Genomic DNA, 72089 nt, shown 5'->3' with positions numbered 1-72089 from the left:
CTCCCTGCCTGCACTGGTTGCCTGAGGGAAGCAAGTGCCTTGAGGTTGGCAGGCACAAAGGAGCATATTTGATTGTTTGTCTGTGTTTCCAATTTGTAGACCGCTGTTTTATTTGAGTTCAATAAAATTTTCATTTTAAATTTTTGAAGAATTTGTCTGATATTCTTTCACCAAAGTTGCCAGCTGGTCAAATGATGTTAAAGTTGGTTTTATAAAAGTAATGCATATTGCTGTTTATATATTATGAAATGAAAATCTCTTATTGTTCAAAAATAATGATAGGTGTTATGACTGGTTATAATTAAACAAAAATTCCTTAGTGTAGGGAGAATGTTTTAGACAGGACTTCAACTGATGGATAGGAATTCAACTGACAAATAAGAAAGCAGGTGCCTGGAAATTTTCCAGTTATTGTTCATTAATTGTAGGCCTCAATGATATTCATAACCTTATGGGAAACACTCCCAAAATGCTAAAATATATTGTTTTGATATGTTCACATTGATCATCATCAAAAGGTTGAGTTTTTTAATTTTAAAGGAAATAAAACAATAAAATAGCATCAACCAATACAATGAGAATAATATCAGATTTCAAAAACAAAACAGAAGGAAATCCCCCATAGTTGCTATGTTGCACATTATTATTTGCTAAATAGATGCTTAGACTACTGGCTTTAGGTCTGCAAATTCAATAAAGCAATATAAGCATTAAGCTGTTTTTTGCTTCAGTAGCTAACCTCTCAGTCTGTGTTCCTCTGAATCAGCTGATCGCTTATTAGAGAGGGATCTTTGGCTCTTCTTGTCTCTCAGTCTGTGCTGGATGATTCACAGGAGATGACTGGTTTCTTGGTTCTCCTCCCAGCTCACATGACTGCCAAGGTTAAGTTTTAAAATATAAGACAATAAGGTTTTCTGATTTAAAGATGCTGTGGTGTAAAACTAAATTAAGGAAAAAAAGTTTTCATACATTATGCCAATTCATTATTGCTAACCTCATGGTGGATTAAGTGTATTCATGCCTTCTAGACATATGTCTTCTAAAATGCAAAACTGGAATTGTGTATGGTGATAAACATTTTCTTTCAGTTTCAGACATCTGCCTTTCTCTTCTGCTCCAAATATTTGGGACAGGACGTTCCTGCCAAGTGAACATGAGGTCACCAGTCAATAATATTTTCAACAAAAACTTATGTGACATGTATGCCATGTGTTTGTCACTACACTTAGCCTATTAAAGGACAACAAATTATATGAGAGCTTCTTGTGTACTAGATAGATATGATTGACTAACAGGGCTATTCTATGTCAAAATGGAAATTAGTTACAAAAATGTCATCATTATTGTATTGCTAAATATTATGTATGGTTTTCATTCTCAGTTTTTCTGTGTAAAACTGTAACTGTTGTCTGTTAACATTCGACAGGGATTCAACTACTGGAACATCCTTGATTGGTAAGAAGTAACAGTTCTCTGGCTATACTTTCTATTTCAAGGTGCTTGATATCCACTTAGAGTAGTTAAGCTCACTGCACGCACTACAATGTAATGTCATTAATCTTTTCTTCTGGATGTTCAACAACTAAAATTTAGAGGTCAAAAGCAGGAAGATCTATGGGATAAGAGAACAGCCAATATTTTGGCCCTGGCTTCTGGAGTGAATGAGGACCCAGGACATGAGGAAACATTTTCAATGAAATTCTACAGTTCTGCTGAGTTATACAACCTGACCAAAGAGATTGTTGGACCACAGAGGAAAGAGATCAATGGCATATAGGATGCCTAAGGAGAGTTACTAAGAGAAAAAGGTCTCCAAGTTTTCATGGAAAGTAACTTGGTAAAGCAATGTCCAGGACTCATCCAGAGAGCTGACACTGAGAAAAAGAACTGAGAGGTGTTGTACACAGCTCCAAGGTAAATCCTGTGATGACTTGACTGACCCTGATACATAGAAACAGATTAATTTTAATTAACACAGGTTTCACTTTACTTTTTTGTTTATTATTTTATTTTAGTTTAAGGAGAACAAAACCTAACAAAACAAAACAGAACAAAGCCAATCAAAACAAAGCAGTGAAAGTGATAGGATAATAGGAAATCAACAATAGCTACCATAATATATTTTGCTATCTGTACAATAGTTTTCCACACCATTAGACATAGCAAAATCAAACAAAACAAAGCAGAATAAAACCAATCAAAACATATCATTGAGTAAAACAAACCAAAGCAGAACAATACTACATGTTATCTTCAAAATAGTCACATGGGTTACCAGACACAAGAACAAAACAAAACAGAATGAATTGAATTTCAGAAACAAGACAGGAGGAAATCCCCCACCGTTGATACAATGCATACTGCCATCCTCCAAATAGATGCCCAGACCACCAGCCCCAGGCCTGCAGAGTCAACCAAACAATACAAGCATCGAGCTATTCCCTTCCCCTCAGTTGCTATCTTTTCACCCTGAGTTACAGATCTCACTTTATCTTGGTCTTGAAGATCCATACAAAAGTATTACTAAAAGATTTATAAAACAAAGTCATATGAGACCAGCCTGAATTGCATAGTGAAACATACATAATGTCTCAAAAATACCACAGACAAAAAAAAAAAAATCCATAGTAGTAAACTAGCTATGAAAAGAAATTCAAATTACTCCGACCTTCTGGTAATTATCACCTGCACTGTTAACTAACTATTATTATGGGTTAATGGACTGTATAGGAGTAAGCTGCTAAACACACGAACATAAAATCCTTGTAGTGGAAAGGATTTGAAGTGAAAAAGATTTCACAGAAAGAAACTTCTTCGTGGATGCCTGGAGAAGAGAGGGGAAAAAGACTTCCTCAATGAAGAAGTTCTACGAAGTACTCTGAACACAACTCCAAGTCGAACTCACCATCCATTGCTTGCAGCTGAGAAATAGAAAATGAAGAGATTTGGGCTGCAGCTGAGCTATGGACTGACCACACATTAGGGGCTAGAACAAGGTCAATGCTAAGAACACGGAGCTGCAGAGGCAAGACATGTAAACAAGTTGTTGGGCCTAAAGCAAGGCAGTCCAGCAGGTATCTAGTCTTGATATTCTTCTCTGTTAACTGTAGCCCAGATAGCCTGACAATATTTTGTTTTCAGTGTTCTCAGCAAAACACTGAGACCTTGCACTTTTAGCCCCAGTTTTTGCTCCCTCTTTCCTTTTATCATGTGTAAATACAGAGGTGGACCATACTGGGTTGTTGCTTCCTCTCCATCAGAGAGGTCAGGTCCCACCAAGTCCCAGTTTTCCTTGATCTCCCATCACCTCTTCTCAGGACCCTGCTGGCTTCATGGGTCACAGCAGTGTCCTTGCTGGTATTTCTTTCAGCCCCGAGGGTGGCAGGGACCGGGGATGTGTTGTCCCAAGAAGTCAGCAGGATGTGGTATCTTCTAGAGTGAGGAGGGACCCTAGGTCAGCAGTTAGCCTTGAGGAATGTAAGGGCAGGCAGTGGGCAAAGTGCTGATCGGCCATAAGAATCTCAGTTTTCTTTTCTATAAGGAGGGACTGAAGATGTCCTAACCTGGTATGAACTTAGTCTTTCTTCTCCACCCAACACTTCTTCAGAGTAATTTGCATCTACCCCACTTTGTGCCTTATGTCCCTCTTCCCTGGACCTTCTCTGCTGCTGTTTCCCAGAGTTCTCACATGCTATCTTGGAAATCTGGTTGCAGGGGGACTGTGTGCAGTGACGGGCTCATGGTCATAGACAGAAGGGATTCCAAATCTTTGTCTTTAGGGCATGATGAGGCTTAGATACAGGAAACCTAGGGCCATAGTTTCAGAACAGCTGGATTGGCTGTATTGGAGAAAGAATGGATTGAGAAATAGAGTTGAGGATTTCAACCCCATGTACTAATTTTGTGTCACCAGGTCACAACCTCACCCACCCGAGGATGTATTGATTCATCCTTTCCTAAGTCCAGGAAGAATGAGTCAGTTTCCAGCAACTACTTCAGAATCATGTGGCAAGATATCTGCCTCCCCTCACCCTTGTCAGGATTGTGCAAAGGAGATAAAAGGAAAGAGGACAGGGAACAGAAGGGACATTTTCAGAGTTCCAAGAGTGACAGGGGATCCCAGTGTGTTCTCTCTGTGCCTCTTCCCATCATCTTATTGTTCCTGTCTGTGGATCAGTTGCCCAGTTTCATACAAGTTGTCACCTCTGACCTTGCAAATCCAGAGTGATGGTCCTTGTGGCAACATCAAATCCTTCTACCCTCAAAGAACAAAGAATATATGAGGCATGGTGACCCATGCCTGCAGTCTCAGCACTCAGAAAGTTAGGAAAGGAGGATCCTTGCATTTTAAAGAACAAGGGATGCACAGGGAGGTCAATACTAGCCTAGCTGTGAAAAGATACCCTGTCTGAAAAACCCAAAATATAAAAATAAACAGATAGAAATGACAGAAGGAAGAAAAAAGGAAAAGAAAGCTCCACTCCTACAGTCCCTGTGTGACCCAATGGACCCTAGATCCTGGACTCTGTGTGGTTTCCTCTGAGGTAGTGACTGTCCTAGATTCCTGACCCAAAGTTGGACTGGTACCTTAGCTTTATGTGGACTAAGACTGCCCTCCTTTCCTCTACCCCATGCTGGCTAAGCTGGCATCACTCAGCAGGAGGCACTGGGCTGCTACCTAGAACACAGGGTTGTGGTTGGTGATATTCAAATGAAAGACTTTGCTATTGTTATTTATTTGTCTTTTTTGTTTTTCTAGCAACCTGTTTTGTTTTATTTTGTTTTTCTCTCTAATACAGAAAGGATAGGTATATATGTAGAGGCTTATACATGCTTAGAACTTCTCCTAAACAGTTTATGAGAATCGATTATATTATGTGTGATGAAATAAACAGCTACTTTGAAGAAAAACAGACATTATGGTGTCCATTGATGATTCTGTATTGTCATGCTGTGAAATCCAGTAATGCTTCTATTCTTTGTTCAGAGTAGTTTTAGTCTGTTTTGTATTGTTTAATTTCAACATACATGAAGGTCTGGACAGCTATTTTGAAGAGAACAAGAGACATTTTGGCAGCCATTGTTAACTTTTCTATTTTCTGGTTTTGAAGACCTATAATACCTTCATCACTCTGTTCTGATCAGTTTTATACTATTTTGTTTTGTATAAATTCATTGTGTGTGAAGTTTTAGACAACTATTTAGAAGAAAACAAGAGAGAGTATGGCAGCCATTGTAGATTTCCTGTTGTCTTGCTTTGAAATCTGTGTCACTTACATTTTCTACTGATCTGCTTTGTTCTGTTTTGTTCTGTTTAGTTTTACCCTTTTTAAAAATAAATATAAAAAATTCAAAAAAATAAAAAAAATTAGAATAGCAAGGGAAGACAAAAAGACAAAAAAATCAAAAAGCTGCTAGGTGGTGGAAAGGAGACTAATGTAAGATTAAATGGTAGCAATGAAAAATCAGAAGGGCAAAAATCTATTCAAAAAAGTAATAGCATAAAAATTTCCAAACATTTAAAAGCACTTGACATACTGATAAATTAGGTATGTAGAACTCCAAATAGCCATTATCAGATATAGACATGTAAAATTGATCTAAACATGAGTATTACTGTTCTTTTCCAATAACTAATACAATTAGTAGTATAGTCAGTTTAATTATCATATATATATGTGATACATATATGTATCATATGTATGTGTATCTTTTTCCTTTTCTCTTCCTTCTGTCCTCCTTTTCTAAGTAAACTTGAAGGTAACAATATGCACTATTACAACTATTATCAAATTCCTATCATCTTGCTTTGTAAATCTATATGGTATTTGGTTTCTTGTTGTTTGTATTACTTTTTGTTTTTCTTTCCTGTATCTTTTCAATCTTAAAAAAACAAGAACAGAAAAAGAATAGCCATTATCAGAAAATAACTACACCAAGGCATGTAATAGTCAAGATACCAGAAATTCAACACAAGAACAGAATACTAATTTTTAAAGAAAGTTTAGGAGTGTTGAAGTGAACCAGAAAGAGAAGAGACAATGTTTACTCACATAAAAGCATAAAATCAAGCGAGATAGTTGACAAATGAGAGGAAGAGGACGAGTAGAAGAAAACAAAAATTTAGAGATCTAAGTGATAAAAGAAAGAAAAAAACAGAAAAACAAAAATAACCACACCCACAGAAAAACCAAAAACATACAAAATGGGACAAAACAGAACAGAGGTAAAAACCTAGCCAGATTTTATTTTGTTCTGGTCTGTCTACTCATACTAGATTTGAGGGCACAGACAGCTATCCCCAAAATAGCAGGCTATTCCATGGTAACTATCCTTAATTTTCTATTAACTTAAACCGGAGCCCTATATTACTTACATTGTTTTACTATGACTGATCTTATTTCAAGCTGGTTTGTTAGACTGCTGTTTTGCCTTGACTGATTTTATTCAAATTTGGTATGCTTGATAGTATCAACTCTAAGAGTAGAGGCAACTACTCTGAAGATGACAAGATGTAATAAGATACCCATTCCGGTTTGATTATTAACTGCTTTTGAAGTCCTACAATGTCTCCAAAGTTATGTTTTTATTAAAATAGCTATGTAATGCTATGTTCAATTATATATGTCTGATGATGTGGACAATTCTATTGAAAATAACAAGAGAAAGTATAGTAACTACTGTAGATCACCTAATATTGTGGTTTTATAAGTCTTTTTCATTTCATGTTTTTCTAGGAATTTATTTTATTGTCTTGTTTTGATCTGTTTTTCCCTATAATACAGAAAGGATAGATATACATGTAGAGATTCACACATGGGGAGAATTTCTAAACAGTTTATGGGAACAGATTAAACAATGCACTATGTAATGAACAGATACTCTGAAGAAGAGACACTAAGATACCAAGTGCTAATTCTGCAGCATTATGATATAAAATATAGAAATACTATTATTCACTGTTCAGAATGATATTATTCTAGTCTCTTATGCTAATTTCAGCGTACGTAAAGATAAGGACAGCTACTTCGAAGAGAATGAGAGACATCACAGAAGTCATTATTGACTTTCCCAATGTCAGGTCTTGAAGACCTAAAAAGCCTTCATCATCCTGTTATGATTAGATTAGTTCTATACTGTTCAGTATGTATTCAATATGTGTGAAGATGGGGACAACTATTTGGAAGAAAACTAGAGACAATAAGATACAGTGAAGATCTCCAGTGGATTTACTTTGAAATTCCATGTTTCTTAAAATTGTTTCCTTATGATCTATTTTGTTCTGTTTAATCTTACCCTCTTTAAAATTAAAAAAAAGACTCATGCATGCATAGAACCTTAAACAGTTTACAAGAACTGATCTTATAATTCATGATGAAATGAACAAATACTTTGAAGAAAAAGAGACACTACAGTACGTAGTGCTGATTCTGTAGTGTCATGATGTGAAATCCAGCAATACTATTTTTCTTTGTTCAGAGTGATTTTAGCTTGCTATGGTTTGTTTAATCTCAACATAAATGAAGATATGGATAATCGCATATATGTTTAAGTGTATAGGACTGATAACCATATTACTAAGATTTTGTTGGGTAGTTGAACAGAATCATTTGCAGTCTCGCTGTTTGAATCTCCACTTTGTATGTTTCACTCTTGTATCTTTAAACAACTATTTGTAAGAGGACAATATGTAATCATCAACTAATGATTTCTTACTGTATAGTTTTTCTTTGAAAGTATGTATTTTTTTTACTTGTTTTCTGTTTTGTTTAGTCTTTCTTTAAATAAAATTTTTAAAAACTAGCCAGATACAAAGAAGAAAACCAACCAGACAGAGAAAAATCAAAGTAATAAAAGTCCTCTGGCACCTGCAGTTCTGAGATAGGTCCCAGTCAGATCCCAAGAAATATGTATTCTAGCCAAGTTTGCAAGTGGACTTGTGCTGGGCATGGGTCTAATCTTGGCCTCTAGATTTGAGAGATGGAATTAATATTTCATAGCTGGGATTCTCCCCAATCCCTTTAGGAAAAAAAAGTAAATTATAAATGTCAGAGCAGAAGTTAATGAATTTGAGATAGAATAATAAGTTGAAGAATTTGTTCTTCAAAAGGTTAAATAAAATAAACAATCACTTAGCCAACTTTATCAAAATAAGGGAAAAAAACCACCCAAATCCATGCAATTAGAGCATAAAGATTTCAAAATGACAATGGACCCTGAAGAAAGCAAGAAGAACATCAATATTTACATTAAAAACCTGTACTGTAGTAAGATGGAAAATTCAGAAGAAATGGATAAATTCCTGCATATGTATGAAGTACCAAAGCTGAATAAAAACACACAAAAATTCTAAATAATCTAATCATAGTCAATAAAATTGAAGAAATAATTAAAAACTACCAAACTAACAAAATTAAAAAACTACCAAAGTAACAAAATTCTTTGCTGAATTCTGTAAGAACTTCAGAGAAGATCTAGTGCCTCTGGTCCTTAAGCTCTTTAAGAAACTAGACCAATTCTTCATTAAATCTAGGGAGGACACCCCATGATCGGCCCCTGTGCCCAAGTACTTGCCAGGTCTCCTTTTGTTGTGGGCACGATGACTTTTGCCTTTCTGTTCAGTCCCCATTCTACCTCACTGACATTGTACCTTGAAGATAACCTAAGGTTGTGGCCAGCACTGGGCGTATCCCAGATTCATGACCACTGTAGCAGGTCCAGGCACAAGACTTATCTGGAGTTCAGTCTAAAATTTGAGCAAATCTGACACCCAGTAGGTGAGAGTTTCTCTGCCTGACTTCTGAAACCCCTGTTCCTGCCCATCTCTCAGCCCCAGTCTCTGATGGTACCAACTACTTCCACTTCACCAGTCTTACCTTGGACCATACTTTGTCTTTGTGGTTTCCCCATCTTCCTCCATGTTCCTTTGCTGATTCTAGACAAGCTCTCATTTAAGGATCAAGCAGGTAGGCACACTCTCCTTCCTCTAAGGCTAGGGGAAGGGCCAGAGCACTCCATAGGGCAGGAAGCTGCTGTGGTTTGGATGTGTATGTCCCTGCCAAATCCTCATGCTGGAAACCAGGGCCCCAGGTCTTAGGAAGCAGTTGACTCAGCCATTGTGAATGGACATAAAAGTTTGGTGGAAGGGCCTTGGTGGGAAACAAATTAGGCCAAATCTTAGTTATTTTTCTCATGGCTTGGACACAACATCCAATGGCAACAACTTTAAGCAGAAAAGGTTTATTTTGGTCCTCAAATTTTGTGGCCAACAATAAATATTCTTGAAATAACCAGAAAAGTTTTCATCAAACAAGTTCATCTTTTGCGGATATCTCCTACCCAAGGTAAAATCCTATGTTATGAATTATTTTTATCCATTTTTTCTTCGAGTTCAAAATATTCATTGTGACAGGCTCTATATTTCAATGTCACTCTCTGGTCCACATCACAGGTCTCAAACAAATGAATGGCTTAACAGAAAACATGACCTCAGTGGAATTAATCTTATCTCTAAGTTATCAACAGTCTCACTTTACTTTCTAGGTTGATTGTGAATTGAAAGGCTGGACAGTTCTCCCCATGCGCTCCTGGATTTGTTCTGGACTTCACTCACCAAAGGAGAGGTCAAGTGTTCCCTTCATTTTACATTTTGAGACAGTGTCTCAGTAGTGGTCTAGGCTGGGTCAAACTTGCAGTCTGCCTGCCACAGCCTCCTTTAGTACTGGGATTACAGACATGAATCAGCGTGTGGCTGAGGATAACTTCAAGATTATAGAGAAAAGTGGTGATGGAGCTCCTAAGGCTGGTAGAGGACAATGAGAGGAGGTGGGCAGGGTGGCAGGACCCTGTGGCCTCTGCTTTGTTTTGCTTTACTTCCTGCCTTTTCATCATCCAGCCCACATGGGAAGGGTACAGTGAGGGCCTGTCTGGTGTGGAGAGCAGGGGCAGCACACTACTCAAAACTATGGACCCCCTATGGAGCCATTTCCTTTAGGAGGAGGACCCTGCAGTTCAGATAGGGACATAAAAAGCAGGTTAGTAGAACCCATGAGTGTGCCTCTAAACCAATGCAAAGCCAGAACCCCAGTCCAGCTCTCCCTAAGCATCCATGATGTCATCACCTTTATGAATGTCCATATGTAAAGGTCCCTGCACAGGCCCTGAGCTCCACTGCTGCCTTTCCAAGATGCTGGCCAGGCCCTCACTAAGGAAATAGCCTTCCTCTTAGGCAAGTCAAGGATCAACCATCCCAGGGACACCTCTGACACCTTCAGGATTCCACAGTCCAAACAATGTAGGAAGAGATAGAGGTTTGGTCTTAAAGTTCAAAAGTAAAGGTAAAGTCCTGGCACCTCATGCAACTGCTGTACATAGCACCAGAGTACTGCTCTCTAACCTGGGCAGGTTATGAATCTTTGCTTGCTGGACTCTCTGGGGAACACAATTAACCAAAGGTTCCCTGCCTTTCTGTGTGCTTCTGTAAATGGGAGTAAGGATGTGGGGAAAGAGAGGGACTCGAATTGTCACACCCTGCTTTTGAACTTGGCCTGGGGCTCCTGTGAAGGTCAGCAGCTGAGCTCAGTAGACTCAGTAGACACCCTGTCTTTCCCTCTCCAGAATGTCCATTGTTCACTCTACCATTCCCTGACCTCTACATGCTCCAAAACGAGGCACAATACTTAGAGGAGGAACACTCTACTTTCTTTTCTTTTGTTTCTTATTTCTTTGTTTGTTGTTTAAGAGAGGGTGTCCCTCTGTAGTTTAAGCTGGTTTGGAACTCACTGTATAGCCCCTAAGGGCCTCAACATTCTAGCAATTCTCCTGTCTCAGCCACCTGTGTGTTTGGTATTGCAAGCATGGGCCACCAAACCTGGCGTATTTTTTTCTCTTCATGGGTACAATACGTCGATATTACCCCTTCACACACACACACACAGTGGGCTCAAAGAGTCAGACATGACAGCTTGCTTGAATTCTGGCTTCTGAACCACAAACAGGGCCAATCAGATAAAGGGAAGAAATGCAGTGAGCTCACAGAGAGCACTCTTTGGCACACTGTGGAGGTCTATGTATGTCTCTTGTATATCTTGTGACCTTGATGTTTTTCTACCTTGCACAATCCTAACCCTGGGGACGGAGGGACATATCTTGTCATGTGATTCTGAAGAAGTCACTAACAATTTGCTCACCATTGTTGAGTTTGCCGATAAAAGATCAGCCCAATGTAGGGTGGAGCCAGGCTGTGGACCATAAATAGTTTCCACCGTTTGGGCTCCTCAGCCTTCTGTCTCTAGGACCTGCCTGCCCAACAGCTATTGTGAAGCAATGGCTCTGAGTCTCTTGTGTCTTGGCCTCATCGTAAAGGGAGTCCTGCAGACCCAAGCCCAGAATTCCACTCTGGAAATGACCAAGAGCTCAGTTCTGAGCAACGTCTCTCTGGTGTCAGACTTTCAGGATGAAAAGGTATGGCTCTGAGAAAGTAGCTGTAGGGGTGAGGGTGAGGACTCACAGTGACTGTGGGGTAGAAGGTGCAAGTGGTAAAGGAACTCAGGGGCACTGTTCAGTGGGAGGCCTCAGGGAGGCCAGGTTCTGGGACGTTGGTGGGGACATCCTTAGTCCCTTCTCACTAACAAAACTGAGGATCTCTAACACCCACTGGCCTCTTGCAAGTGCTACTCCATCCCTAATGATTCAAGTCTAACTTCCTCACCCAGGGTCCCTCCTAGCCCTGAGGACCCAAGCTCCTGTGATTTCTTCAGAGCAGCCAATTCATGGGCCCAGTTTCCCAGAGGGATAACCAGGGACAACATGGGAGGGCGTTCTGGGGCTATTTCTTGGCTGTGCCTGTCACTCCCCGCCTAAAGTTCCAGGATAAGTGGTTCACCATTGGTGGAGCAGAGAACAAACTTCAGAAGGAAGACAAACCAGCCATGCACAGAATCACCTATAAGCTTAACGAGGACCGCAGCTTCACCGTCACCTCCACCTGGCTTGGGTAAGCAACATAATGCTGGGGTCTGAGAGGAAGATCTATGTCATACATAACCAAAGAGTTTACCAAAGTGAGGTAAACTTATTCATCTCACTGCTTTGCACTAAATCAATCTTTTCCCCTCTGATCCTCTGTTTCTCCTACCCTTTCTTCTTCCCATTTTCTCATTCTATCACTCTTTCCTCTTCCTCCCATTCTTCTTCTTTACATTCCATTGAAACTCATGGATGGCTCCAGAATAAACACGGGAAAACAAGAAGAGAGTAGGAAGAGAGGGGAGGAGGGACACTGGACCCAGCAAGGGATCCTACCAAGGTCTCTATCTAGGGCTTATAGAGAAGTGGCTTAAAGGAGTCAATATGCTCATAATCCTACTAAGTTCAGCTCCATATAATGGAGCAGGGGGATCACAAGTCTGAATACATATTGGGAAATGTTAGAAGACCCTGTCTCAAAAGGAACAATAAAAACAGGGCAATTGCTATAACTCAGTGATATGGCCTTTTGTTTAATCCTCTATGTTATTATCACCACAACCTTCATTAACATACAAAAAATAATGTACTGGGCCTCATCAGGGCCTGAAAGACTTTGAGTCTGAGGGCCTTACCAAGAAGCAGCAAAGCATCCAGCCATCAGCATGGTTACTGAATGGAGTTGATGGGCAGCCTGGAGGGGCCATTGCACACCCAGTCTCTGAGTCAAGATCCTGGCCTGGAGCTGCTAAAGGGCCAGGATCTGTGTACAGCTGATCTGGGGAGGTGATAAAACTCCTCCGAGCAAATCTGGAGCAGGTAATTACATGCAGGAGATGACAGAGGTGGGCAGACACAGACTCACAAGGGTAGAGCATGGGCTTGACCTGCCGTGAATTCTGTTCCCTGTGCAATGTTTGGATGGCAGTTGAAGCATTTGAGCATTGAGAGGCTTGTGAAGACAGGTTTATAGGCAGTGTCTCTGTAGTACTTGAGTGAGGCAGACCCAGTGATAGGTCAATTTTAGCTCAAGAGCCAAGGCACCGATTGGGATGGAGGAGCCTGGAATCTCAGAGGAAATTGCCAGAAGGAAAGAGTAAGTTTCAGTTCTGTGGTCTGTGTGTGGTACAGCTGCCTCAGAGAGGCAGCAAAGGGCACAGAGGAGTGAAGACAGAGCACGTTAAAAGTGGGGTTGTGTGGACCATGTCGCCAACCAGGGAGAGTCTGAGAACAGAAGGCCCAGGCTATGGATGAGGTGATATGGAGTCCTTGCCCTGGTGGAGGACAGGCTGTCACGGGTAGGGCTGGACAGGGACCTCAGAATCCTACTGTAACCATGAGCCAACTTCCTGCAGCCCAGGAGGACCCAGCCTGTGTCCTCTCCCTGTTCACCACCCACCTTCTCTCACTCTCACAGAGAACAGAACTGTGAGCACTGGAGTAACACTGTAGTCCCAAGTGGGCAGCCTAGCCAGTTCATCATGGCCAATCTCACAAGTGAGTCCTGTGTGAGGGCAGCTGGGGGTTGGGATTTGTGGGGCAGAGTACACATAGCCCTCCCTTTCCCTCCACACAGGTGCAGTCCTGTGGGGAGAAGCCCCTGCTAACTGGCTAGGGAGGAAGGGGACATCTCTTCCTCCTGTTCTGGAAAGGATGACCCCTTGCCTTACATATGGCAGGTCTCAGTGGAATACAGAACTTCACCATGACAGTGGTAGCCACCGACTACAACCGGTTTGCCATCGTGTTCTACAACATGATTGTTCAAGACAAGCTGCAAATGGTGGCCACCCTTTTAGGTGGGTTATCATTCCATTCCCATGGGCACCTGGGTCTTAGTCTGAAATGCAAGAGGGAGCCCAAATTCCCCCCAACCCAAAGTCTCCTCTAGTTTGAGCCCCACTCATGGAGGCGGTCTTTTCACAGGTCTTCCATGGGAAAACAGTCTCAGGCCTCTTTCACTCAGTGTTTACACAGTGAGGCAGGGGTGGTGGTGGCTAACCTGTCATTACAGCCCTGGGTAGCCTGAGGCATGAGGATTGCAAATTTAAGTCCAGCTTGAACTACATAGCAAGATCAAATGTGAGAAAAATTAAAATTAATTGTAAAATTCTCTCTGTTGCCCAACCACTGTAACGTTGGCCACAGGGAGGACCACAGAGCTGATTCCTGAACTGAAGGAGCATTTTGTCAATGTTACCACGACTCTGGGCTTCACTGATGAAAACATCTTCTTCCCTGATCCGATGGGTAATCATGAGCTGGGGAGAAGGGACAGAGATGTGGGGTCTTCCCAGGTCTAATGCTGCCTCACCAGGAAATGAATACACAAGACACTCAGTTTCCTGGTCCAGTCACTGGAGTTACAGTGGCTCCTAACTTGGGGTGTTTAGATCCCTAAGGCTTCTGAGCCCAAATGTTCCCTTGATAGTTTAGACAAGTCATATGTAGATGAAAATTTTAGCTGATGTCCAAGTTTCCAAGTCTTACTTTCTTGTGCAACCTTTTCTTATACCTTGGGTTTTACTGTGCTCAGCCAACTCCAACTTCCTTGGACTTGATCATTACAGACATAGAGATGATTTTGTTATGAAACTGGTTGTTCTGGGCTGGTGTTTTTACCCAGGCCATGCAGGGTAATTGCATGAGTATCTGCCAGGGCCACCACAAGGTAAACAGGCTAAAAACTTTTGAAGGAGAGAAGCTTGAACAGCCCTTAGATTGCCTATCGTTGGCCCTGAATTCAGGGAACCTTTAGATTCTTTTCAGCTAGTCCAGGCTGGGCTTGAGGCACCCCAAGGCAAAGTGGGCGTCCTAGGGTGGAAATATCACACACACGCACACACACACACACACACACACACACACACACACACACACACACACACACACCCTGCCTGCTCTGATGTTGTTTCTCCTCCACAGAAATGTGCATGGATGACTGAAAGGCAAGTGAGTATGGCTGGGCAGGGGCTGATGGGAGGCCAAGACAGGGTAGGCTGGGAATCTCAGGACTGCCTTTGCTCTTCCCCTTCTGTCCCCAGCCATCTTTTCTGTGCTGTCTCTTTTCAGGTGCCTCCTTTCACTGCATCCCATGTTATTCCTGTCACTACTGCTCAGGGTGCTATTTGTCTGCAGTATCAACCACAGTGCCAGTGAGAGAGCTGGAAGACTCTTCTGACACTGTAATGCTACCCTCCCATTTCCCCAAATGACACCCCACTTTTACACTTAATAAACAGGTGTAACCAGGAATTCAAAAGTTCTTGTATGCTGGGCTACAGGTTTGGCAAATGACAGAGAGTGTGCTCAAACAGCATCACTCCCAGACTGTACCCTGATGTTGGGGTGGAGAGACAAGTCACAAGACAAAGAATTGCAGGGTCCCTGCCACACCTCAAGTGTGATGTGGGCAGAATGATGCTCTACTCACTCATGCTTTGACTGGGCACTCCTAGTCCCAGCCTTCAGCCCAAATCCAGAGCAACGTATGGGGGACGTCCTGCCTAAGACAAGCACTTATGGGGTCATATTTTATGTCCACACTTGGCCACCTGAAATAGGTCCTACAGCAGCAGCCCATCAGGGTTAGGTTGGAGGATGGTCCTATGGGGTGTAAAGGACAGCAACCTACAGAGTCCTGTGGATGTTCAACGCTGGTGACCAAGACAGGAAGTGTACATTGGGTGGGGCAGAAGCAGAGATCTATTCCAGGTAGAGGATGAGTAATGTTGGGTCTCTGCTGATTTCAGGAGCTGGTACCCAAAATTTGACCCCATTTGCCATACCCATGCTAGCCTCATTCAGGGTGTTGCTCTCAACAGGATGCAATCCAAACTCTCCAAGTGTGCATTCTGAAGCCAGAGCCAGGCCAGGAGAGGTGGGGGAAATATACCCCTGGAACTGAACTTCCTGGGAGAAGACTCACATGGCTGGGCCTGTATCTGAGCTGAATGGTCCCTGTTTCCCTACTGGCAGCATCTGTTGTCCCTCCATGTGAGCATAACACAGGAATACTTCCTGACACTTTTCCTATTTTAAGGGCAGCAGCCAGACTGAGTGTGATTCAGAAGGTCTCTGGCTTCCACCCAGCAAACGTATACATTGACATTTTCACCTTGGCTGGGGAACAGGGAGATTCCAAGCAATGAAACCCCCACTTCATGTCTCTTGAGTGCAGGACAGACCCGAGGTTCAGAACCACCAGAGTTGTCAGGAGTCTGAGCCGTACCCCAGGAAGAAACCACATTGGTGTCACTTTGGATTCCTACTTGGGATGGAGATGTTTAGGGCTGAGAGGGATTGGTGGCCAGCTAACCAGCAGGACAGAACTTTCACTCTGCATGCTCAGCCTTCATGATTCCCTTGGGCAGCTGATCCAGCTTCTGATCTGGGCCCAAGCATGGCAACTTCCCATCATTCCTTGGTCCTCCAGAGTCTTTCAGAATTAAAGGTTTTGGGCACAAACGGGCTTTATGTTTCTTTCCTGGGTGGCAGGAGTCTGAGTTTCTTATGGCTACTGTAATAAATGGCCACAAAACATCAACTAAAAAGTCATTTCTGCATTCCATTCTGGTTCTGGAGAGTGAAGTTTCAATCAGTGTGCATGGGCAGAGACCACAATCTGCAGGGCTGTAAGCCTGTGATCTCTAGGGGAGAATCCACTGCCTTGTCTCTTCCAGCCTCTAGAGTTGACTTCCATGCATTCCTTCACTAGAAGCTGCTTCCTCCAAAGATGCAGTGAAGCATCAACAAACCCTTGTCCTGCCTACATCCTCAATTTCAGGTAAGGAAAGTCAGATGACCTGGATAAAGTACCTTTCTCTGAAATGCTTTTGTATGAATTTTGTTCATTCCCCTAGGATTCCCCATTGCCACTCTACCTGGATAAGGGAAAAGAATCCAGGCTTGCTCAAGGGCAAGTTGTGGTGGACCCTGTAGCAGGCTTGGTGACTCACCCCCCCTCACCTTCCTGTCACCACCTGGGACTTAGACCAGGGCCTGCTCACATGCTGAGGATGGTCTACATTCTTGGACAATCGGTGGAGATGGGGACACTGCTTCAGCCATAGGACTTCCTGGTTGCTGCAGCTACAGGGATCCCAGTAAGTGATCCTACGCCCCTTAAAATTGGGCTGGAATCTCACTTAGACACCTGGACTGGTTCACACATCTGGGAGCCATCCATCAGTGAGCTTGTTGGCAAGGTGATATTTTGCTGATCCCCCATTCCTGGCCAGTACATGGGTCAAGGAGTGAAGTGAAACCTTGTGCTGAAGGCTCCTTTGATGGCCACACCAAACATGCTTCCTTGCTTAAAGACCTCCATATCCACTGGAGCACTCATAAGACAGGGGTATTTAGTCCTCCCCTTATGGAGACCATGACACAGAGTCCTGGAGCCATTTGAGAAGATACATAACAAGGGAGGGCCTCACAGCCCTTCCTGTCCCTTCCCAGTTAGGGGAATCTGCCTGAGAGAAACCATCCCTACTGCTGAGACTAAGGCTCCAATCTGGGCTGGCTCCCAGGTGTGCACAGGTGTAACGACAAAGAGTGCTAAAAAATCATAGAAGACCAGAGAGGGAAACTTAGGACAAGCTCATTGTGGATGATCTCCGCTTCACTCACAGGAAATTGGTGAGTTAGGTAAGAAAGCCCGGTTCCAAGGGCTCTGAACAGGAGTCTCCCCAAACCATAGGAGACCTAGGAAACCACAATAAAGTTCCAGGGTGCCCTGTCCCTCTTCTAGCCTTTCTATGGCTTGGTTGTTCTGCTTGGGCCCAAGCCTCCACTGCCCGAGCTTCTACTGGGGAAGCCTGGGATGACCCCGCTCAGCTGCCCAAAAAGGAGCAGGGCTCGGGAAAGGCAGGATTTGAGCAGATTTTGCTTATAGTGACAGTGGAGTTCAGACTGAGAGGTCGTGTTTTACCCCAAGGTATCTAGTGTGGAGAGGCAGAACTGGGGCATCACAAATGTCCTTCTCCCTTGGGCTGTGCCTGGGTTGGCAACCTGCCTTCTGTCTTTGCCTTTCTGCCTTGGGCCTGTTTACGGCTGTTGCTTCCACCTTCCATCCCTCATTGGTTTTGGAACAACTGTCTCCTTGTTCCATTCTTGTGCTGCCCCTAGGATGGCTAAGCCTACAAGGTCAGTCCCAACTGGTATCTGGGCATAAATATGGAGGTAGTGTCTGAAGGTAAGGGCAATGGCTTCAAGGAAGCCAGTGAAATAAGAGGGCTTCTGAGACAAACTTTGCTTCTCTAAAGATGCCTGCCTAGGAAAGTGAGTGAGCGTAGGGGTGGGGACTGGAAATGATCTGATGAGCCTTCTACAACCCAGCCATAAATGGTCCTAAGCAGTTATGGAACTATCTTGGGGTGCAAAGCCAGCACTAGAGGACAGAATCCTGGACCACAACATTGGAGAAGAGTGGGAAAACAGCACTACTTTATAGGTGGGTAAACTGAGGCAGCTTCAGGAGCATGTTGTTTAGTATGTTCTCTCATGACTTTCTTCTGCCCCTAAGGAGAGAAACCTCTGCAAGTAACCAAGCAGAGCTCAGCAGCAGGCACTGGGTTGCTACCTGTTTCCTTGAAGCCTGGTTCTCCTAGTGCCACTGTAGCAAGTTACCACCAGCCCCTAGTTTAAAACAGCACACAGATATTCTCTTCTGGTTTCTGAAGCCAAAGTTTGAATCAGCGGGGATCACATTACCCAGAACTGTGCTCCCGAGGCTCCCTAGGGAGAACTCCATTCTATCATTTGCTGCTTTTGGAGCTGCCTTTGGCCCATTACTTGGCCTAAAGTCTCTTCCTCCTCCATCAAAGATGCAGTGTAGCCTAACCAAACACCTCTTTCTTACTTTCAGGTAAGGACAGCCAACTGACTTGGATGAAACACTTTTCTCTGAAATCACTGCACACAAAGTTTGTGGTCTCCACTGCTATTCCACGTAAGTATGGAAGAAAGCAGAGCGGTACAAGCACAAGACAGATGTGGCCTCTGATGGAGGCTGTGCGTTCTGCCTTACCATCACCTTCCTGTTACAAGCTGAGACATATGACAGACCTGGCCCCCATGCTACATGGCCTACTCCTTCTGACATCCCATAGGGGACCAGGGCACTGCTGTAGCCATAGGGCCTCCTGGCCACTATGAAAAGGAGTCCCAGGATGTGAAGCATTATTCCCTGGGACCTGAGCCTGACTGTCAGCTGGAATCCTGGCCAGACTCACACCTCTAGGTGCCATCCAGGAGTGAGTTTGGTGGTGAGGTGACAGTGTGCAGTCCTCCTGTTCCTAGGGAGTACTGGGATGGGGAATGATGGCAGGTGGGCTTCATGGGGACCTGGGCACACTGCTGGAGGCTGGTGTTGAAGGTGAGGACAATGGTTTCAAAGAAGCAAGCACCCCAAGCAGGATGCTGAGAGAAATTTTGCTTTCCTGATGATGTCCTCCTAGGTAGGAGAGTCAGAAAAGAGGTTTGAGTTTGGAAGCAACTGATGAGCCCTCTATACCTGGGAAGTCCTGAGTTCTCTCAGAACTATCTAGGAGGTGCAGAGTAAGTGCCTGAAAATGGGCCCAGGAGGTCATAGCATTGGAGAACAGACAGAAGACAGCTGTGATTTATAGCTGGGGAAATCTGACTTGGTTTAGGGAAACACTAGGATGTGTTTCAACCACTTCTGTCAGCTAGGGAGATAAAGGCCCTAAAAATGACAAAGGAGAGCACCCCTGGCTTGGCTTTGCAGGAAGTGCTGGCCTGGTGTACCGGACGGACCCCTTTTGTCTCTTTCAGCCCCTCCCAGCCACTAGGGTTTGCTGATCTGCCATATTTATTTATTATTTTTTATTTAAGAGAAAAACACAGAAAAAGAAAAACAAAAACAAAGAGACAAACAAACAACAAACCCAAAACAGTAACAGTATAGGTTTTTAAAAGAAGATGATAGGAATTTAACAATGGTTACAATATTGAATATTGTCTCTTTCAAATGGCTTGCTTATATTAACAGATACTGATGTAAAACTGATCTAATCATATGAGTACTAACTGTTCTTTTCCAAGAACTAATACAATTAGTGGTATAATCATGTTAGCTATCATACATACATACATACACACACACACACACACACACACACACACACACACACACACACACACAAATTTATGTTTTTTTCCTTTTTCCCTCCTTTTCCCATTCCAGTTACTTTTCCTCTTTGAGCAGTTTCTTACCCTGACACAATATTTATTGTACATTTTTGGGTCATATTTGCTTTCAGTTTCTTACACTAGGGAGACAGTGTGGCATTTACACATGTGAGCTTGATTTACTTCACTTATGAGTTTGGTCTTACATTTGCTTACAAAAAGCCCTGATGTAGTCTTTCTTCATAGCTGAATGGTACTCCATGGGATAAAAATGCCACATCTTTTTAAATCTATTCCTTGACTGATGAACACTTGGGTTGTTTCCAAGATTTGATTATTACAAATTGTGATGCTATAAACATGGGTGCATATATATCACTGTGGTGTGATGCTTTCAGTTCTTCTGGGAAAATGCCCAGAAGTGGAATAGCTAGGTCAAATGGGACCTCCAATCCTAGCTTTCTGGGGAATCTGCAGACTGATCTCCACAGTGGTTTCACCAGCCTACACTCCCACCAACAGTAGAGAATAGTTTATTTTCCCCTACATCTCCTTCAGAATTTGTGATTGGTTGATTTCTTAATCTTGGATATTCTTTTTGGATATGGAATCTCAGTGTTGTTTTAATTTGCACTTCTCTAATGACCAATGATGCTGAACATTTTTTATGTATTTATTTTCCAATTGTATTTCTTCATCTGAGAAGTACATTTTCATCTCAGATGCTCATTTTTGGATTGGGTCTTTGCATTTTGGGACCCTGATTTTTAAAAATTCTTTGTATGTTCTAGATAGAAGTCTTTTGTCTGAGGGACAGTTGGCTAAGATATTTTTCCAACTCATGGGTTTTCTCTTCACTCTGTTAGATATGTCTTTTGACACATGAAAACTTTTTAATAAGATCCCAGTTGTTGATTGTATAAAGTATATCCCGTGCAGTTTGATTTTTGTTCAGGAATTCTCTGTGTACTCCTGTTATCAAGATTTCTATCTACTTTGTCTTCTGGCAGATTTAGTGTTTATGTTTTCATATTTACATCTTTAACCCATTTTGATATTAGTTTTAATGCATGATGATAGATATGGGTCTAGTTTTAGTTTTCAGCGTATGGAAAGCCAATTAAGATGAGGTGGCTGAGTGCGTTTGTAGTTGTGGCTGTATCTTCTAATTGGTTCCATTGATCTTCAGGTCTTTTTCATTCCAGTAACATGCTGATTTTATCACAGTAGCTTTGTAGTATAATTTCAGGTCAGGGATTGTGATGCCTCCTGCTTTGCATTTGTTGCTCAGAATTGCCTTTACTATTCTAAGTCTTTTGTTATTCTGGATGAATTTTAGGAATGATTTTTCTAGATCTTTGAGGTTTGCTAATGGTGTTTTGACTGGAATTGCATTAAATGTGTATAACAGTTTTGGGAGACTGGCCATTTTCATACTGTTGATTCTTCTTATCTGTGAACAGGGAGTGCCTTTCCATTTTCTGAAGTCTTCTTTGATTTCCTTTTTCAGAGTAATGTAACTTTTGCTGTATAGATTTTTTACTTCCCTTGTTAGGTTGATTCCTAAGTATTTCACTTTATTTGGATGCTACAGTGAAGGGTGTGGTTTGCTGATTTCTCTCTCAGTGAGTTTGTTGTTTGTGTACAGGAATGTTATTGATTTTTGAGTGCTGAATGTGTACTCTGCTGCATTACTGAATTTTATTATTACATCTAGAGGTCTTTCAATGGAATTTTGGAGTCTTCTATGTAGAATACCATATTATCTGTGAATAATGATAATTTAACTTCTTCCTTTCCTGTCCTTATATCTTTTATTTCTCTCTTGGCTAACTGCTCTGGATAATGTTTCCAGAACTATATTGAATAGGAGTGGTAATAATGGACATCCCTGCCTTGTTCCTGAGTTTAGGGTGAAAGTTTCCAGTTTTTGTCCATTTAGTTAGATGTTGGCTGCCAGTTTATCATAGATGTCTTTTATCAGATTGAGGTAGACACCAACTATTCTGATTTTTCATAGTTTTTTTTAAAATCATGAATGAGTGTTCAATTCTGTCAAAAGCTTTTTCTGTACCTATTGAGATGATCATGTGATTCTTATCTCTGGCTCTGTTGATATGGAATATTATGTTTATTTATTTGTGTATGCTGAAACACCCCTGTATTCCTGGGTTGAATCCCACTTGATCATGGTGTATGATCTTCTTGATGATTTGTTGCATTCTATTTGCCAGTATGTTATTGAGGATGCTTGCATCTGTGTTTATTAGAGAAACTGACCTGTAATTCTCTTTTTTGGTTAGATCTTTCTCTGATTTTGGTATTAGGGTAATACTTGCTTCCAGGAATGAGTTAGGGAGACTTGCTCCCTTTCAATTTCCTTAAAGAGTTTGAGGAGTGTTGGCATTAAGGCTTCCCTAAATTTCTTGTAGAATTCAGCATTGATTCTAGGGTTTGGGCTTTTCTTTGTTGGTAAGGTTTTGTTAGAGTTTCAATTTCATCACCTGTAATTGGGTTATTTAGAAGTTTTACATCTTCTTGATCCAGCTTTGGTAATTCATACATTTCTCAGAATCTATCCATTTCTTCTGCGTTGTCAAACCTATGAGAGTAAAGGTTTTTGAAGTAAATATTGACCATCTTATGTATTTCCACAGGGTCTGTAGTGATTTCACCCTTTTCATTTCCTATTGCATGGATTTCAGTTTTTTCTTTTCTATTTTTGATAAGATTGGCTAGAGGTTTATTGATTTCATTTATTCTTTCAAAGAACTAGCTCTTTGATTCATGAATTCTTTGTATTATTTTCTTTGTTTCAACTGCATTGATTTTGCTCTGATCTTTATATTTTCCTCCCTTTTTTGAGCATTGGGCTTGACTTGCTCTTCTTTTTCTAGATATTTGAGGTGCAGCATTAGGTTGTTTGTGTTTGTTTCACTTTCCTGATATGAGTGTTTACTGCTCTAAATTTCCCTCTGGGGCCTGCTTTCATTGTGTCCCAAAAGTTCCAGTAAATTTTATTTGCATTTTCTTTCAATTGTAGATATTGTTTAATTTCTTCTTTAATATCTTCTGTGACATATTGGTTGTTTAGGAGAGTGTCATTTAATTTCCATATGTTTATGGAGTTCTTGTGTTTTTTTGGTCATTAATTTCCAATTTTATTATACTATGGTCAAATAATATGCATGGGATTATTTGAATTCCTTTGCATTTACTTAAGCATGTTCTTATGGGCGAGTATATGGTCTACTTTAGGGAAAGACCAATATGCAGCTGGGACCCACATCTTGCTGTTGTTGGGTGTAACACTCAATACACATCTACTAGGTACATTTGTTTTAAAGTTTGATTCAGTTCTGTTATTTCTTTGATGATTTTTTGTTTGATTGATCTGTCCCTTTGTGTCAATGACATGTTAAGGCCTCGTGTTATAATTGTGTTATTGCTTATTTGATTATTCATTTCAGTTAATATTTGTTTTGTATAGCTGGGTGCTCCCAAAATTGGTGCATCATATTTAAGATTGTTTTCTCTTCCTCTTGAAGTTTTACCCTAACTAGTATGTAATGACCTTCTTTATCTCTTTTTAACACTCTTGGTTTGAAGTTCACATTGTCTGTGAACAGAATACCTCTCCCTGCTTTTTTGTGGATTCCTGTTGCATGTAGTATTGTTTTCCATCCTTTGATTTTAATCTATGAATTTCCTTTTGAGTTAAGTGTGTTTATTGTACACAGAATATTGTTGGGTTTTGTTTCTGATTCCACTCTGCCAGTCTTTTTCTTTTTGTTGGTGAGTTGAGACTATTTACATGGATGGATATAACTGATAGGTACCAACTTATCACTGACATGTTATCTTTCTGTTGTTGGTTTTCTACTTTTTCTGTTTAATTGTTTGACCTAATTAGTGACTTCCTTCAGCTGTTGTTCTTGGAATTGTTGTTACCTTTGTCTCTTTTTAGAGTGTCTTTCAGTACTTTATGTAGTATTCATTTGGTGGTCATAAATTTTTTCAGTTGTTCTTTGTTGTAGAAGTATCTTATTTTTTTATCAATTTTCAAAGATAGTTTTCCAGGGTGCATCAGTCTGGATTGAAAGTTGTTTTCTTTGAGGACTTGAAATACTTCATTCCAAGCTTTTCTTCATTTGAAGATTCATTGTGAGAAGTCTGCTGTGATTCTGATAAGCTTTCCTTCATAGGTGATCTGTTTCTTTTCTCTGACATGTTTTAGTATTCTGTTCTTGTGCTGAATTTCTGAGATCCTAATTATTATATGTCTGGGGTGAAGGTATATTTTGGTTATGGCTAATTGGGGTCTTGTATGCCTCACTTACCTGTGTATCAAGTTCTTTTCCCATGTTTGGATTATTTTCTGCTTTTATTTCTGTAAGTAGTCTTCATATGTCATTTATGTTGACCCTTGCTTTTTTGTTGACACCTGTGAGTATTATATTGTTTCTCTTTGCATCATCTTTCAGCTGTTGAATTATTTCCAGGTTCCTTGATATTTTTAAGATATCTTTTCTTTCATGATTATAAGCTTCCATCCTGTTTTTAAGGTCTGAGAGTCTATCTTCAGCTTTATTCAAGTGGTTTTGCCAGCTTTCAATGGAATTTTTAATTTCCTAAATATCCCTTTGAATCTGTTTTATGCATTCTAATTGTCTTATGTTGTTCATTCAACGTTTCCATTATTTTCTTATAGTCTCCTATTTTTTAAATCTAGATCTTCTTTAGATACACTGAACATTTCTTTCATAATGTTTACCATTTCATTTTTTTATCTGAGAGATTATCTCTGATCTGATTTCCTCTATAGCTTCATGGAGGTGTTTCTTCACTTTTAGTTGCTATCATTTCAGAAAGTTCAATTGTGTGATTTCCAGTGTCTTCCATTTCAATGTCTCCTGAGTTTGTTCTCAGTGGGATGGAGGACTGATACTATATCTTGCTCTTACATTTTGTCATTTTCCTCTGTGACCTGTGTGGCTGGCCAGGCTTCCTCCCTATAGATTTCACTGGAATGCTGCACTGGGTAGAGTTTTGATCCTTCAATATTCCCATGGCTAGCCAGGGCAGATATCTGAAGTGTGTTGCTGGAGACTTGCACTATATTAACTGTCAGGCTAGCCACGTGTTTCCCTGATGGATTGTACTGGGTTTCACTGGGACAGTGGGCTGAGAAGAGCTCAGATCCTTTGTGCAGCTAGTGAGGCCACTGCCCTAGAGTGTGTCAAGGGGGACTTGTGCCTGGTTGGGTGGAGTTCAGAACCTCCAGGACCTAGGTTGCTAGCACGAATGTACCCCCAGAGTATGTCACCAGGGCTGGCTCCTGTTTAGGTGGAGTCCAGAACATCTGGGACCCAGGCAGCTAGCAGGGACACACCCCTGGAATATGTGCTGGCTGGGTAGAATTCAGAATTTCCAGGACTCCATAGGGCTAGCTGGGATACACTCCTGAACTATGAATCTGGAGCCTTGTATTCTGATAGGAAGAGATCAAATTCTCCAGGACCCTTTGGCTAGGCTGGTCCACCTCTGGAGCTCTGGACTGGGCAGGGTTTGGTACCTCTGTAACCTGTGAGGCTGGCTAGGGGTTCCCCTGATGGATTGCAATGACACACTGGGCTGGGCAGAGCTCAGATCCTCTGTGCAGCTAGTGAGGCCACTCTCTCAGAGTGTGTCACTGGGGCATTATGCCACAGGTGGGGTAGAGTTCAGGACCCAAGCAGCTAGCAAGGATCACCCCCAGAGTGTGTTACCGGGGCCTGGCTCCTGTCTAGGTGGAGTTCAAAACATCCAGTACCCACCCTGGAGTGTGTCTCAGGGGACTTGCCCCTGGCTGGGTGGAATTCAGAATCTCCAGGACCTGTGGGGCTAGTGGGAACACACTCCTGAACTATGGAGCTGGGACTTTGTGTTCTTATGGGAAGAGCTCAAATTCTCCAGGACCCTTTGGCTAGGCTGGTCACTCCCTGATGGGCAGCTCTGGGGCTCTGGACTGGGCAGGGTTTGGTATCTCTGTGACCTATGAGGCTGACCAGGGGTTCCCCTGATGGATTGCATTGACATACTGGGCTAGGCAGAGCTCAGAACCTCCATGCAGCTAGCAGGGATGCACCCCTGGTGTGTGGCACCACTGAGGCATTGCACATTTGGGAGAAGTTCAGAGCCTCTGGAGTGTGTGACTATCTTGGACACACCTCCAGGGTATAGTGCTGGGGCCTTGGTCCTGGCTGGGTAGAGTTCAGAACCTCTGAACTATGACTCTGGGTTGATCTGACACATTTATAGTCAGCCTGTTGTGCAGTGCTACTGAAGGCTAGAGAATCATACATCATCCATTCTCTTGTCACTTTTTTCAACCTCAGTTTTCCAAGCTATAATGTGTGAACAATGATTGGTTTCTTGGGCATTGGCAGGATGAATGATAAAAATTACAGGGAGAGGTTGGGAAGATAGAATCATCTCCAGTATGCTTCTGCAGGACAGAAAGAGGAAGATTAAACACAGAAGGGAAAGTCAAGTGCAGACAGAGGAAAAGAAAAGAAAGTTGGGGTAAACTTCCAAGGAAGCTGGAGAAGGCAAGATCCGTCCTCAAAGCCTGTGGAGGCAGCAATGTCCTTTTCATACATTCATTACAGCACAAAGCCAATTTCAGATTTTTGGCTTCTTGCTTTTGGAAGGTGTTGGTTTTGAGCCATCAGGATGCAGCAACTTATATAATAATCCAATGACCTGGGAGACTTTCAGGTGATCCAGATTGTAAAGGAAGTTGGCATTAGGAAACACACTCTTAGGAAGCTGTCCTTAAGAAGCCACAGGGTGGCTGAAAGAGGTCTGTGAATGTGGGGAGGAAGTGGCCCAAGACACGGGTCCACAAAGTGGAAGAAAATGACCTGAATTAAGAGATCACCTCAGAATGGGATGAGGTAGCACAGCCCAGGGGAACCCAGCTGTCAGGAGGAGCTGGCCTAGAACAGAAGGGTGACCAGGGAGGTAGATACACACTGAAGAACCATGAGCCACTCAATTCCTGGCAGACTCAGGCTGAGCTGGTAGGGAGAAATGCACTGGGGCTGCAGTTACCCTGGGTAGGCCGGTGCCCGTGTGAGGGACCCGTGATTCAGAGGGATGTACCCAGTCTGGATAACTGTGACTTCTGTTCAACCTACTCTCCACAGGGCTGTTGAGCATGCCACTCATGCAAAATGATTCTAAGATTCATGGGAAGGGGCAGGTGATATCGTTACAAGGCCTGGTCTGAAAACACTGTTCCAAGCAGCTCATATTTCTTTCCATATCCATGGCCCAGCCTCCTGGGAATGGAGATTCAGAGGGACAACATCCAGGCTGAGACCAAGGTCTTGATGGCTGCTCACTGCATTATTTCCTCTACTCCTTGTCAGCCTCCCTACCCTGCACCAATTGATGGACCAAGTTGATCCTGATTCTTATGTCTCTCATGGTGGGGTTGGACACTGCTCATGAACTCTGCTTCTGGAAACCAGACAGGGATCAGAGGGATTCCTGAAAAGCAAGAACTGAGCCACCAGGGACTCTCTCCCTATCTTTGGACAGATTAGAACTGGCAAGGTCTAGACCTGACTCTGGGAAATCAAGCCATCTAGATATCACTCCTGTATTAACCAGACTTTTCCTGGCCCCAGAAATCTTTAGTGTGGAACTGATTCAGTTGCAGCTTCTGTTAAGCCGACCCTGAGCAGAGCTCAGTGTTCCCAGTCCTGTTTCCTTCCATCAGAAACTCAGCCTAACAACTTCAGAATGGCTTATTGAAATTTCCCTTGAATGGTACCTTGAATTTTCACAGCTTGGGATATATTTCCAGCCACACAAAGAGGGGTCCATGAGGTCAGGCTGAGTTTATGCACTTTGATTGATTGAGTGAGAGAGAGAGAGAGAGAGAGAGAGAGAGAGAGAGAGGTCAAAAGAGCAGTTTAGAAGAAGACCTTACTAAGGGTAGTATTTAGGAGTGTATGTGTATGCTTCTGGAGATTTCTTTCTCCAGTGTGACAGAGAGACTAATCCTCTTCACTGTATCTTAGGTTTGGGGTTTTCCATGCTGATTGTATGAGAAATTTTGCTTAAGCCACTGGCTGGAGTCAGACCTCTATACATCTTGGAGAGTTCCTCCTGGTACCTCTTTCCACTTCTGATTAGAGGGAACAGGTGCCTTGTGTGTCCAGTGCTTTTATGTATAAGCACTTAGTTTTTAGTGATTGAGTTTATATCAACTGGAAAGAAAAATATACCCAAAGGCTGCAGAAGTTTGTATACTCGAGGGAAAAAGAGGAAAAGGAGGGAGATAAATTATGTTTCATGGGGGCAGGCAGTTGTGGCAGATTGGCAAGAAGAAAGAGGAAAAAAAAAGCACAAAGAGCCTTTTAACTGAATTTCCCCAAGTCACCCTCTCTGTGACTCTTTTTTTTTAACCACTTGCCACTGGATCACCAAGGCAAAATGCCATGAGACTGGTTCTGGAAGATTCCAAGAGCTGAAATAAGGAACTCAACCCACCTTTTTACAGAAATTTTTATGACTCCTATTATGGAAAAATAACTTTTAAACTGCACCAATAAGAGGTATGAGAACTGTTTATTAGAAATTTAGGTCGCACTCAAGAGCAGACTGTAGGGCTCAGAGAAAGTGAGGCAGATTATAGTTTGGAATTGAGAATGTTTACCCTTTATTAAGGGGGTAGAAAGCTCAAGAAAATGTAGCTCCCACGAGAGGGTACTAGGATATTCCATGTGTATAGGTAGTTTCACTTATTGCTTCCTTTTTTTCCTCCTCCTTTTTTGCATAAGTGATACAAACGTTCTCTGGTTTCTCTTATTCTTCTTTACTTTAGGGTCAAGGTGCTGTACCACCTTACAGCACCTTAATTGAGCCAATTTACAGTATTTAGTGATCAGTCTGGTGGGGAAGAATTCTAAAACTAACCAAAAGAATGTTGACGTAGAGCTGTCTTGGATACCCTTAGCTGAGGCCTGAAAGTTGAAGTCTTCCTAAAAGTGCAATGTCTAGTTGTAAATACCTTGACTTTTTTTCTTCTTTCTAATTCTTCTATCACAGCTCAGCTGAAGCTCTAGATGGCAGTATTTGGACACTGCTTGGCTTAAGCCTAACCCAGCCATGGCCATGACTGTGTTGGAACCCTCTCTGCATCCTTGGGCTTCAAATGTGTCATGATGCCTCGTCCTCTTCTCCAAATCTCTGATGCCCAGGTGTAAACTCAGGAAGAAGGCAACAAGTGGTCAGCTGAAGAGATGTCAGCATGAGTCAGTAACACTAACACTAACACAGTGATGATGACAGATTGCTAGAGGTGTGTCCAGTGGGTCTGAGTCAGCCTTGGCATTAATGAAGAAGGGATGGTCCCTGCACAGATCTTAGATCTGACCTCACCACCTCAGCTCATCTCCCAAAAGATCAGTTCTCCGTGTGCAAAGAAATCTACTCTACTCATCTGGGGGCCACATACAGATGGCACCCTTGACCCGCAGAGGCCTGAGGAGGTCTCTGAGTTTTTTTTTCTTTTTTTCTTTTTCAGTACAGCATATTAAATGCAAGGTTTTTGTGCTAAGTTCTAATTTCTTGTAATTTTTTAAGAAAGCATTTTATTAAGTTAAATGAGTATTAAGACACAAAAATGCTGTTGAATATTTTTTCATGTATTTTTTTGCCATTTGTACTTCTGAGAAGTGTCTGTTCATTTCAGATGCCCATTTTTGGATTTGGTTTTTAAGTTTGGGTAGTCTTTTACTTTTTTCAATTCTTTATATGTTCTAGATATTAGTCTTTTGTTTGAGGGACAGCTGACAAATTTTTTTCCCACTCTCTGGGTTGCCTTTTCACTTTATTGGTAATTTCTTTTGCTGTGCAAAAGCTTTTTAATAGGATGTAATCCCAGTTTTTGATTCTTTGTAGTATTTCATGACTGAAGTTTTGTTCATGAAATCTTTGCCAACATCTATATCTTCAAGAGTTCTGTTTTCTTTTCCAGAAGATTTTGTTTCTCTTTTAATATTTAGGTTTGTGATCTATTTTAATTTTAGTTGAATGCATGGTGATAGGCATCTGTCTAATTTTAGCTTTCAGCATGTAGAAAGTCAATTTTTCCAGCATAGTTTATTAAAGGTGCAAATTAAAAAACACTGAGTTTCCATCTCACTCCAGAAAGAATGATTATTGTTAAGAAATCAGCCAATAACCTGCTGGTCAGGTTGTGGGGAAAGGGGAAGACTTCTCCACTGTTTTGGGGAGTACAGACTGGTGTGACCACCGTGGAAATCAGTGTGGAGATGCCTCAAGAACTAGGTTTAGAGATCTTGTTTGACCCACTTATTCCCCTTGCTGGTATCTTTCCAAAAGAATTAAAAACATCACACACAGTGAAATATGTGTACCTATGTTTAGAGATGTACAGTTTGTATTAGCTAGATCTTGGAAACAACCCAAATGACCGCCCACCAAGGAATGGATCGAAAAGATATGATTTTCTTTATATCATGAAGTATTACTCAGCCATAAAGAAGGATAAACTTAAGACATTCCTAGGTAAATAGATGCACCTTGAGATCATACTCTTAAGGGAAATAAATCAGACACACATGTGTAAATACCCTATTTCTCTTGTGTGAGAAACCATAAATGTAAATAATTTCAAAAATGTATAATAGGTATTGAAAAATAGGAAGAAATTGTTCAAAAGAATTGGGAAGTGAGGAGGGGAAGGGGAATCAAAGGAATGGAAAAGAAACTGTAAAAGAAGGATAAATGGAAACAAAGAGGAGAAGAAGAGAGGATGAAAGGAGGGGAGGGGATTGGGGGAAAAAAGAAGAATTAAGATATATCATACACAGGTACAAATTCCCTATGAGGAGTATTATCATTTTGTATATCTAAATTTATCAATAAATATAGCAAAAAGGTACAAAATGCATTGTTCATGAGCAAAAATTCAAACATAACTTCTAAATTATAGAATCACTTAATCCTTTTTAATAAAAAAATGTAACTGTAAACCTCTACATGTCATTCAAATACATCAATGATTTCCTCATCACATTTTCCCATCAATGTTTTCTAAAGAAGTTTTAAAAAAATACAGTGCTGAGTTCCTTCCTTATAATGTAAATTCTTTTAATACTATGGTTTGCCAACAACATTACATATTTGAAATGTTCAAAACTATATTAATTTCTGTCTTATACTGAAAAATTTTGATGTTTTGCTTTGGGTTCTGCAAGATGTTGCTCACAAAACGAAGTATCAGAACTATCAGAAGTATCAGAAGTATCAGAACTAGGTACATAATTTATAACAATTCTCAACTTCATTAGTGCAGAATCAGTGAGACAGTGAGACAGACCCAGGGTTCTTGGAAAAAGAGACTGTGAAGATCATGAACATTTTAAATACTTTCAGCCTTGACAATTTAGAAGGGTAAATATTTGCATTGTAATGTAGAAGGGGAAATAGTTAATCCACAATTCATGAAAGATAAAAGGTTATTTTCTTCACAGGAAAATATGAGGACATCCTATCATGTCTGAGATCTAAAACATCAACCTTTTTTAAACATAGTTTTGAAATGAATCCTTTAAAGAAGATATTTCAAAAATGATGTAATATAAATCACGAAAATTTTCTCTTAAACTCTGTGCATTGTATGAAGCTAATGTGAACTGCATAATAAGAACTCATCAGCATTGTTCCTGGAAACATAAAGGCCAGGATGACAAGTTAGATACACCATGCAGAGGTGGCACTGGGAGGAGGGGCTGACAGGAGCCTGGGTTGGAAACTCTGCCTCTGTCCTTCATGTGACCTCCGATGATGGTATTAAGTCACCTGCTCCTGTTTAATATGGTGGCTAAAGGAACCCAGAAGAAAACCTGGGTAATCATAAATCAGCAGGTGATGCAAAGCAAGGCACAACACACAGTCATCTGAAGGAGTTGATTTAGGGGAAAATTTTCTATTTTAGAAAGAGAAAATAGTTGGCCTTATGGTCAGTAGCTATGCCACACAGGTAATATCATTTATCTTCTCACCAACAGAAAGAACTGTTTTCATAAGCACTGTTGAAGCCTAGCATAGTGGATGAAACATATAATTCCTAGAAGGATGAGTCAAGGGGTCTCTGACAGTTTCAGGACACTAATGAGTTCCAGGGCAGTCAGAAGTACAGAGCAAGATCCTGCCATCTCAAAACATAAACAAAAACAAAAACAAAAACAAAAACAAAAGCATAAGCAAACAACTGTTCTGGATGTGTCAGAGGAAATTTCCTTGATCACCTTCCCATTCCAACAAAACTGAATCTACAACACCTCTAGCTGTAAGGACTGGAGGCTACATTTCAAATTCAGCTGAATCTATATGAAGAACTGAGTCAAATTGCCCCCAACAACAGGAGCAGGGTATTAGATAAAGCTGTCAGCTGTCATTTCTAGATCTGGAACAACTGAGCTAAAAGGAAAAAAAAATTGCAAACCAGAATGAATACGTAGCTATGAAACAGTGGGTGGGTGCCCAAGACTGAAGGAGACAATGAAGCGAAGAATGGAACCCACAATTGCAAAAGGAGACATTCTTCTCCCGGGAAGTGTGTTCCAAAGCAGTGGCATTTTTCCTTAGTTACTTTTCTCCTTGTTGGGACAAAACACCTGACACCCACAAGTTAAAGGAGGACTGCTTCGCTTCAGCTCATAGTTTGCAGAGGTTTCAGTCCATAGATTGGTGGTTCCATGGCAGGGCGGCACAGATGAGGGGTGTGGAAAAGGAGAAACCGCCCAAGGCACGGCAGGCACAAAGCCACAAGCCTTGTTTGTTCTTTCTCTTTTCATTTCATCTGCACTGTAAGCCCACTTCTTGGCTTCCTGCCACCTACTAGGGGTTGGGGGGGGGGTCCCTCTTCAAGGAACCCATCACCTTCACCCAGGACTGTGCTAAACCATCAGTGGACTGTTTCACTGATCCCATCACCTATGATCTCACCGCCTCCCCAAAGCCCCAAAGCATGAGACTTCATGGGGGACATCTAGATACAAGCCACAGCAGATCTTGAGAACCATGATTTTCTCTCTGCAATAAGTAAACGAATAATTCAGGAAGCAGACTTTAGAAAGATTTTTAAAAAAAAATTTCTGACTTCACCCTGGAAACAAAGTATGACTTCAGTATTTCATTTATAGTATTCATGTTTTCTCAAGAAAAATTTTATGAAACTTCTCAATTCACAAAGTTAGGAATCCTTTAGAGAAAATTTGGCAAGAATCTACCTTTCACTGTTGTTCTAAATGTCTTCTACCCTGTCAGTATGGTCATAAAAGCAGCAAAACATCCATTTTTTCTCATACTACATGGAATTGCCTCTATGACAAGTTTGCTCCATCTGTATTTTAAAATATACAAAATCAGATTTTGTATCTTTTAAATCAAATCACATTTTATACAATAAAATAAGACCTAAAACAGCTGAAAGTTAAGAAACGAATTATAATTTAGAAATGATATAATGCGCAGTTAGAAGTGTGCTTTTACTGTGAAACAGAAAACACCAAGGTGATGTGAAGGCAGAGTTCTGGTTTCCACGAAGCGCACCAGGACTGGGTAGTGGTACTCTGGGAGTGCCACATGGCTGAGCAATCACAACCTGACCCCGGCCAGCACCACAGGTACCCAGTTTCTGAGAGAGGTGACAGTGGCAGAGCAGAACTTTGGAAGTGAACTTCGGTCTTCTGTCTTTGTGTACTTGCCTTCCCCTGAGCTCAGAGAAGATCTAACTATCTCCATGATTTGATATGCACAGTGAGAATACGAAGAAGAACATTCCACAGAGCAGAAACAGAAGGCAAGCGAAATACATAAATACGGCCCTGTTACAACATTAAATCACTTGACTGTACAAGTAAAAGAAAATTATCATTGCATCCAATATTTATAAATCCAAAGATGGAAACACTGATAGCCTATATGTCAGAAGAATCATGTCATCTATTCTCAGTGATGAGGGGGAAAGAATGGCCTATTTATGTAAATTGTTTCAAAAACCTAGTATTGTCATGTTTTCCAGAGAAAAGAGAGAGAGCCCAAATCCTCATGTTTGCCATCACCAAATAACATACATTCATGCACATATTTTTATCATCATATACTTCAGGTCATTTCCAAATTCCAGCAGTTTAACAGACATTTAACTACCATTTTAGAGTCAGCGTTAAGGGGACTGCAAAAACCTTCCCAACATCTGAGTTCTTCATTTTAGTATAAAAATTGTCAAGATGACACAATAAGAACTTCTGATACTATATAAAAATGTAGTTCTCTCAGGCTTGAGGAAGAATGTTTTCTGACCTTGATGTCATTCTTACACCATCCAATCACAATATCTATTCCAAAGAAAATCTTTCTTGGATATTTCTGACCTAGCCATAATTTCATCATCTGTATCCACTAATTTAGGAAATCTTTATGTGTTAGTTGAAGAGGGAATATTTTCTTGCACCACTTCAAATCTTTATCAGAATTATCAGAAGTAGGTTTAGTTGTTCTGTTGAAAACTGATTTTGAGGCTCTTAATTTTATTCGTTTGGTTAAATTTTGAGATGTGACCATGAATTTGTCAACTTCATCATGAGAATCATCTACTGGAATATAAATGATACTTCTCATTATTTGCGGATGATCTCCCCCCAAAACATTATTATGATAAGTTTGAAAGGGAAGCTTCAAAATGCATTGTAGACTTGGATTGAATTTTGCAATTCTGAATGTCTTATATGTACCATAGAAGTCACAGAATAACTCAGACAAATGAATTCTACCTAAAACATATACAGAATTGAAAAAAAAATCAAGCTCCCCAAATTTAAATATCCAATCAAAAAATGGGCATCTGAGATGAATACACACTTCTCAGATGAAGAAACACAAATGGCAAATAGCTATATAAAAATGTTCAACACCATTGGTCATTTGAGAAATGTAAGTTAAAACAAGACTGAGATTCCATCTTACCTCAGAAAGAATGGTTATCATCAAGAAATCAACCAATAGCCAATGCTGCAGGGGGTGTGGGGAAAAAGGAACACTTTTGAAGTCTTGGTGGAAGTGTAGACTGTTACAACCATGGTGGAAATCAGTGTGATGATTCCTCAAAAAACTAGAATTAGATGTACCATTTAATCCAGCTATTCCCTTTCTGGATGTTTTCCCAGAAGAATTAAAAACATCATACCACAGCAACACATCTGCACCCATGTTTATAGCAGCATGATTTGTAATAGCTAAATCTTGGAAACAAACCAAATGCCCACCAGCCAAGGAATGGATAAAAAAGATGGTATTTTTTATCCATTGATAAAATGGATAAAAACTCTCCATCCATCCATCCATCCATGAGGTATTTTTATAAAATGGAGCACTACTCAGCCATAAAGAAGGATAAACTCAAATCTCTTCATCCCCAACTACCCCACAATGCAGTCATATCTCCTCTGCTGTCCTGTTTGATTCCTTGTCTCTCGGTTCCCCACCTTCCTCTTGTTAATTCTGCCTAAGAACCTGGCTGTGCCACTGGTCACAATACCAGTGAGAGAGACGAAGACCCTTCTTCTTACAATGCACTGCTGCCTGTCCTGCTTCCCCGCGTCAGTCAGTCCCGGTGATGTAACCCTTTTGTTTCTTCTAAATAAGCACTTGCCAACAGGACTCGAAGTGCTTGCTCCATCTTCTGTTGTAGAAGCTATTTTAACATGGAGAAAATTTTAAAACTTTTATTTCTAATACTGAGCATATTTCTAACACTGTTCAAAGATAAGAATGGAGGACGCAGCCTGTCCCCCTCGTTAGAAATCTACAAACTTAACGAGCCTTGATACTCCAGGTGCCGATTGCAAGATAAGTGTAGCTCAGCCAAGAAGAAATGTGTCTCTTGCTTCCAAGTCCCAGAGAGCTACCACTTCAGGGACACCTCTGCCCAGTCTCAGACAACGATGGATTCTTCCTCTGTGCTGTGTGATAGTAGCCTCATAGAGTTGTTGTTTCTGTAGGAGTGAATTCCACCTAGCAACTAGTAATGAAGACATGTGTAACCAACTGTAGGATATGATGTTATCCTCTTTATAGACTGCCTCCTTGCAAACTTACAGAAACAAAACCCAAAGCTGATTCAGGGCTGATGATTTGGAACTGAGATTCCCTTAGTCTACCAGCATAATAAAGCCGGGTACCTTCCAAAGTTCCCCTGGTGCTGTATCTTCCATCAGATACAGTCCTAAACCTTGTAAATCCATACTGACCATTTAGGTCGCTGGTGGAGGGCTGCTGACCTCTGGTGATTTCTCTTTGACTGTAGATGAGAAAGGGTACCCTCTGGTTCTTTTCTCAGAGACTCCTCTGTTGTCCAGGGGTGGGAGTCCCTGTGAGGCAGCAATGACCTCATCAGACCCTAAGAGGATGGGGAACACAGCAAGGTCTCAGTGGGTAAGCTGGGATTGCCCTGGGGATGTCCCCCAGTCAGCCTGTCAGTTTCTGTCTGTCAGTTCCATTCTCTGCAGGGCCAAGCTAGGATTTGATTAACCCTTGGAGTCTGTGCTAGAAGCCCATGCTAGTGGCCTGTGCTAGCAGTCTGTGTTAGAAAAGACAGTCAGATTCTGTTCTAAATTCAGCCAGGTATCACCTGGGGTTTGGGGACTGAAATGTATTAACCTCTGAATGCCTGCTGAATGCCTGAATGAGTGTTTGTAATAGATGTTGGATGTTGTTCCCTCTGTGCTTCATATGAAAGCACCTCCCCCAGGGAGTTTTAAGTTACGAATTTAATTAAGCTCTCTTGGGTGCCTGTATGTGCTCTCTCTCTCCCTGAAAGCTCCCCTGCTTTCTTTGTCTGTTGTAACTTCATTCAAAGTCTCACAATATGTACTACAGGAAGCCAGTCAATATGGGTACTAGCCAGAGTAAAATGACTCCCCTAAATGGCATAAAAGATTTGGGAAAGACTTTACAAAAGATTGCAAGATAAAAATGAAACCTGATCACTCAGTCCAGTTACAAAAAGCTGCCCAGACCAGTTCCTCTAGACAGACAATGACTCAAAAGCCTAAATAAAATTCCTGAACAACCAACTGTGCCTGCCAAGATTGGAGATTAAACAAAACAAGGGGTCATCTTTACATTTTTATAAAAAATGCAAAAGTGAGACAGGATCTAAATTCTCCCTGGCCCTGGGAGCCCCAAGGCCAGCTCTTGTAAATGGCCGAAGTTCTGTCGGACCAAAAGGTTTTGATCAAATTACTAATTTTAATGACTTATATGCATAAATCTCCTGTTGTACACTACAAACTCTTATATACCAGTTACGGGGTCACCTGCTCTCTGCTCTCTGATTGTGAGACAAAAGCACTAACTCAAGGAAACTTAGTATTTTGTTGGCAGTTAACCAAGTTTACTCTCTGAAAAAAGGAACATTTTAAATTCAAGTGGCTGCAGCCAAGTTTTTTGTAAAAGGTTTATAGTAAATAAAAAAGGAGACATATAGAAAGACTCCACATATAAAAGACATACTTTTGATATGAAAGGATCTATAGTCTTGTCCTACTAACGAGATAAAAGAACAAGAGTAAAAAGCTTATGGATGTTGAGGAAAGTGTGTGGAAATGTCTCTTGTTAATTTGGTGGAGCACAGATTGTTCCTTCTAAAAAAATCCAGGAGGGAAATGGTCATCAATATAAGATTACCAGTTAAGCAATAATTTTTCAAAAACCTAGTGGGACATATATGCTGTGCTACTCTACTCAGTACTAAGATGGACATTTAAATATGAAATGTGGTTTTTGATCTCAGGCTTTCTTTATAAAACTGTATAAGTTCTATCTGTTAACATTCTGCAAGGATTCAACTACTACGACAACCATAACTGATAAGAAATAACAGTCCTTTGCTATACTTTATATTTCAAAGTGCTTGATATTTAGACAAAATTGTCATGATTAAACCCACTACATTACTAATGCCCCCAGTCAGTACACTCAGTTTGTTAGTTGCCCAGGTAATAGTTCTTGATCCAGATTTAGTTGCTTGTCTCTTAAAAGTGGCTGGTCACTGTGGTGATAGACTGTCAAACAGCTAAAATTTATCTCTCTTACTTGTAAAGCCAATTCATGATCTTTGAGCTGCTAGTGCACTGTGATTGTCCTCACCCTCTTGGGCTGCTCTGACTCTATATGCATATACAGACTGTGAGCCCCTGGAAGAGTCCAGTAGCCCACCTGTCTAACACACTGGGCTCCAGTGTCAAAACAATGGCCTCCTTCTTGGGGGGTACTTCCTGTAACCACCCTCTTAATCAGGGAGGCAAACAAAATGACTTTGGGACATTGAAGTAAATAGTCCTGTGGTGGCTATGAAAACAGCACCCAAAATGCCAGGGAAAATGCCAGGGAATGGCAGAAAAGTGACCCCAGCCTCTTTATGGCTATCTGTAGCCATCTTCTTGCCAGAAAGCCCTAAAAGACTGGGAAAGTCTGTTTGGAGCCTGAGGATGTCTTGCAAGCTTCAAAAGCAATGGATAGAAAAATTCCTCCCTCTCACAGTAAAATGGCTTGGCAGATGACTTGGCTGTTTTTCTCTCTCTTCTACTGCACAAATCAAGAGACAAATGGCATGGTCTGGCAAGCAGACCAGCTGCAACAGACAGAGGAAAACCTTGCCAGCTGCTGCAAGCTCAGGTCACAAAAACAAAACAGAACAGAACAGAACAAAAACAAAACAAAACAAAACAAAACAAAACAAAACAAAACAAAACAAAACCCTACAAAAACACTGCTCCTTCAAAAATGTTTCCAAAAGTGTAAGTCCTCATATCTGAAAAATAACACCAGGAAAATTCCCTGGTTTTACTTGCTAGGATAGCTATTCATCAAAAAGCAGAGGTAAAGGAAACTCCAGCACATGGAGGAGTGGAGGAGGACAGGGAGGGCCACCAGTACACAGAATACAGGACCTATACAGCTGGGGAGCTGTGGGAGTCGGCAAAACAATTAAAGCACAAGGTGGATGAAACTCTGTGTCTGTGTGGCTGCTACAGCTGTGGGGTGACGGGTTGAGAACACACAGTTAAGCCCATAGGTAATGTCCTTATTTAGGCAGCATAGCCAATACCATACTTCCATTGTCTGAACCAATCAATATAGGAAGAGCTATGTCTACAAAAGAAGAGGAAATATTTTCTTCCATCCACTTAAAATCTTCATCAAAATTATCAGAAGCAGGTTTGGCTACTCCACTGGAAACCGTTTTTAAAATTCTTCTTTTTTTTTATTTTAAGGAGAAAATAACCAGAAAAAACAAAAAAAACAAACACCACCATAAACAAAAATGCCAAAACAATAGCAATATAGATTCAAGGCAGACTGATAGGAATTTAGCAATTGTTGTTATACTGCGTATTGTTATCTTCAAAAGCATTGCTCATATTACCAGATATAGGCATGCAAAATTGATCAAGCAATTTTGTTCCCTTGATTAAATTTTCAGTTGTGACAAAGAATTTTTCCCTAGATCACAAAACCCTCCTCTAAGAGTCTGATGCATAACTGTCATTATTTCAGATAGTCCCTTTCAAAGCCTTATTATTTTAAATATAAGTGAATAAAGAAGGCTCCAGAATGCATCAACCCAGAGTTCTGTTCAGCCTGATTGGCATTTTACAATTCTAAATGCCTGACTTGTTCTCATCATAAACATTAGAGAAGCCACCACAGCTAGAGAGTATTTGTAAAGTGCCTGTATAATAAAAATTTCATTGTGTTCCTTCTTAACATTGGAGTTTTCATAGATTATGTGAGATATCAGTACGCACCAACAACAGTAACTAAAGTGCAAAAGTGAGGGAGGCTTCCTAGAAATAAGAACAAAATCACTTTCTCTAATGACTCTTATGATGGTTTCAGGAGCTTACAAGTAAAGCAATCCCCACCCAATTACCACATGTATGACTGTTCCTAAATGAGATTTTACAACGCCATCATAACCAAGGTTATGATGATTAGGAGATGTGACAATGTCCCTTCATGTAGATATCAACACTGCAAATATCAATAGACCTTTGGTTGACAGTCTAGTGCTGTTAGGCTTTTGATATTCACTAGATAACATTTTCCAGGCATCCCTAGGAAACTAACAGCAGTAACCCAGAACTCAATTATTAATTTATCTTTCCAACAGACCACATTAGAGTACATGACACAATAAAAAATACACATCACAATGAAAATGTAGAAAGAAGCGAAATCACATGAGAAAAATCTACTAGATATCCACGAGGCATCATCATACAAAAAGAAACACTTAGATTCCTAATGACATTTGCTTTTCTTTGTTTTTAAAGTATGTCTCTCAAGTTTTCATTTTTGTAATAATATATTTCACAATTAATTTTTGCTAAGTTTTAGTCTTCATTACTGTGTGTTTGCAGTACAGAATGATTATATTCCCTGAAGAGAGTGGGTACATGTACCTAACACATCTTAATTCATTTCTTGACCTCTTGCTTTCCTTTCCTTCTTATCACCTTCCATCTTTTGATTCTCTTCCATTTTGCAAAACATCTATTTTCTACTTTGTACTTACCAACTTTTATTTTCCTACTTATTCATATTTTGGGTTACCATATAAGATAAATCATTTGTTATTTAAGCATCTGAATCTTATTTATTTCATTTAATATTATGGTCTCGAGGTGCATTTGTTTTCCTAACAATGATTTAAGCTTATTTTTATCTGTGGCTGAGTGGTATTAGTAAGATATTGCAGCTCAGAGCAAGAGCCAATTAAAGTAGCAAACCAAACGCGCTTTGCATGTAGAGCAGGCCACGGAGAAAGAAAGGAGGCAATGGCAGGGAGGCAGTGGCTGCCATTTCTCATACTGCTCTTCCGATGTCAGATCTGAGTTATTACCCGAATAATCTGCTTGATCTTCTGCCAAAAAACTGAAGATAGGGTTCTCTGATGGGCAGCTGGTGAAGCTGTGCAGCACATGTCCTGGATCTCCACGACTGACAGGTCCTGCCACTTGTCCGGCTACTTTGCTGTGCCCTAAACTCCTGCCTCATTTCCTGCTGAGAGACAAAAGACCTCATACTTCCTTATGGGCTCGTGAGGGCATGGGGTCTCCTTCTTATATCCAGTTTGAGATGACAAGGGATATAGGTCCTACCTACTGGAGATTATGTCTTCTCTACCTAGCTTAGGATGTTGTGGGTCACTGGATAGGCTGAGTAAAATCTGTCCGAGGGCAACGAAAGAAGAAGTAATTACATGTGAAGAACTGCTGAGCTGTCTGTTCAGTGGGAGAAAGCTTGGTACATTGGTCAGGAGTGTCACGGTACTATTAGTTTGTAGCCGAAATGCAGAGCCCAAATATGAGAAGAAACAGGTCAGATTTCCACTCTTCCCATTGAGTCAAAGAGGAATATTAGCTGGTTACCAGTTTCCATTTACAGGGATGCTACTTATCTTCAGATCTAAAGTCTCAATTTTTGAAAAAAACCTTATGTCTTCCAGAGATTCACAAGAGTAGACTGTTTTTTAGGTGCTCTTTTTCCTTAGATGGTTTAGGTGGTGCTCGCTTAGTGATTGGTAATCCTCCTCAGGATATGTTCCTCTTCTCTACACAGATTTTTAGCAAAGTGGCTGGGCTGAGATTGCCAGGGCCAGTGGGCAAGCTTTTCAATGATCATCACTAGTCCTATTCCTGTGAAAATTAGAATAAAAATTTCTCATTTATAATTTTTATGATTTTCCACTGTATCCTTTGAGGAATAACCAATTTGTTTCCTAGACTGACTTTAATGGTTCCTAAGGAACTGGGAAATAAAACTAAGGTCCTGAGAGGCTCTAATTCTTGATGTTCTTTCTTTTTTTTTTTTTTCTTTTTTTTTTTTGGTCTTTTGACAGGGTCTTGCTATGCAGTTCAGGCTGGGCTTGAGCTCACTTTGTAGCCCAGGTTGGTCTCGAATTTGCAATGATCCTCCTGCCTCAGCTTCTTGAGTGCTGGGATTAAAGGTAGGAGCCATTATGCTGCCTTTTTCTCCCATGAAGACTAATGCTGTCTTTTTGGTGTCCCTTAAAATGAATAACAGTGATTGGCTTGGGAACCAATGGTAACCAAGTTTCACATTTATTAAAGGTAGGGCAAAAAAGGGAGAATGAGTTTAGATCAAATGAAAGTGGGGAAAAATTTAAAAATACACCCTACAGCACAGTGTGGACTATTGTGAAGAGCCACCACAACAGTGAGCACTTGGGGCAAATGGCCTCTTTCATATTTCTTTGCGAGGGGCATATCCAGGTAATACCATAAAAAATGTGCGTAAGTGTTCAGGATAGGTCCACACACAGGGCTTTAGGAACTGTTGTGCATGTGTGTCCTAAGATTTTATAGTCACACAGGTCTCACCTACTTTCCCAGCCAGTCTCAGCCAAGGTCTGCTTTTCTGCTTCGTGTTGACCACTGTTAAAAAGTGGAGAGGTCATGGGACATGGAGTTAAAAGGCTGGAACAATTTTAAATGCATAAATTAGTTACAAGATACAAGAAAAAAATCCATAATTCAGTTATGACTCTGTGTACTAACAGTGCAATCCAGAAAAAAATTAATAATTCTGTTTACGATAGCATCTGAAGCTATAAAACATTCAGGAATAAAGTTATCTAATGATATTGAAGTCTGATACAGTGAAAAGGATCAAACATTTCTGAACAAAATTAGAGAAGATATTTATAAATGGAAATACATACTATGCTCATGAACTAGCAGTTAAGATGTTCAGATAACAATAGTACCCAAAGCAATCTAAAGATTAAGATAATTTATAACAGAATATCAAGAATATGTTTTTCAGAAAGAGAAAGATCCTTCCCAAAACTTGTATGTAAACTTAATGGATGCCAAATAGAAAAAAAATTCTTGAAAACAAAGTTATAAGTCACACCTTCCATTTTAAAAATTTATTACCAAGGTACAGTAACCAAAATGATGTGATTCTGGTCTAAAGACAGAAACATCAACCCATGATATAAAGCATAGATATAAATGCTTGTCTTTCAAAGTAAAAATATTTTGAACAGGGTGCTTTGACCATTGAAAGTGGACGATATTTCCAACAAATAAAATTAGGAAGTCAGGATGTCTACATGGGAAAGGAAGTCCTCATGTTTACTTGAAACTGTGTACAAAAATTGCCTGAAAATGGAGTAGCCACTATGATGTAAGAGCTAACATTATGAAACTCATAGCAGGAATACTGGAAGGGAAGATTAATGGCATTAATTTTTGGAACAGTTTTGTAGATTGATAAATTGGATAATATCAAAATTAAAAACTTCTATGAATCAAGGGCCATTATCAATAAAGACACAATGCAACTCATGGAAGAAATATATTGCAAATCATATATAGGGAACCAAAATCTAAAATATGTAAATAATTCATACAACTGAATGACAACTCAAATCTCCAAAGAAATGTGTATAGCCAAGAAACATATAAAAAGATACTCAGCATTACTAATGATTAGAGGCAAATTCACAATGAGCCACTTCATATTCATTAAAATTGTTATTGTCAATGAAGTAAAAATACTAAATGCTATCAATAAAATAGGAAGTAATAAGTAAATAGGGATGTAGAAAAATTAAAAGCTCTTGTACACTGCTTGGAAAACTAAAAATAAGAAATAATGTTATGATTCTGTGTTTTAAAATTTAAACACAAAATTGCTGCATGATTCAGCTATTTCAGTTTGGGTTTATATCCAAAAACATTGAAAGTAGGGATTCAAATAAATATTAGCACACCAGTGTTTATAAAAATACTATTTACAATAGCCACAAGGTGGAAATATCCCAAATGCCCATCACTGAATGAACGGGTAAATAAAATACAACATCTACACACAATGGAATACCATTCAGCCTTAAGAGTTACAGCTTCCTGACAATGTGCTGCCTAGCAAATAGGTACCAAAGACACAAGGTGAAATAATCCAGCTGCGGAAGGACAAACACTACATGACTCCACTTGTGTGAGGCATCAAGAAATGTCAAATACTGTAATAGAAGCTAGTACTTTCCAGGTGTTGTTTGGAGGGGCAAAGTGTTGTTATTATTAAACGTGCATAGAACTTCAATTTGGAAAGATCAAACTGTTTTGGAGACAGATGATAATGATGGTTACACAACAATGTGAATGAATTTAATGTCATGAATAAAAGCACTAAATTGTTTAATATCAGGAATTGTATCTTATTTCCACACATGAGAAGTTGTCTTCACATCAGGAGCTCCGGAGTCAGATGGAAACCCAGCTCTCACTTCCATGCTAACTAATAAATACTCTTAACTTTCTGAGACACCCTAGTTCCACATCTAAAATATTACAATGATAATAATATTTATTTTATCGCATAACAGGAGGAGTAAATTAACAATGCATGATTGTCTGGCATGACAGACATCAGGTTTCAAGCATTCAGTCTTATTCTTATTCCAAAGCTCACACAATTCTCACGTCTGACACTGATGTATGATTGGTCAAGACTTTGGCCTTGATTTTCTGCCTATAAAGTGGAAGCTATTTAGTTTAGCTCACAGAGGGTCATCCTGATTAAATGAGATTATATGAAAGAACTTGCAAATTATGAGTATAAATAAAAGATTTAACAGCAGGTAACTAAATATATTGGCAACTAAAGCACAAAATGGAAGAGGAAAAAGAATAGTTCCAGTTTCCACAAAGAATATTTTTAAATATTGATTTCAAAGGTAAAGACATACATCAGAGGAGAAATGCAGACTGCTTACCCACAGAAAACTGAAAACTATTATTGCACGGTAGCACTGAAACTAATGAGAAATAACCCAAATACCTATCATTCTGAAATGATGACGTGTCACATCTTAAGCCCAAGGAAAAGGCTATGACACATAAGTTCCGGTATCATCACATATGCAGGCTTGATAGTTCTTGAAAAAGCCACCGTCCCCAGAGTTCAATGAAGCTCAATACTGAGTAATCAATGGAAGGTCTCTGGCTTTTGAAGTGAGCATATTGGGAGTTTCTGTTTTCCTGGAGGAAAGTTCCAGCAAGAGCCACGCCGCACATGCACTTCTTTTCTGGGGCAGCAGAGGGCAGTGCAGCCGCATTAGAGGCATCCCAGCTCAGCCCCTTGGCTGTCTGTAATTTCTGGCCTTGCAGTCAAAAGACATGTGCAGGGACACCGTTTTGAAGGTAACAATATGCGACGTTACAACCATTGTTTAATCGCTATCATCTTGTTTTGAACACATATGCTGTTATTGTTTTGGGTTTGTTTCTCTCGCTCTTTGTTTTTCTTTTCTGTGTCTTTTCTCTTAAAAAAAAAAAAGACTTGCAGTGGTCGGATCGTAGCCAATGAAATTTACCAGAGGCGTGGTTATTGCTAATTGAAATCTTTTCCTAATGCCCTGCCATGAAGAATGAACTTCCCATTTGAGCAATTTCTACCCCTTTCACGTCCATATTATATAAAGAATAGTTTGTGCTTACTTTGATCAATTTTTGATGCCTATTTCTTGTAATCTGAGCAACTACTTTGATGATAACTACATGCTGTATATTAACCATTGTTAATCTCCTATTATCTTGTTTTGACATTCTGTATTATATTTTTATTCTCTTTTCTTTTTAAAATAAAAAAAAATAGAAGAGAACAAGACCTCACCAGGGAGCAACCCTCCCTGTGAACCAGTGCCATGTGTGGGCCGCTGCCGGCAGGAGGACAGCCAGACCCCCTTCTGTCACACGTGCTGGCAAACATGGAGTATCCCCACCCCCCAACCTCCACAAGTGACTGGCTGATCCAGAGAAACACAGGCTGTGATGTTAGCTATGGAGTTGAAATGCTCTCCACATATTAACTAGCTTGTGGTGTTTGGTGTTCACTGACCTTGCAGGTATAGGGTCAGTGGTCTGATCATCTGTTCAGAGCACTGCAGTACACAGTGTGGCATCTAGGGAAGATCTCCTTCTGAAGGTGGTAGCAATTGTTGATTCCCTATTGTCTTGTCTTGAAGTCCTGGGTTGGGTTTTATTCTGTTTCGTTTTATTTGATTTTGTTATGTCTGATGGCACAGGCAGCTTTTCAAAGAGCAAAATATATAATGGTAGCCATTTTGAACTTATTAGTGTCTTGTTATGAAGTCCTTTATTGCATTCATTGTTTTGTTTTTATTGTTCCTATTCTATTCTGTCGTGTTTGATTTGTACTATGTCTCAACGTATCTGCAGCTATTTTGAAGACAACAAAAAGCATTATGGTAACTATTGTAGATTTTATAATATTTTGAAGTCCTGTGTCATCTACACTGGCTTGTTTTGATTGGTTGTATTGTTTTATTTTTCTTGGTTTTATCTTTTTTAAAATAAAAAAAATTAAAGTCGTGAACTTCAGATCAGCAAACTTAATTTCAAATTCCACTAACAGCCTATTTCTACTTTCTGGGAATTCCAGCATATACTTGAGAAGAGTAAAGGAAGCTGTGATAAAAGGATATTAGGATGTTTACGACACAGCAGGCTCATCTCCTTTCATGCCTCATATTCCAAGGAAGGTAGAGAGTAGAAAGTGTCTGCGTCAGAAATTGTGAGCAAGGTTCACTAAGGAATACTAGTTTATACTCATGTAGCACTGCATCTGGCTGAGCTGGCCCACTGGATATCAATAAAAGTCACACAAGTAAAGGGAAAATGATGGGAGCTCTCCTAGCACACTGAAAAAAGAATGTGTAACAACACGTACGTAAGAATTGACTCTACAAATAAATGGGCATAGTGTGAAAATGTATATGCATATTTCTTAATATACAGCAACTGATTTTTACTAATCCTATTTCATCCATGTTATTTAAGGAATATCAATTATGATATATCTACCCTTTTGTTTTCCATAAAAACATTTTTGAGTAAATTTAAATATATTTCAAAAATAATATCAAATCCTAATACAGTGGTACCTCATCAGTTAATGAATTTCATTTGATCCATGATTCTGGGGAAGATGGCCTTGTCCATGTTCATGTAAGGCTGATGGTCACAGTGGTGTGTCCTGTTCAATGTGGAACTCATGAACAGAAGACACATTTTGCTACTTGCTTCTTTTTTTAAAATTTTATTTAAGGAGAAAAAGGGAAAAAAAGCAGAAAAAGGGTACAAATTATACAGAATTTCAGAAAAAAATAAAGAGTAGGAAATCACTAGTTAATGGATTACATAGTGTCATCTTAGAAATATTTGTTCAAGTTACAAAATTAAAGCATATAAAGTGGACATTCAAACAGTGAGACTCCAAACAGTTCTGTTCAATGATCCAACAAAACTCAGTAATATCATAGTCTATCTTATACCCTTAAATATACATGCAGTTATACCACTTAGAGCAATTTCTTTTCTTCTCTTTTGTACAATGACTATTACACATTTTGGGTTTTATTGCTCCCACAGTTCTTATCACTTTTTTTGGAAGAGAGTAAAACCAAACATGACTTAACAGAACACAGTCGGTTAAATCAAAAGGGTGGACATAATAGATAATGTAAAAACATAATACAAGGTGATCAACAATGGTTACCATAATACCTCCCGCTATCGCAAATAGAATTGCCTATATCATCAGTTATAATAAAATTGAACAAAAGAGTAAAGAATGAAACCAACAAAACCAAAACATTGGAGATATTACAGGTCTTCAAAAGTAGATAATAGTCAACCAGTATGGGCGTCATAATAAATTCCACTATGTTCACAGCTGTTGCCTAAACTTTCAAACCTGGTACTATCAAGCAAAACAGAATAGAGGAACATCAGTCAAAACAAGATGGTGAGAGCAATACAGGGCTTCAAATCAAGTTAATAGAAAATCAAAATGGGTTACTATAATATATCCTGCTATTTTTAAATTTATTTTTTCCCTTAATTAAAAGGATAAAAATAAAAAGTAAATAATAAAATGGAGATTGAGATAAAAGAGGGCATAACAACAAAACAGTGCAGATCGAAACATAACTATTTAAGCAAAATAGTGTTTCACCACAAGATAATCCCAACATAAAAGTAGTTACCATATTGTCTCTTTCCTTGAAATCTTTGAGTATAACTTCATATACCGTAGCATCAAATATATCAAAACAATGTAAAACCATTCAAGAGAATGACAGTATTACAGGATATTTAGAATCGACTAACAGATAATGAACTATGGTTTCTGTATAATCTCCTTGTTTATAAAAGTTTTTGTTTATACTATCACATATAATAAAATCCAATAAGATACAACATGTTAAGACCTATGGAGACAGAAGAACAAAAGCTTGATGGGACTTCAAAACAAGATGATACCAAATCAGCACTACCGGCCTGCATCAGCCTCCCCGTGTGTCTGGAGGACTGTGGATGTCTCGGCAAGCAGGGGAGGATCGCAGGTTCCAGAGGCACCGTGGCCAGTGGTGAGTGCTCAGCGCACTGTGCCCAAAGCCCAGACTGTTTGGGACCCTCCAGGCTTCCGGGTGCAGTGAAGTGGAGAGGCAGGTTTGAGGTGGCTACATCCGCCTCTGCATCCCAGCTGCGGTTGGAGGGCTGTGGAGCTTCCAAAGGGCAGGTGGGCACACAGTGTCCCTGAGGCCCAGCTTATCTGGAACTGCAGAATTCTGAATGGGCAGAGGAGGGCCATTGGTTCTGCAGGCCCAGAGGCTTGGGGTAACGGGGTGCCAGAATCTCAGGAGCTGCAAACATAGAAGGGGATTTCCAACAGATCCTGAGGCAGCTTTCAAATAACACTTGAAACACAGAAATATAGGAAAATGACAAAACGAAAGACCAAATTACAACCTCAAACCTCCAGCCCATCTCAAGAAACCCTAGGAGCAATGAATATAGAAGAAAATATATGCCATTCACCTCAAATATCGGACACAATAGCTACTGAAATTAACAAGCAACTCCAGGAAGCTTTAAAGAAATTCAAACTCGAAATAATCTCCCAGGTAAAAGATGAAATGGTAAAAGAAATGAAAGAGATTCTGAATATATCTAAAGAAAACACAGATAAAAAAATGGAGGACTAAACAAAAAGATAGAATCCCTAGACGAGCAATATAAGAAACAAACAGAACACATAATGCAGATGCACAGAGATATACAGGAAATAAAAATCTCCACTGAAAGTTGTAAAAACCACCTTAATGAAAGTGAAGATAGAATTTCAGACCTTGAAGACAGGATTTCAGCTAGTGAACAGGAAAGGAAAGATCTTTTAAAAATAACAAGGAAACAGGAAACAACAATTCAACAACTGCAAGACAATGCAAAGAAAAATAACATAAGAATGATAGGGATTAATGAAAAAGAAGAAGACAACATAAAGGATGTCAAGAGGATATTTAGAGAAGTAATAGCTGAAAATTTCCCAAGCACGAGATCAGAAACTGACATCAGGATCAGTGAAGCACACAGAACTCCAAATAGTCATAACCAAAATAAAACTACACCCAGACATATAATAATCACCATCCCAGAAATCCAACACAAGAATAGATTATTAAAAGCTGTCAGAGAGAAAAAACAGATCACTTATAAAGGAAAATCTATCAGAATCACAGCAGACTTCTCAGCAAAACAATAAAGTCAAGAAGAGCATGGAGTGAAGTATTCCAGATCCTAAAGCAAAATGATTTCCAACCTAGACTGATGTATCCTGCAAAACTATCATTCAAAATTGATGGGGAAATATGATACTTCCCTGACAAAGAACAGCTGAAGAACTTCATGAACACCAAACCAACCCTGCAAAAAATATTGAAAGACAGTTTAGATACACAAAGGAATAAACCACTAAGCAAAGCAGATAATTAAACAGAACAGAAAGATAAAGATGCAACAGCAGAGAGATAACATGTCAACAGTAAACCAGCATTTAACAGTAATAACCGTTAATGTAAATGGTTTCAATGCAACAATCAAAAGAAACAGACTAGCAGGATGGATCAAGAAACAAAATCCAACCATATGCTGTTTACAGGAAACCCATCTAACCCAGAAGGATACTCACAGACTGAAAGTCAAAGGATGGAAAACAATACTTCATGCAGCAGGAATCCAAAAAAAAAAAAAAAAAAAAAAAAAAAAGAAAAAAGAAAAAAAAAAGGCAGGAGTAGCCATTCTGTTTGCAGACAACATGAATTTTAAACCAACAATGACCATAAAGGACAAAGAAGGTCACTACATACTCGTAAGGGGGAAACTCCAAGAGGAAGAGATAACTATCTTAAATATATACGCACCAAACTCCAGAGCACCCAGTTATATAAAACAACTATTAACAGAAATGAAAACTCAAATTATCAGTAACACAATTGTAACAGGGGACCTCAATACACCATTGACACCAAGGGACAGATCGACCAGACAGAAAATGAGCAAAGAAATAACAGAACTGAATCACACCTGCGAACAAATGGATTTGATAGACATATACAGAATGTTCCACCCAACAACATCAGAATACACATTCTTCTCAGCAGTACATGGATCATTCTCTAAAATAAACCATATATTAGCTCACAGAACATAGTTAAGCAAATGCAAAAGAGTTGAAATCATCCCTTGCATGTTATCAGATCATAGCGCTCTGAAATTAGAAATTAATGATAAAAGATACTGCAAAAATCTCGCAAACACATGGAAACTGAATAACACACTCTTGAGTAATCAGTGGGTCACAGAAAAAATTAAAGAAGAAATTAAACAATACCTAAAAGAAAATAAAAATGCAGATACAACTTACCGGAATCTGTGGGATGCAATGAAAGCCGTCCTCAGAGGAAATTTTATTGCACTGAGTTCCCAAATCAGGAAAACAGAACGAATACAAATAAATAACTTGATGCTACACCTCAAACAGCTAGGGAAAGAAGAGCAAGTCAAGCCCAAAGCCAAAAGAAGAGAGGAAATTATAAAAATCAGAGCAGAAATCAATGCAATAGAGACTAAGAAAACAATCCAAAGAATCAACGAATCAAAGAGTTGGTTCTTTGAAAGAATAAATAAAATTGATAAGCCCCTAGCCAACCTTATTTAGAAAAGGGAAGAAAAAGCTCAAATTCATGCAATAAGAAATGAAAAAGGTGAAATCACTACGGACCCAATAGAAATACAGAAGATCATCAACACCTATTTCAAAAACCTCTACTCTCAAAACTTTGATAACACAGAAGAAATAGACAGATTCTTAGAAACATATGCAGTGCCAAAGCTAGATCAGGAGGATGTAAAACTGTGGAATAACCCAATCTCTGTTAATGAAATTGAAAATGTAATTAAGTCCTTACCTACAAAGAAGAGCCCAGGGCCAGACGAATTCACTGCAGAATTGTACAAGAAATACAAAGAAGACCCAATGCCGACACTCCTCAAACTATTTAATGAAACTGAAAGGGAAGCAATCCTTCCTAAGTCATTCCTGGAAGCAAGTATTACTCTAGTACCAAAACCTGAGAAAGACCCAACTAAAAAAGAGAACTATAGACCGATCTACCTAATGAACACAGATGGAAAAAATCCTCAATAAAATATTGGCAAATAGGATGCAGCAAATCATCAAGAAGATTATACACCATGACCAAGTTGGATTCATCCCAGGCATACAGGGATGATTCAACATACGTAAATAAACAAATAAATCCACCATATCAATAGAGCCAAAGGTAAGAATCACATGATCATTTCTATAGATGCAGATAAAGCCTTCGATAAGGTCCAACATTTATTCATGATAAGAACTTTACAGAAAATTGGAATAGATGGTCTTTACCTCAATATAATAAAGGCTATTTATGACAAACCAACAGCCAGCATCATACTAAATGGCCAAAAATTGAAAGCCTTTACTTTAAAATCAGGCACAAGACAAGGATTCCTTTATCACCACTCCTATTTAATATAGTACTGGAAGTACTAGCCAGAGCAATTAGGCAAGAGAGAGAAATAAAAGGGGTAAAGATAGGAAAAGAAGTTAAATTATCATTGTTTGCAGATGACATGATACTCTACATAGAAGACCCCCTAATCTCCATTGAAAGACTGTTAGATACAATAAATGAATTCAGTAATGTGGCTGGATACAAAATCAATACTCAGAAATCAATAGCATTCTTATACATGAACAACAAAATCACAGAGAGGGAAATAAGAGAAACTACACTCCTCACATTAGCAAGCAAAAGAAAGAAATATTTAGGAATTACTCTTACAGAAGAAGTGAAAGATTTATACAGTGAAAATTATAATACACTGAAAAAAGAAATTGAAGATGATCTCAGAAAATGGAAAGACATCCCTTGCTCATGGATAGGAAGAACAAGCATTGTGAAAATGGCCATTCTCCCAAAACTGTTATACAGATTCAATGCAATCCCAATAAAAATACCATCAATATACCTTATAGATCTAGAGAAATCACTCCTAAATTTCATCTGGAACCAGAAGAGACCTAGAATCGCAAAGGCAATTCTAAGCAGCAAAGACAAAGCAGGAGGCATCACAATCCCTGACTTGAAGTTATACTACAAAGCAACAGTAGTAAAATCAACATGGTATTGGAATCAAAACAGAGCTGAAGATCAATGGAATAGATTAGAAGATACAACCACAACTACAAACACACTCAACCACCTTATCTTTGATAAAGGAGCCAAGCAGGTTCACTGGAAGAATGACAGTCTCTTTAATAAATGATGCTGGGAAAACTGGCTCTCCATTTGCCGAAAACTAAAGCTAGACCCATGTCTATCACCATGTACTAAATTAAAATCGAAATGGGTCAAAGATCTGAATATTAGAACAAAAACACTAAATCTATTGGAAGACAAATTGGGTAGAAACCTTGGAGACATAGGAGTAGGTAAAGAATTCATGAACAGGACTCAAACCACACAGGAAATACTTCCCAGAATCAATAACTGGGACCACTTCTTATTAAAAAGTTTCTGCATGTCAAAACAAATCTCCACCATGGTAAAAAGAAAACCCACAAACTGGGAAAAGATTTTAGTGAACTCTCTCTCAGACAAGGGACTCTTGTCTAAAACATATAAAGAATTAAAAAAAACTCAGACCCCCAAAATTCAAAGACCCAATCCAAAAATGGGCATCTGAGATGAATATGCACTTCTCAGATGAAGAAATGCAAATGGCAAATAAATACATGAAAAATGTTCATCATCATTAGTCATTAGAGAAATGCAAATTAAAACCACACTGAGATACCATCTCACTCCTGAAAGAATGGCCAGGATCAAGAAAACCAACAACAACAAATGCTGGAAAGGCTCTGGGGAAAAAGGAACTCTCCTAAACTGTTGGTGGGAGTGTAGACTGGTGCAGCCTTTGTGGAGGTCAGTCTGGAGATTTCTCAAAAAGCTGGGATTGGACGTCCCATTTATTCCAGCTATTCCATTTCTAGGCATATTCCCAGAAGAACTGAAAGCATCATACCACAGTTATATATGTGCATCTATGTTTATAGCAGCACAATTTGTAATCGCCAGACCTTGGAAACAACCCAAGTGTCCATCAACTGAGGAATGGATAAAAAAGTTGTGGTATTTCTATACAATGGAGTATTATTCAGCTATAAAGAAGGATCACATTGAGATATTTATCAACAAATGGGCGCAGCTTGAGACAATACTCATAAGTGAAATAAATCAATCTCGTATGTATGAATACCGAATAGTTTCCCTAATGTAAGTAATGATTCAAATATATAAAAATTTGTGGTAATCATGATTCCCCATTATGTGGCCTTGAAGCCTTATAAAGTTTTCACTTATTAATTGGAAAGGCTTTATTCTGGGCTTCTTGATATGGAAATACCTGAAGCTATAGTATATGAAGTTTTATTCAAATACTGCAAGTAAAAACAGACACTATGGTAGCTACTATTAGGTCGGGTTATTTGGTGGTGAAGCACTAGGTTGCTGAAACAGTCATGCTTTGACCCGTATTGTTATATTGTTATGTCCTGTTTTATCTCAATCTCTGCCTTATTCATTAAAAAAATTATTTAGTTATTTTTAATGTTTTTTAATTAAGGGTAAAAATTAAAAAAAATTAGCAGGGTATATAATAGTAACTTTTTTGATTTCCTATTAACTTGTTTTGAAGTCCTGTAATACTCCCACTATCTTGTTTTGACTGATTAGACTCTGTTCCATTCTGTATGATAGTATCAAGTTTGAGGGTATAGGCAACTATTTTGAAGGCAATAAGATTCACTAAGATGCCCATTCTGGTTTGACTATTGTCTCCTTTGGAAGTCCTGTAATGTTTACAATGCTTAAGTTTTATTGGTCTTGTTCTCTACCGTTTTGTTCAACTTTATAATATATAATGAGATAGACAATTCTTTTTAAGGAAACAAGAGACATTGTTGATAACCATTGTTGATAACCTTGTACTCTGTTTTACATCATGTGCTATGTCTATCCTTGGTTTGACTGACAGCTTTGTTTTGCCATGTTTGACTTTATTCCCCCCCCCAATGTAATAAGAACTAAGGAGTAATAAAACCCAAAATGTGTAAATTTTGTTGTAAAAAAGAGAGGGAAAAAAAGAGTTCTAAATGATAGAACAGCAAGAGTGTTTAGGGGTGTTAAATAGCTGACCATATTAATGTTTTTGGTTGGATCATTGAACACAACTCTTTGCAGTCTCACTGTTTGAGTGTCCACTTTGTATGCTTTGATACTGTGATTTGGGCAACTCTCTCTAAGATGATAATATGTAATCTATTAACCGGTGATTTCTTACTGTTTTTTGTTTTTTGTAGTTCTGTATTACTTGTACCCTTACACTGCTTTGTTTTGTTTTGTTTTTTCTCTTTTTCCTTTTAAATAACATTTAAAAAAAAGAAAAAAACCAAATCAGCACTACCTATTATGATGTCGTTTTCTCCAAAATTACTGTTCCTATCATCCAATCTTCTCTGCCTCATTTCTGTTGAGTTCTTTTTTTGTCATTAGTTGTCAGTTTGTCGTCTTCATTTTGTTTTCTGCTCCATTCATTGTGGCCACTCTGCCACTATTTCTGGATTCTTTGTATTTTCCTTTTTTAGAATATCCTACAGTATTCTCTGTAGAGTTGAACTGATGGTTGCAAATTCCTCTAGTTCCTCTTTATCCTGAAAGCACCTTGTTTTTCCATCAATTTCCAGGGATAGTTGTGCAGGATATCTCAGTCTTGGCTGGAGGTTATTATCTTTCAAAGCTTGAATTGTTTCCCCCCAACGCTCTTTGTGATTTGATGGTTTGTGCCAAGAAGTCTGCTGTAATTCTGATGGGTGTTCCCTTGTAAGTGATCTGTTTCTTGTCTCTGACAGCTTTTAATATTCGGTTCTTATATTGGATTTCTGGTATTTTGATTATTATATGCCTGGGTGTATCTCTGTTTGGGTTGTAGGTGGCTGGGGTCTTGTATGCTTCATACATCTGAGTATCTTTACCTTTTGCTAAATTAGGAAAATTCTCCTGGATTATTTCTGCAAGTAGCTTTTGTAATTCATTTGTTTGTGTCCCTACCTCTTCTTTTATGTTCTTACTTCTTAAATTATAGATCCTCTTATCATCTTCTAGTCTTTGTATTATTGCTGTTTGTTTCTTTTTATTTTTAAGAAGCTTTTCATTTCATGCTCCCACCTTACAAATCTGTCCTCCAGGTCAGATAATCTACCCTTAGTTTCTTTCAAGCTCTTATGCCAGGTTTCAATAGAGTTTTTAGTTTTTTGGTATTCTCTTTGAACCTGCTTCATGTATTCTATGTTTTCTCTATTTTCTCCATCAAACAATTCTCCCCTCTTTTTCTGTTCTTCCATTCCACCATTTGCTTTTTCTTGGGTGGTGCTTAGCATTTCTCTAACTATTCTGCTTATGTCTTGCTTCAGGTCATTAATAACTTCATTCCTGAACTCATCTATGAGGCTCTGGAAATAGCGCTTTATGTCTATTGGTGCTGTGTCTGCTGTTGCCTGTTTCTCAGTATTGGGGGCCAAGGAGCCTTTCTTGTTGCTCCCTCTTCCCATATTCTTTGTTCCTTATATATGCAAGTGTATATAGGAGGCCCAGCTTCTTCCCTGTCAGCCACAGTCTGATTGAATTGCGCCAGCTAAGTATTCCTGCCCACCAGAGCGCACCAGGGAGTTACAGACCGGGCAGCCTATGCGAGGCCTTCCCCTCCAGGCTTCACCACTAGGGTGCACCTCCAGGTGCTGGGACCTGGGTTGTGCTAGTCTACTGGGTCTCAGCCAGCAGTGTCATGTAGGCTAGGCACTGCTCACCAATCCCACTTGAGGGGGGATATGTGACTGAAGTCACTACAGCGCCCTGTTCCGACAAGTCTGCCCAGTCCCAGAATGTCCTCTGTTGTAGCCTCCTAGACCGTGGAAGTGTCCTTATTTCCCTCACTCACTGCAGGTCGATGCACAGCTCCCGCCCATCCAGCTCTCAACTCTGTTCACCAATTCCCATTCTCAGAGCTTACACGTGTCTCTCTCCCTGCCAAGCTGATTCAGATGCAGCAGCGGCAGCAGGAAACCCAAATCACGACTTCCAATGGCGTGGGCTCCAGCTTCCACGCTGAGGCTTTATCTGTTCCTGTTATAACACCAGGATTGCATTCCTAGTTGGTTTCTCTCAGCCCAGTTCATTCTTGGGTCAGCAGGGTATATCTCCTCTTGGTTAGGATTCCTCACTCCACACCATTCCTGGATTCTAAGCTGGGTCTCTCAGAGAGCCTCCGTAGCTACTGCTATCTGTCTGCCATGTTCTCCTGCTACTTGCTTCTGTATGAGCAGATGCATTCATTAACTGAGGTATTATACCAGAACTATGGTTCTGGTATAAAAATTTCATCATAATTCTCAAGCTAAGATTCTATATTTACTCTTATTTTTAAATTTTTTGTACACAACTTTATAACTTCTCTCTGCTAACATTCCAGAAAATTTTCTTCAAAGACAATCATTACTTCCAAAAAAGGAAACAGTTCTTTGATCATACTTTATGTTTCAAAATGCTTGTTATTCACATAAAATTGTGATAGTTACAAGTACCTCTTCTACTTCAATACTGTATTACTGACTTCTTGAGTGCTGAACAACTAAAGCTCAGAGACCAAGATAAAAGGTAACTGGACTACAAGGACACTCAGTGTTTAACCCTGGGCCTCTCCAGTTCACAAGGCCCCAAGACATAGTGAGGCCTTTCTAAAAGACCTGCAACTCCAGTCAGTTATGTAATCTCATTTTGGGAAGGTTTTTAAACCCCACAAAGATCAGAGCCAACCAATGTTCACTGTGCTCAGAAAAAGGGTCAGTAAAAATGTCCCCATTCTTCTAAAAGAGTCGAGTCACACAAAATAGTGACACATCTGGACAGATGACATAAGTGATTAAAAACTTGAAAGAGCTAAAAGGCTCTGCCATCATCCAATAAAAATAACCAAAATTACATATAAATAATAATTTTCAATTAAAAACTAGATTAGTATAAAAAGAGGGCTCCGAATACTATGCTAGCCCCTGCTTGCAGTCTGCAGCTACATCTATAACTTATAACCATAAAAGGGTTTGATTACCAGTCTAAAACCAAATCACAACAATTCAGTTTTCTTAAGCTTTGTACCATTTTTCATTAATGTAACTAATGTTTTTCTTAACTGTGCCTAATATTATACCAATTAACAATGAGACATGCTCAATCTGTAGACAATTGTCCATTTCTAGTATATCTGATCTATTGCAGTAGGCATTTCTTCTTGTGAAAAATGAATGGGTGAAACTCTAAAATTTTATAAAAGAGCTGCAATTTTAAAGCTCACCCTGGGTCTAATGTCTCTTAGTGTTCAATGAATGAAACTCTTCATCAAAAGGACCATAGAAAAAATTCCTCTAGCCACAATTAATTCCAAACTATAAAGATATAGTGATCTTAACCTATCCGACTCCTAAAACTTACATAATAAAAGATAACTGGTTATAGATAAATGTTTTTATATCTGGTATAAACATATTTGGCTGATATCTGTTATGAGATAACTCACTCAAATACCACCTTGTTAAAAACAAAACAAAAATACTTATGATAAATAAAATAATACAAAAATATGAAATGCATTCCTACCTACCTACTACTGTGTCAAAAGAATCTAGCTTATTTACTACTTAGTAAAAGACAGCTAAAATATGATGGACGGCTCCAAGTGATATCAAGTACCTCAGTGACATGTTTATGGCCTAATTTCCTGCAGGGTATATAGAGGATGTATATTGAGGAACCCATGGATCCAAGAGAACTGTGTTAAAACCACATATCAACTAGCTAACCTCCAAGTCTTGTGATATTGATAGGCCAGATCAGATTTTCACTGTATGGTCATCTGGCCACTATTCCTGTTCTGAAAATAGGGCTTACACTTTAAATTGATACACTTTAAATATCTTACTAACTGTACACAAAAGTTCTAAATGATGCTACAGAGAGTATTTCATTACTAAATTCAAAAATAAAAATGAGCTTGCTGGCTCGTGCCTTTGCTGTTTCATAGCTGCCATGAACTGCAGCCCAACCATGCAACCTTGCCTTGGAGCCAACTGAGTATAGACTGCAACCTCCAAAATATTCTTTAAACTCTTTCTTTAGGTTTAATCTCTAGAGGAGACTATTGCCCAGACACTAAGCTTGGACATGACTTTTAGGTGTGTTCTTCTGGAATGGCAAAGTTCCAATTTTTCATCTGACCCAGAGATGGGAGAAGGGTTCTTGGAGTTCTTGAGAAGATGGTGGATGGATAAGTAGCAAGGTAAAGAGCCTCTGTGGGAGACACAACTCAGATGCTAGAACTTACCACACTGGGGAAGACTGGACAAAAGGAGAGGGATTCTCATGACCCAGGAAGAAACTAAGGAAAAATTAAAAGAAAAATGTGGACAGAAGGCTGGAGCCAGATGTGCTCTCACCAGAACCGACCTGATTCACAGTCCCATTGCCCTCACTGGAGCTGGTCAGACTTGTGGTTGCAGTGATCTCACCAGAGCTGGTCTGACTGGAGGTTGTGGTGCTCTTGCTGGAGCCACAGTCATGCTGAAGTCAGGGGGTAGCGAGCCCAACAGAGAACAGAGCTGGCGTGGAGACCTGCACTAACCTGTGGTGAGTGGTTGGAATTTGATCCTCCTGTGGAAGTAGGGGGTGGGTGATGAATTGGATGACATATTGGAATTGGGAAGAGTGGACCTGAACAAGGAATGGCAGTGGCTTCAGTTGGCTGCTCCCTGCCCAGAGCAGATTGATAGGATCTGCTTGGGCTGGGCCATGGCCCTGGCCAGGACCCAATAGCCTGGGATGAAATTGTCTCCAAAATTGTCCTGAACCAGTTCTGTCCTTGCAGCACAGATTAATGTGGTGAAGGCCCCTGCTTGTTGACTGGCTCAGAGGGGAGGGGCCAACCTACACCACCCCTGCTTGCACCTCAGTGGCCAACAGCAAACTGGAGAGGGCAGGAATCCCTAGCGAGTGCACTTCAAGAGATCCATAACCAATACAAAAAGGGACTGAAACCTCTACCATACCATTTGTCTGGAAGAAACCAGAAACATGACAAGCAAAGAAAGAAGTAAAAGCCTCCAGCCCCAATCCAGGGAATATGGGTCCAGGAGAGGTAAATACAGGAGAGATAAAGAGCAGCAAACATGCAATATTGGACATGGCATCAGCTGACATAAAGAAATATCTTCATGACATTATAGATGAACTCAAAACTGAAATATTAATTCAAGTAAACCAAGATATAAGAAGATTAATAAAAGAAATGCTAAGTACTTCTCAAGAAAACACAGATGGAAGAATGGAGGAACACAGAAAAAGGAGAGAAACCTTCAATGAAGAATATAAAAAAAACCTAGAATAAATGAAACAGATTCAAAGAGATTACCAGGACATTAAAAACTCCATTGAAAGCTGGAAAAATTGCCTGAAAGAAACTAGAGATAGATTAACAAAACTTGAAGATAGGTTTGCAATGTGTGATTGCAAAAGGAAAGATATCTTAAACATAACAAGGAAACAAGCAGTAACAATACAAAGGCTAGAAGATGACAAGAAGATCTATAACTTAAGAATAAAAAATGTGAGTGAAGAAGCAGGGGTAAACACAAAGGAAATACAAAGGCTATTCACAGAAGTAATTAATGAAAACTTCCCAAGCATAGGAAAAAGAAATGATATTCAGATGTATGAGGCATACAGAACTCCAGCCAGCTACAACCAAAACAGATCTACACCCAGGCATATAAAAATCATGGTCCCAGAACTTAATTATAAGAACAGAATATTAAAAGCTGTCAGAGAAAAGAAACAGACCATCTGTAAAGGAAAATTCATCAAAATTACAACAGACTTCTTGACACAAACCATCAAATGAAGAAGAGCTTGGAGTGAAGTATTCCAAGCCCTGAAAGAAAATAACCTCCAACCCAAATTGATGTACTCTGCAAAACTATCTCTCAAAATTAATGGAGAAAAAAGATGCTTCCATGACAAAGAGGAACTGGAGAAGTTTGTGACAACCAATCCAACCTTACAAAAAATACTGAAGGACATCTAGAGAGAAAAAAACACCAGGATTTCATAAACAGTGGCAGAGAGGCCCCAATGAATGGGGCAGACAGTGGAATGAAGGAGAAAAGTAGATAACCAATGGCAGAAAAATAATATAGCAGAAATGAGGCAAAGAAGGTTGGCTATAACCTCTAATATAGATGGCCTTGATACACTAACAGAAAGAAACACAGGCAGAGTAGATCAGGGCATAGCATCCATCAAGATGCTCTGTATAGGAAATATAATTAACCTGAAAGAGAGTTTATGGCCCGAAAGTCATATATGATAAAATAATGCTCCAAGTGACAGGGTATCAGAGAGAAGAAGGGGCAGCTTGTCCAGCAGCTGCAGATAGGTTTGGAAAGACATGACACTTCTGTGCAGTGGAGAACTACTCAGCTATAATGAAGGAAAGCCTGGAGGCTTTTGTAGGTAAATGAATACAACTTAAGATCAATCTTAGGGATAAAAAGGTTCAGAAATAGTTCGGTAAATAGCAGGTTGCCTTCCTAATCTAAAAACTAAGAAGTTAGTGGGTCCCAAAATGTACAATGCTCCCTGTGAACATGAAAGGGCAGGAAGTGTCTAAAAAAGGAAGACAGAGGACATTGTTAATAGTGTATTAGTATTTAAAATCCACATTATTCTTACCACTCTGTTTAGTTTGATTATATTCCATTCTAGTCTGTCTACTTGTACTAGATTTGAGGGCACAGACAGCTATTCCAAAAATAGCAGGATACACTACGGTAATCATCCTTAATTTTCTATTAACTTAATCTGAAGCCCTGCATAACTTACACTGTCTTATTATTACTGATCTTATTTGAATCTGGTTGGTTGGATCGCTGTTTTGTTTTGACTGATTTTACTCAAATCTGGTATGATTGATAGTATCAAGTCTGAGAGTATAGGCAAATACACTGAAGATGACAAGATTCAGTAGGATACCCACTCTTGTTTGACTATTACCTGATTTCGAAGTTTTATGATGCCTGCAGTGTTTTGTTTTTACTAATATTGTTATGTACTACTATGTTCAATTATACTATGCCTGATGATACAGACAATTCTTTTGAAGGTAACAAGAGACAACATAGTAACCATTGCAGATCACTTTGTATTGTAGTTTAATATGTCTTTTTGGTTTCATGTTTTTCTAGGAATTTGTTTTGTTTTTTTTTTTCTTGTTTTTCCCTCTAATACAGAAAGGATAGATATGCAAATAGAAAGTCATGCATGCGTAGAACTTCTAAACAGTTTATGAGAATTGATTATATAATGCATGATGAAATGAAGAACTACTTTGAAGAAAAAGAGACACTAAGATACCCAGTGCTGATTCTGCAGCATCATGATGTGAAATCTAGAAATACTATTATTCTTTGTTCAGAGTGATTTTAGTCTGTTTTGTTTTGTTTAATTTCAACATACCTAAAGGTATGGATAGCTATTTTGAAGAGAATGAGAAACCTTATGGCAGCTATTGTTTACTTCTTTATTGTCTGGCCTTGAAGACCTAAAATGCCTTGATCATCCTGTTTTGATCAGTCTTATACTATGTTGTTTGGTATGAATTCACTGTATGTGAAGATATGGACAACTATTTGAAAGAAAACAAGAGACAATATGATAGACGGTAAAGATCTCTGGTTGTCTTGCTTTGAAATCTGTCTCTTACATTGTTTTCTTATGTTTTGTTTTGTTCTGTTTAATTTAACCATTTTTAAAATAAAATAAAAAAGGAATAAAAATGATTTTAAAACCTGGTGCAAAATCAAATGGCTTAGGGAGTCTCACAATAACACAAGGTAAAACCTGTGCCATTTTCAAAACAAAATATTATTAATACATACATTCCTGACAACTCTACAAATATGTCTTCTACCTTACAAGGTCTGTGATCACAAATTGGTACACTGTCAGGTTTTGTTACAAGCTTAAATGATTGGTTGACATGCTGGTTTTCTAAAATAATCTGATAAATTTTTTCTTATTTTTCTGGCTATAATACTATACATTAAAATTCTTTATTTCACATGATTCATCACTGTGGGGTATGGTCTCATAGACCCTAGTGCTCTTTTTCTGACTGTCAAAGCTGACGATTCTTTAAAAGACCTGATATTTCCATGTTTCCTTTAGATCAGGCAAAAAGACATTTGAAGATGCATGCTGCTGCCCAGTTATATAAAATCACAATAGAAGTTCTTTTACATTCCCCTAAGAATAAGAGATCAAGGGGCTGGGGATTTAGCTCAGTGGCAAAAGTGCTTTCCTGGTAGGTGCAAGGTCATGAGTTCAATACCTGGTACAAAGAAAAAAAAAAAAGAATAAGAGACCAAAGCCTTGAGAGTGTAGGACAGAAAAAATAAAAACCAAATTAAGATGAGACAAAAGATTCAAGACTTTAGAATTGTAACTGTAGCTTTGAGACACAAAACTTACTGAGGGATATTTGCCTTCCAAAAACTTCGCTCATTCAAGAAAATTGTTTTAAAAGATCTTAAAGACAATAAAGCTGTGAATTCAGGCTCAGAAACTACTCTTTTGCCCTGCAAATTTTGCTTCCTCCACACCCAAGGCAACAATATTGGTGGGCAGAATACATCTCAACTTCAAACACATGTAGATGGGTTGCATTATAACCACACAGACAATATACATATGCATCCTCAGTCATCCACTTGGAAATACCCAAATTCAGCTCATAATGAGTCTAGTTTCCCCACACTCTACTCTTTACTGCATCTTATATCTCTGATAGACTTTTCTCTTGCTTCTTAATGAAATTTTTTTTTTTTTTTTTTTTTTTGTATTGGGGATTGAACTCACAACCTCACACTTGCCAGGTAGGTGCTTATGCCACCGAGCTAAACTCCAGGCCTGATGATGTAATTCTTCATTCACAGTGGAAATCCATTAATCTTCAGACTTATTCAACAAAAAGGACAGGTTAAATTTCTTATTTCAACCCTGGAGACCCTCAAATGCAGCCCGATGTCAGCAGTATAATTCAAAATGGCTAAATCTTAAAATCAGCTGTATGTTCATTAACAAATGAATAGGTCAGAAAAATGTGACATTTATACACAAAAGCATACTACTAAGGTGGGAGATTAGGGCATGGTAAAGCAGTTGGGGAAAGTGGGTGTGCCTTCTGCAAAACAGCTGCAACCGGCACTGATCAGAGAATGGTATCCTCAGTTCTGGCATGAGGTCAAGCCAGTTAATTGGCAGGCAAGGTATGACTTCAGAATGGAGTGTAAAAGACAGTGACCATTATCCTCTTGGCTGCTGCTTCCTCTGGTTCTCAATGTCCTGAACTACATGCAGATTTTATTTCTTTTCATCTTCTCCTTGTCGTTATTCTTTTGGATACCAGGGATCAAACTCAGGACCTCATGCTTGCCAGGCAGGAGCTTTTGCCACTGAGCTAAATCCCCAGCCCTGCAGAGCACTTCTTTTCCCTTCTTGTTTACCTTTAATACTTGTAATAAATGCAAGACTTTCATACTTCATTTCCTGTCCAATTCTATTTGTATTAAACATAAATTTTATTGGACTGTAATAATGAACATTCTTAGTAATATTTCAAATATTATTTCTTTTTTCTTTTATGGGAAAAGTCTAAAAAGTTTCATAACAAAATAATAGGAGAATAACAGCAGTTAATACATTGCATGTTTTTATCTTTAAAGTAACTACTCAGAGTAGAAGACATTGACATAAATAGTTCTCCATTTATTTATATCTCAATGTGATCATTCTTTATAGCTGAGTAGTACTCCATTGTATAAAAATGCCACATCTTTTTTATCCATTTCTCAGTTGATGGACATTTAGGTTGTTTCCAAAGTCTGGCTATTACAAATTGTCCTTCTATAAACTGGGTACACAAATGGTTGCAACTTGAGACCATACTCATAAGTGAAATAAATCAAACTCATATGTGTAAATATCATGTTGTCTCGCTAGTCTAAGATATGGCAAGAGTACATAAGACACAAAATCCTCAATAAATACCATGAAAGGATAAGAATCTTCTCAAAAGGGAAAAAATAATATCTCAGGGAAAGGAGGAAAAAGAAAAAAGAAGGGAAAAGAAAAAAATCTCTAAAATTGTATAAACACTCTTAGGATAGCTACGATGATTGTGCTACAAATTCCATAAGTTCTTGGAATAAAAGAACTAATATCCATAAGATTGGAACAATTTTGCATGTTAGTGTCTGGTGATCTGAGGAACTCTTGAAGATCATTATATAAAATAACAACCCTAGTTATGCTCCTACCACCTTGTTTTGAAGGCCTATATAGTCATTGTTTTGGGCTCTTTGCTATTGTTACTTATTTGTCTTTTTTGTTTCATGTTTTTCTAGTGATTTGTTCTGTTTTGGTTGGTTTTCCTCTCTAATTCAGAAAGGGTAAGCATACATGTAGAGACTTGTACATGCATAGAGCTTCCCCTAAACAGTTTATGAGAATTGATTATCTTATGCATGATGAAATGAACAGCTACTTTGAAGAACAAGAGACATTGTGGCATCCATTGCTGAGTCTGTATCATCATGCTGTGAAGTCCAGTAATGATAGTATTCTTTGTCCAGTGTGGTTTTAGTCTGTTTTGTATTGTTTAATTTCAACATACATGAAGGTGTGGGCAGCTATTTTGAAAAGAACAAGAGATGTTTTGGCAACCATTGTTAATTTTCCTATTTTCTTGTCTTGAAGGCCTATAATGCCTTCATCACTCTGTTCTGATCAGTTTAATACTATCTTGTTTTGTATGAATTCATGTGTGTGAAGATATGGACAACTATTTGGAAGAAACAAAAGACATTGTAGTAGCCATGGTAGATATCCTATTATCTTACTTTGAAATCTGTTCACTTACATTGTTTTCTTCTGATCTACTTTGTTCTGTATTGTTTAGTTTTACCCTATTTAAAATAATAAATAAATAACTCTCCAATCAATATTAGCACAAATCTTCCTTTTCAATGAACTAAGAGACACTAATAGTATAGCTAGCTTGAAATTTTATCCATTTTCCATTCCTTCTTTTCCTCTCTCTCATGCCCTGTTTATTTTTTTTCATTTTGAACAATTTCTTTCCATTTCACAATACCCATTTTTGTACATTTCAGACCTTGTTTATACTTTCAGTTTCTCATACCACAGAGATAATATGATGTTTACATCATGAACCTGATTTATTTCACTTTTGAATGTGGTCTCAAGTTGCATTCATTTACCTATAAAAGTATTAAGTTTATCACTCTTTATGACTAGTACCTCACTGTATAAAAATACCCCATCTTTTTTATTCATTCTTAGGTTGGTGAGCATTTGGATTATTTCCAAGATTGTTTATTACAAATTGTGCTGATATAAATATGGGTGCATATGTATTGCTGTGGCATGATGTTGTTAATTCTGAAAATGCTCAGAAGGGGAGCAGCTGGATCACAATCATGCTAATTTTCTGAGGAATCTCCACACTGATTTCAATAGTGGTTGTACCAGTCTATACTCCCATCAACAGTGGAGAAGGGTTCCTTTTTCTCCACAGCCTTATCAGTACTTGTTATTGGTTGATTTCTTGATGATAGCCATTATTCATGGGGTGAGATGGAATCTCAGTGTTGTTTCAACTTGGAGCACATGGATTAGAATAATGTTGAACATTTTTTCATGTATTTATTTGCTGTTTGTATCTCATCATCTGAGAAGTGCATAGTCATCTCAGATGCCCATTTTTGGATTAAGTCTTTGGACTCGGGGGAGACTCATTTTGTTCTTCTTTAAAATATCTTCTAGATATCAGTCCTTCAGAGATAACTGGCTAAGATTTTCCCCATTCTGTGTTTTTTTAATAAATCACTCTGTTGGTGATTTCTTTTAACATGCAAAGCTTTGTAGTAATTGAGGTTACAGTTGTTGATTCTTTAGAGTACATCTTGTGCAGTTTAGGTTTTGTTCAGGAACTTGCTGCTTAAACATATGTCTTTAAGATTTCTATCTACTTTCTCTTCCAGTAGATTTAGTGTTTCTGTTTTAATATTTAGATTTTTGATCCATTTTGGTTTTAGTTTAGTGCATGGTGATATAAATAGGTCTAGTATTCTTTGGTATGTAGAGAGTCAGTGTTTTTCAGCACCATTCATTAATTTATTAAAGAGGCTGTCTTTCTCCCAGTGAACATGTTTGGCCCTTTTGTCACTGACAACGTGGGTGGGTGTGTTTGGAGTTGCTTCTGCATCATCTATTCTGCTCCATTGATCCTTATGTCTTTTTTCTGCCAGTACTATGCTAATTTTATCACAGTAACTTTGTGATGTAATTTCAAGTTAGGGGTGATGATGTCTCCTGCCTTGCCTTTATTGCCCAGGAATGTCTTTGTTATCTATGTCTCTTTTGGCTCCTTGCTATTCTAGGTCTCTTTTGGCTAAATCTTAGGAATGTTTTCTCTAGATCTGTGAGATATGCTAATGATATTTTGATTGGTATAGCATTCAACCTGTATAACAATTTCGGGAGTGTAGCCATTTTCACTATGTTGGTTTTTCCTATCTGTGAGCAAGGGTTCTCATTCCATCTTCTGTTCTCCTCTTTGATCCCCTTTTTCAGAGTAGTATAATTTTCAATGTACAGAATTTCACAACAAGTTACCAGGATAACAGTAATAGGTGACAGAATTTTGGCAAGGCTGAAAAGATAAGAAGTATGAAATATAAATGACCTTTATTTTAAGAATGTGGGGAGAGACCCCCCAACCCTCCGGGGTCTGGCATTGTCTCCAGGGTCTGGCATTCTCTCTGCCAGACATTTGATGTGGGGGCATACATGTAGCTTAGGTTTGGGGTGGTGCCTGAGGGGCATTAGTGATGCACAGGCAGCCCATTGGTATTCATTTCATGCCACAGGTAAATTCCTAGGGGCAGGAAAGATAGGGCCCCTTGGTTTCACCTCCAAGGCTTTACTGGCTACAATGTCCCAAGTGGGACAAAATTCTTTCATTCCCATCTTTTGATTATTAGAAAAAGGGTGAAGATTTCTTTCTTTTATTCCTTTTTGCTGGAAGGGGGTGCTGTACTGGAGAGTCAATGAGATGACAGTTGATGCCCATGTAGAAGCTGGTGCCAGGTGTTTTAACCAGGACAACTTTATCACTGGTGAAATGCCCATATGTTAGATTAGAAAAACAAAAAGACAAGGTGTTATGAGGGGGTATAGCACTATCATATTTAAGGACCCAGGTGAGGTAAAAGGAAAGGTGCCTTTGATTTAAATATGTTATTTTTATCAGGACCGTGTTGAGGGAGAATCATTGTCATGGTAAGGTAGAATTCTGAAAAATAAGTGTGGGGTTATGAGAGATGATTATTTCCCCATCTGAAAGGGTAAAAGTTAAGAGGGTAGGTAGGTAAGGCTTGTCTCTGGTATGCATGATGTGGGAGTCTTTAGGAAAGACTGTTGAGAGTCCTGCTGTAAGAAGGTTAAGAAATTAGGAACAAAATTGGATAGCAAAACATGACAGCCTGAGAGGTGTGGCTGTGAGGCCTTGGTGAGGTGGAGATGACTGGGCAAAAGGATGGTTAGTGTTATACTAAGATGCTAAAAATTAAAATAATTGATTAAAAGATAATTAACAAAAATAGTTACTTAAAAAGATAGTTATTAGTAATATTGTCATTCTGTACTGAACTCATTACCCTAGTAACCAAGCACCAACCACATAGTTATAAATTAACTGACCACATTGTTCTGCTGTTCTGTAATGCGTCATCCCTCCCCCCCTTAGTGACCTGTGTGCTATGTCAACTTTTGTTCCCCTTGTAAGAGACAAATGATGCTGTGTCAACCATTGTTCTCATTATGAGAGACAAATGTTCCTGAAATTGGCAGACCAAGGGCTATGAATTGGGTAACCACCCACTGTGAAATATCTCTGACCTCAAGCAAAGGGGAACAAAGACCCACCTTATTTCTGTTTCTCATCACTATGTACTTAATGATCAATGAGCTAATCATAAATGAACTATAAAAATCAGTCAAAACTCTAACTCAGTTAGAGTTTTGCACAGCTTTGCAAATTCCATCTGCACTGTGTCGCTGGGCCAGCTAAAATAAAAGTGCTTCTTTTAAAAAAGATGTCTTGCCCTGTTTGTCATCTTGGGGTCTTGCCCCGTTTTTCATCATGGGGCCCTGTTTTTTGAGTAGAGTACAACAGTTAGATCTAGGGCTGGAAGGGCACCACTTAGCCTGAGTGATGTGAAACTAGGATGGCAGTCTAACAATTTTGATCGCTGTTGAGGTTGCCAAGAAGACCAGGTATGGGTCCCTCTAACTTGGTTGTAGTCCTTGGGATGATTTGCTGTAACAGGACTTTAGTAAGTATATCAGGAGTCTCCCTGGTTGTGGGAAAGGCTTTTGTGTATCCTGAAAAAGTATAAACAAATGTGAGAAGACAACATTTATCTGTCCATCTTGACTAAGGTTGTGTCTGAGAAATTGGTGAATAGGAAAGGAAGGCGGTGCTATGTATCCCCGATGAGAGGTTTACTAGTGATAACAGGTATGAGCTGTTGAGGCCTCAGAGTGTCTGGGTCAGTCTGCATAAACACAAGGAAATAAAAAGCATTTTTAAAATTTAGGACTGTAAAGTGAATGGTTGAGGGAAGGATATGAAAGAGCATGGTATAAGAGTTTGGCACCACTGGATTGATTGGGAAGAAGCAGTTTGGAACCTGCATGAGATAGGCGCAGTTTGTAAGTGGCATAGGTTGGCCATCAATACCCCCTCTAGAGACTGAGGACTTAATATAGTGGCCTGAAAGCTCAGGAAGAACTCTACATATCCACAAGTATAGAGAATGTCTTACCTGAGACTTTTAGTGGGACTTGGGATACCTTAAAGGGGGGCTGTTGCCCCTGAGCCCCATCAGTCTTCAGCAGCAAGTTTAAGCAGATCTGTCAGCAATGAATCTGGCAGTGTTGGCATTTCTTGTGAGGGCTAGAAGTTAGGATGGCTTACCCACTCTCTGGTGGCTAGGACAGTCCAGTAGGCCTGTGGTAAGATATCAAAGGAACGCCAGGATGGGGCACTCTCTTGCTCGATGTCCTTCTGCTGCATTTGAGGCATGGTCCATGGTGGCGGGGCGGGGGGGCTCAGGCAGCTCCACCTTGTGTTGGTTTGCCTGTCTCAGAATTCCAAGTGTCACTGCTAAAAGGTATTTTTTTTTTGTCTCTGTTGTTGAAAACATGAAAAGCCATACAAGGAAGATCTCTGTGGGGCTTGAGAGCCAAGTCTAGCCTTTTGTCTGGGGGTCTGGTCTATAGTAGAAGATATCTGTAATGGCTTTCCATAGGAGGACAAGGTCCAGGGAATTTTAGGAACTGACATGTAATTTATGTCATATATAAGTATCTCTTTATGTTATTAAAATGTCTAATGCCATCTGATTTTTGGAGGATGGCCTGTTTTATTAATTTTTACCTTTTTATTCAGGAGAGAGATCAGCTATGGTATCATTTATTGTCAGTTGAATATAGTTAATTATGGATCGGTGGAGGGCTGAGCCAGGGCAGGCAGACAGGCTGGGAAAGGTTAAGTCTGGCTTCTGCCTCAGTGTTGGTCTTGTTGTTTTGCATGTATCTATTAATCTTTTTTTTGGGAAAGATCTAGTGGCTTCCAGCAAAAGGAATTTATAATTGCCTCTTAACTTTAGTTGTTAAACATGTAGAAGATTGGTAACAGTACAGTATAATATAGGGGGTAAGCTTAAATAGAACATTAAATGGCTATCAACCATGAGCATTTTAGAAGATTGATAATAGTACAGCACAATATAGGCAGTAAGCTTAATATCAACCATGAGCATTTTAGAAGACTGATCACAGTACAGCACAATATAAGCAGTAAGCTTAACATAAAACATTAAATGGCTATTAACTATGAGCATTTTAACATTTGAACACCCAAGAAATTTGTGAAACATCTTTAAGCATATGTCTGGATCCGAAAGAAAACATTTGTCATGGCTGGAACACAAGAAAAAGCAGCAGAAATAATTTCAATTTTATATTTGAAAGTATGAATACTCCATAAGATCAGGAACAATGAATTGTCTGCTGCGACCTGTTGTGTCTGTCTCTGTGCTGGCAGTCAGAGCTGCGTTTGCAGTCAGAGCCATGTTTGTGCTTGGGGGGTGGGGGTTGGCACTGCTCCAATCTGGCATGCAACGCATAGGGTGGGGCAGAACAAGGAGGGTGGGTGGAGGAGCATGCAGGGCAGGCTGAGTGCCCAAGGTGGGGGTGGTGCACGCAGAGTGCGCAGAGTGGTGGGCAGGGTGCACCAGGGTGCAGCATGGGTGGTGGAGCCAGGACGGCTCTGGAGACCCGCAGAGCATAGGCAGGGCATTCAGGGTGGGGTGTCAACATAAGCAGAGTGGGTGGGGTGTGTGCTGGGCCTGCGGAGCTAGTGGGGTGGGAGGGGTGCGTGGTGTGTGAGGGGTGGAGCTGGGGCATGGCGTAAAGCCTGGACCCCATGCAGAGCTGGGGCACAGCGTGAGGGCTCAGAGCAGCCTGCAGGTACCTCCCAACACTGTTTGGTTGCACCTCCCTCATCTTGGCGGGGAAAGCAGCGCATGGCGGGGGAGGGGTAGGGGGAGGGGAAATGGGGAGGAAAGAGGGGACACTGAGAAAGCTTTGAAAGGCTGTAAAGAAAGACACTATTATCTCTTAAGTGTGGGGAGAGGGAGAGATCGTGGAAGAGTGGGAAAGGACACATTCTTAAAACAAAGGCCCAAAGATAGAGAGTTTTGTAAACTTGTTGTCAGTGTGATAAGCTATAAATAGGTATGGTTTTTTTGGGGGGAGCAGGAAGTGGTCCCCAAGATAAAATCTGGTGTGTGGCCTGGCCCATGGAGTCACATCAGGTGAGGCAACAGACCGTGGCCTAATCAGGTTAGATCATCACCTTTACTTCATAAACTGATCAGTAATTGGTAATTTAGTTCTAAAGCTCATTATATTTGGCTGTCACCAACACGAGTGGATTTTAGTAATGGCTCTGCCCGTGAGAGCTCAAAAGCTCTGAAAGACGTGAGAGCTTCCTGTGTAGGGCCCAGCCCATGGAGAAAGGCTCTGCCTTGGGCTGTCTAAGGACGTGAGAGTGTCACCC

The 72089-nt window shown here is 39.5% G+C and overlaps 1 pseudogene; it reads right to left on the bottom strand.

Annotated features, from left to right (window-relative positions):
• Positions 1-34525: 34525 nt before the first annotated feature.
• Positions 34526-40401, bottom strand: LOC111757084 (transmembrane protein 87B-like; annotated as a pseudogene).
• Positions 40402-72089: the final 31688 nt, after the last annotated feature.

The sequence above is a fragment of the Cavia porcellus genome, unplaced genomic scaffold (assembly GCF_034190915.1).
Source record: "Cavia porcellus strain 051 isolate PalLab524CR breed Dunkin Hartley unplaced genomic scaffold, mCavPor4.1 scaffold_1, whole genome shotgun sequence".
NCBI classification, from domain to species: domain Eukaryota; kingdom Metazoa; phylum Chordata; class Mammalia; order Rodentia; family Caviidae; genus Cavia; species Cavia porcellus.
The sequence above is the reverse complement of the archived record's forward strand: the minus strand, read 5'-3'. Positions and strand labels throughout refer to the sequence as shown.